General features: G+C 44.9%; 1 protein-coding gene across 2 annotated transcripts; it reads right to left on the bottom strand.

Annotated features, from left to right (window-relative positions):
• Positions 1–37,399: 37,399 nt before the first annotated feature.
• On the bottom strand, positions 37,400–70,024 carry TNFAIP2 (TNF alpha induced protein 2). 2 transcript variants are annotated; one of them, XM_036751696.1, is made up of 13 exons: positions 69,947–70,024; positions 59,892–60,249; positions 57,471–58,122; positions 50,506–50,620; positions 47,787–47,909; positions 46,487–46,587; positions 46,163–46,258; positions 44,525–44,651; positions 43,058–43,180; positions 42,109–42,264; positions 41,842–41,963; positions 38,756–38,888; positions 37,400–37,994 (listed from the first exon to the last, which is right to left on the bottom strand). In XM_036751696.1, exons 2-13 carry the CDS (start codon positions 60,235–60,237, stop codon positions 37,881–37,883), a joined length of 2,208 nt encoding a protein of 735 aa, XP_036607591.1. In that variant the 5' UTR covers positions 60,238–60,249; positions 69,947–70,024; the 3' UTR covers positions 37,400–37,880. The 2 variants fall into 2 exon arrangements, with proteins under 2 accessions (XP_036607591.1, XP_036607593.1); XM_036751698.1 differs by having other exon boundaries at positions 59,892–60,210; positions 69,947–69,960.
• Between the last annotated feature and the right edge of the window lie 1,396 nt (positions 70,025–71,420).

Raw genomic sequence — 71,420 nt, 5'->3', positions numbered from 1 at the left:
TCCGCATTTTTAACATTGATACTTTTCCCATGTTATTGTGTGACTGAATCATAAAATACCGTAATTCTCCACGAATGGAAGTTTAGATCATCTAAAGGGCAATGGAAAAGCACCCTGCATGAGTAGGGTGGAGTAAATTACAATAAGGAATTATATGGGATAAGTGGGGCAAAGGATGTCATCAGAGAAATATATGACGGGAAAGCCCACATCATGAGAGGGAGTGATACCCTATGAATAGCCTGTGTGCTCCATTGGTATCCACACAATGCCAAAGGAATTCAAGGAATGCCATCAGACACATTGTAGGCATATCTCCAGAAGGATTTCCCAGAGGATGTGGAGGATTGTCACACATGGCTAGCTTGCAGTTTGCATCTTGAAAGGAATGTTCACAATGATGAGATCCCAGATCTATCAGTTAAAATTTTAAACTTTTATTTGTATGCTTTATTTGAACACAACAGCTGCTTCCTAATGAATCCTCAGACAAACCCTCTTACAAAAATGTATTCCTCAAGAAAACAAAACAAAAACAGTTTAAGAGAAAGGAGGGATGTGTCATTTCACTTTGACAGTGTGGTATGTGTCATTTCAGTCTGACAGGGCGATTTTAACATTTCCCAGTATATTTACATAGAATTTTGTCGCTTGTTTGTGCTGACTCTAAGTTCATAGCTGTAATAATTTTGTATATTTTTATTTTGGATCTGCTTTCTTCCCTTTGTGTCACTTCATACAAGCCTTTCCATGTTTCTCTGAATTCTTCATATTTGCCATTCCTTGCGGTTCAGTAACATTCCAGTGCCTTCACTTAACATGACGTGTTTAGCTTTCCTAATCTCTGGCACACATTTTGTTTCCAGCTTTTTGTTATAACAACAACTGTCGCTATGGCCATTTTTGTATTTAGGTCCTTTCTTTCTGCAGATAACATCCTTGAGATGTTTTCCTACCTCTGAGCCAAAGGGTATAAACAATTTACTAACTTTTCTTGCATAATTCAAAATTATTTTTCTGAGCTTTTGAGCCAATTCAAAGTCTGACAAGCAGTGAATTAGTGTGCCTCTCTTCCTACCAAGCAATGATTTTTCCTATCTTTTGACATCTTTGCTAGCTTGATGACAGTGCAGTAGGTGGCATAGTAGATAGAATGCCAAGCTTGGAGTTAGGAAGACCTCAGTTTAAATCTCCTCAGACAGTTCCTAGCTGTGTGACCCTGGGCAAGTCACTTAACCTGTTTGTCTCAATTACCTTGTCTGTAAAATGGGGATAATAATAGAACTTCCCATGGTTGTTCTGAGGCTGAAATGAGATAGTAATTGTAAAGTACTTAGCACAGTGCCTGGCACAAAGGAAGTGCTATATAAATGTTGGCTGTTATTATTAATGGGTATTAGGGTTGTGTTTCAAGTAAAAAATTTTGAGAGACAGAGTTTCTGGGTAAATTATAGCAATTTTTACCAACCACTACTAGCAAGTAGGTTAACAAAAAGGGTTCATTTGACCTTTCAATGACCAGAGACCTAACCTGTGAAACCTTCAATATTGATAAAGCCTTCGGAAAAGGCGGTACACCTGAGGGTGGAAATCAATTCTGATTGGCTAACAAATAGTGAACGAACATTATATTGAAAAGTGGTCTTATTCTAATGAGGGGCTGGGGGATGTGACTCTGATAACTCAGTTTTGGTCAACGAGACTTGTCTATACCCATATCACCCTTCTAGGGTAATCTAGACAAAAGGGAGAATCTACCTTTTCCCGGATCTGTTTGAGTAAAACACAATGGGCTGGAATCCATCAATTCACTTAAAATAAAATTTCTTTACCTTTTGGACAGATCTGAGTTTTCCTTCTCATCATCAACCCTGTACTTCAAAGGTTTCCTTGAATAACCTACAGGGGCTGCTTTCTGAATGAGGAAGTAGAAAAAGTGAAAATTCTTGGTCCTAATTCAATAATTAGTTATTAGTACATGAGGGAAACCATCATTTCTCTCAGTTGGTTTAAATTGGACTGCTCTGATTATCGGTGATTTTGAACAATTTTTCAGGTGATTGTTGATAGCTTATATTTTTTTGAAAACTATTTGTTCATATCTTTTGGGAAATGGCTCTTACTCGCTCAATTCTTGTCTGGCTCAGTTTCCTCACCTGTAAAGTGGGGATAATAATAATGCCTATGTTCCAGGGTGGTTGTTAGGATAAAAAGAAATAATATTTATAGTGTTTTGCAAACCTTAAAGCACTGTATAAATGCTAGCTATCATTAGTATTATTATATATTTGTGTTAATTTTGTCAGACTTTTATCAGAGATACATATTTAATGCAAATGTATTTCCCCCACTTGTATCTTTTCTATTGTTTTTGTTCAAAAGCTTCCATTGCATATATTAAGACTACATGCAATTCCTAGTAGGATGCCAAGATGCAATATTACTATTATGTAATGGGAGTTTTTGCAATCTGCCTCTTTAGAAGTAGTAGCCACATCAGTTAGATCACAGGTTCATTGAAATAGTTGAGTATATGAGTAGTGGGGCATTAATCCCCAGATCAGTTATGTCTCCCAAAGTTCATCTGATAAAATTATAAGATCTAAGGGGCAGGTTACAGGGACAGTAAGGCATAAGGATATGCCCCTTTCAGGCTTTGAGTGGCCCATAGCGGCTTGTAAAAGGCATGACATTTTGAACCCCTTTTGTCAAAGGTGTGCCTTCTCAAATTTTGGTTGGCCATGTGCATATCAAAAAGCCAAGGCAAGGGGGAGGTAGCATCTGTGAGAGTTTAAAAGAGGAGAAATGGAGTTGCTCAGCTCAGTTGAGAGACAGTTAAGAAGTTTGGGAGAGTGGTGGCATTAAAGGTGATGAAGATTTTTTCCCTTCAATGCTCTGCCACCTAAGCAGGAAAGCATAGACATATCAGAGACAGATAAACAGCCACACAATGATGCTCATCCCTGTGTATTTGTCCAGGTGGGAGAAGAGGCAGCTGGTATTGTCTTTCTCTCTATCCCTAATCTAGAAGCAGTCCTTTCTTCACTCACCGTCCAGAAAGAGATCAATCAACCAATAAACATTAATTAAATTCCTGCTATGTGCCAGGCACTTTGCTAAGTGCTGGGGACATGGAAAGAGTCAAAAGACAATTCTTGCCCTCGAGGAGCTTACAATCCAATGGAGAGAGGCAATTCTGCCTTTTGGTATGTGTGTGAAAGTCCAGCTCCGCAGCCAACCAAAAGGCCCTTTCTTCACCTGGTAAAAGAAAGACAGGAAAGAGTTATAGGATACCTATGAATGCTCTAAAGTGGAGAGACAAGCCCCTTCATTCCTATTATTATCCTAGAAGTTTTGAACTCTTACTGAGCAGGCTCAGTAAACATCCATGTAGGTCTCTTGTGCATGCCCTTGGGACTGGGTCCTCTTTGGCAAGTCCCTTGTTATCTACATATAGATGCATATACAGAATAAATGAAAAAAAATGCAAGCTAGTTTAGTGGGATGGGGGGTGCTAACAGTTGAGAGGATCAGGAAATGCTTCATGTAACAGTAGTACTTGGGCTGAATCTTGAAGGAAGCAAGGAATTCTATGATGGGGAGGTTAGGAAAGTGCATTCCAGGCATGGGAGATAGCTGGAGTAAAGTCTCAGATACAGGAAATGGAGTGCTGTGTATGAGGAAGAACAAGGCGGCCAGTTTGGCTAGATTGTAAAGCGTGGGAAGAGGAGCAGTGTATACTTAGGCTGGAAAGGTAGGATGAGTTCAGGTGGTGCAGGTCTTTAAAAGTCAAACAGAGTGGCTTATATTTTATGTCATAAAAGCAAAAGTGAGCCGTTGACATTTGTTGAGTAGCATATGACATGTTCAGAATTGTGCTTAAGGAAAAATCACATTGGTAGCTTTATATTAGATAGTCACCTCTCCTCCCTAAGACTTGATTTCTCCATCTATAAAATGGTAGGGGTGGGGATGTGGTTAGGGCTTAATGGCTTCTAAGGTCTCCTTCAGTTTTGTGACATTTAAAAGGTTCACAAGACATAGTTTCTGGGTAATTAATCAGTTTATTAATAATGCTAACATTATTAATAAAAAGATGGTCATTTGGCTGTCTCTCTTAGACCAAGACAAATCATGGAACCCATTTAATGCTTATATGCTCTTGGAAGAGTAGATGTTCCTGAGGGTGCAAATCAACTCTGATTCGTTGACAATTAATGAGAGGATGAATATTATAATAAGAGGTGGACCTATTCTAACGAAGGGGGTGTGTGTGATTATGTCATTTACTTCCAAACCACCCCTAGCCTTGGGCAATCTAATCAAAGAATTTATTCTCACCCAAACCTGAGTAGAACACAGTGGACTCTCCCCTTCCCCCACTCTTCTCCCCCCACCCCCACCCAGCAAAAAGATTAAGGAGAAAGTTAATCCAATCTCATTATCACATTATCAGCAATGTCTTTCAGATGCTGGTTTAGCCTAGTAGAGAAGAAGATTTCAGAGCAGGATAAGTACTGTTTCTTCCCAATATTAATAATTAGTTACCTAATAATCACTTCTCTCAGTTCTAAATTTATGAAACTGAATTCTTTTAAGAATTTTCAGGGTGTGATTAGGATGTACTTGTTTCTTTTTAAAGTTTGTTATTTATTATGTGTAGGAAGGCTGATGGTGTACTGATAAGACAAACTCATTAGTATATGCAATCAAACTTGACTGATTAATCAATAGTAATAGTACAAACATCAAACTTTCTAGAACAAACCACCAGTCCAATTCCTAGAGGTCTGTGGAAGTGTGTCTCATAGGCAAAGTTCCCTCTTTACCCTCTGAGATGGCATATTGGCAAACTACTCTCACCAAAGAGTACTCTCCAAAGTTACCAAGATCTCTTAGTTGCCAAATCCAATGGACTTTTCTCACTCCTTATTCTCTTCAACCTCTTTGCACACTGTTGATCACCGTCTCTGCTACGCTTCTTCCTAGGTTGGTGTACCACTCTCTCCTGGTTCTCATCCTACCTATTTGACTGTTCCTTTCCAGTCTCTTTTGCTTGATACTCCTCCAGATCATGCCCTCTAACCGTAGATGCTCCTGGGGTTCTATCCTGGGCCCTCTTCTCTTCTCCTTCTACACCACTTCACATGGTAATCTCATAAACTCCCACAGATTTGATCTACATCTCCACGCTTATCATCCTCATATCTACCCATACTGCCCAAACCTCTCTGCTGACCTCCAAACTCCTATCTTCAACTACCCTTCAGACATCTCAAATTGGATATCCAAGAGATATCTTAAACTCAAAATGTCTAAAGCTGAACTCAATATCTTTCCCTCTAAGCCCTTCCCCCTCTTAACTTCTCTTTTACTGTAGAGCACAACACCATCCTCTTAGTCCCTCAGTTTTGAAACCTAGGAGTCATCCTGGACTCATCACTATCTCTCACACCCTCTCCTTCCATATCTAATCTGTTGCCAAGGCCTGCCAGTTTCACTTTTGCAACATCTCTTGAATATCCTCCTCTCCTCTGATGTTATCACCATTCTGGTATAACCCCTTATCACCACAATCTGGATTATTGCAACAGCCTGCTGGTGGGTCTGCCTGCCTACAGTCTCTCCTCAATGCCATCCATCCTTCATTCAGCCACCAAAGGATTTTCCTAAAGCACAGGTCCAGTCGTGTCACACTTGTACTCAATAAACTCCAGTGGCTTCCTCTTGCCTCTAGGATCAAATACAAAATTTTCTGTTTGGCATCCAAAGCCCTTCATAACCTAACCGCCCCCCCCCAGTCTTCTTATATCTTATTACCTCTTCCCCCCCCCCCCATCCCCAACTTTTGTGAAAGACATTACAAGAAGACATATTTTACTGTACATATGTAACTCTTTGTCAGTAAGAGAGCTGATGGGAAGTGTAGTATGCATCACTTGGAAGGAGGGATTGAAGGATCATGAGCGGTAGTGATGAGGTTTGGGGGGAACCCCAAAACTACTGGGGTCTCAGTGTCATCTGGAAAGAATTCACAGACTCAACCCATCTTCTAGTCAAGTGGCAAATGTTTATTGTGAAGCTTATAAAGTAGGTGGAGCTCCTTAGGGAACTCAAAACCGAATCGAGCTGAATCTAAAGTTTTTATAGGAAAAAATTTAGTGCATTGTGAGCCAACTGTGCTAATTAGGTGATGGGGTAGGTATAGGGAGTGGTCAGTTCATAAAGGAACATGCAATTTTTGTATTTAGTGCTCAGGCGTTTTACCCAGAGTTCACTACAAGAAGCCGGGGCTGGGGGTGGGGCGCTAAGAGGGTGTTTTTTAGACCTGAAAGGTGACAAAGTCAACCAATGGTTGTGGCCATCCTGTCTGTTACCAATCAATATCCTGTTAGACAAGATAGATCTTGACTTCTGGAATGTACATGGTAACTGAGGGAGTCAGTACACTATAAGACAGTCCTGTTCATGCAAGGGGAATTCTACAGAGGACAGCTTATTCTTAGGACGGAGAGAGATACTTTGCTTCACTGGGGCCCACTCATGGCTTACTGCCAGAGATGTGGTCTTAGGGCTGGGGTCCAAGCACCCCCTCAGTAGAAATCATGTGGAGAGGTTAGGGGCTGGGGTCTTGCAGATTCTTGCCAGTGCCAGTGGTCAGCCAATTTTGCAAGGGAAGAGTGCGACTGGTCTGAACAAAATAATCATAAGCAATTTGAACCTTTTCTTGTTCAGTGACCTACCTGGACAGAATTAACTATTGCTTTGGAATTGGTTAAATTTATTAGCCTCCTTAGCAAGGGAAAGTCCCTTCAAAGAAAGTCCCTTCAAAGACAAATTGCCTTTAGGCACTAATTAGTTGACAGGGTGGTTTGGTTTTCTTTTCTTTTTCTTTTCTTTTTTTTTTTTTTTTTGCAGGGGGGAAGGCAGGGCAATTGGGGTTAAGTGACTTGCCCAAAGTCACACAGAGCTAGTAAATGTGTCAAGTGGATTTGAACTCAGGTACTCCTGACTCCAGGGCTGGTGCTCTACTCACTGGCCCACCTAGCTGCCTCGTGGTTTGTTTTCCAAAAGCGTTTAGCCTTTAGGGCTAAGAGTCTAGAGACTTACTTCCTTAAGGAAAGTCAAATCGTTAAGCACTTGTTAGGGGCCTACTAAATACCCAGACACCATGCTAAGCCCTGGGGATATAAAGAAAGGGAACAGATGTCCTCAAAGAGCTCACAAGTCTAAAGGGTGAGACAACAAGCAAACAATTATGTACAAATGAGCCATATACACAATAAATAAGAAATAATCAACAGAGGAAAGGCACTAGAATGAAGAGGAAGGCTTCTCCTGGGATTTTAGGTAGAACTTGAAGGAAGCTAGGGAAGCCAGGAGGAAGAGAAGAGTTGAAAAGGCCACATACAATAGGTGCCTCCACTCTCTCCTCTCACCCTCTTCAACCCCTACAATCTGGCTCCTGACCTTATCATTCCACCAAAACTACTTTCCCCAGGGCTATAAATGATTGCTTAGTTGCCAGATCTAAAGGCTTTTTCTGGAACCTCATTCTCCTTGACCTCTCTGCAGCCTTTGATCACTCTCCTCCATGATACTCCAGGACCTCTCTATCCTGGTTCTCCTCCTACCTGTCTGACCACTCCTCAGTCTCCTTTGCTGCATTCTCCTCATCATGCCTTCTAGCCATAGGTGTCCCACAGGGTTCTGTCTTGGACCTCTTCTCCCTCTATACTGCTTTACTTGGTGATTTCAACAGCTCCCATGTACTTTTCCCACTTTTAAAAAATAGCATTTTATTTTTTCCAATTACATGTAGAGACAATTTTTAACATTCTTTTTTAAATAAAATTTTGAGTTCCAAATTTTCTCCCTCTCTCCCTCTCCTCCCTCCTCCTTGAGATGATAAGCCATTTGATATAGGTTATATATGTACAATCATATAAAACATATTTCTATATCAGTCATGTTATATAAGAAGAAACAGAACAAAAGGAAAAAAACTACCAAAAATGTAGTGAAAATAACATACTTCGATCTTCATTCAGACTCCATAAGTTCTTTCTCTGGATGTGGATAGCATTTTCCATCATAAGTCTTTTGGAATTATCTTGGATCATTGTCTTGATCAGAGGTACTAAGTCTTTTCACAGTTGAGCTGTTACAATATTGCTGTTATGTACAATGTTCTGGTTCTGCTTACTTCACTTCGCTTCAGTTCATATAAGTCACCCCAGGTTTTTCTGAAAGCATCCTGCTTATTATTTCTTATAACACAATAGTATTCTATTCCATTCACATACCACAACTTGTTCAGCCATTCCCCAGTTGATGGGCATCCCCTCGATTTCCAGTTCTCTGCCACCACAAAAAGAGCTGCTATAGATATTTTTGTACATATGGGTCCTTTCCTCTTTTTCATGATCTCTTTGGGATACAGACCTAGTAGTAGTATTTGTGGGTCAAAGTATATGCACAGTTGGATTGCCCATTGGGCATAGTTCCAAATTGCTCTCCAGAATGGTTGGATCAGTTCACAACTACCCCAACAATGCATATGGCCCAGTTTTCCCACATCCTCTCCTACATTTGTCATTTTCCTTTTTGTCATGTTAGCCAATCTGATAGGCATGAGATGGTACCTCAGAGTTGTTTTAGTTTGCATTTCTCTAATCAATAGTAATTTAGAGCATTTTTATATGAGTATAGATAGCATTGATTTCTTCCTCTGAAACTGCCTATTCGTATCCTTTTGCCATTTATCAATTAGGGAATAACTTGTATTCTTATAAATTTCACTCATTTCTTTCTATATTTGAGAAATAAGGACTTTATCAAAGATGCTTGCTGTAAAAATTGTTTCCCAGCTTTCTGCTTTCCTTCTAATCCTGGTTGCATTGGTTTTGTTTGTGCAGCACCCATGGATTTAATTACCATCTCTATGCTGATGATTCTCAAATCTAACTATACTGCCCCAAATTCTCTGCTGACTTCCAATCTCATGTCTCCAACTACCTTTCAGACATCATGAAATGGATGTCCAGTAGATAGCTGAAACTCAATATGCCCCAAAAATGCTCATCTTTCCTTCTAAAGCCTCCCCACTCCTAACATCCCTGTAACTATAGAGGACCACACCACATTCTCAGTTCCTCAGGTTCACAGTGTAGGAGTCATCCTGGATTCCTCATTATCTCTCACTCTCCATATCCAAACTGTTGCCAAGGCCTATTGATTTCACCTTTGCAGCATTTCTCAGATATGTCCCTTCTCTCCTCTGACACTGATCACTCTGGTGCATTACCTCATATCTAGATTATTGCAAATGTTTTAAAGTGATTTTTCCTAAAGTGCAGATCCAATCATCTCTCTCTGTTTCTGTCTCCGTCTCCATCTCTGTCTCTGTCTGTCTGTCTGTCTGACCCTCTCTGTCACACACACACACACACACACACACACACACACACACACACACACACACACACACTCACTTCAGTCCAATGACACTAGCTCTGGGCTATTCCATAAACAAGACACTCCATCTCTCAGCTCTGACTCTCCTCAAGCCTGGAACACTCTTTCTCCTCTGCTCTCTTACTAATAACCTCCCTGACTTCCCTTAAGTCTTAAATCATATTTTTTTTTTTACTAGAAGCTTCCCCTAACCCCTCTTAATTCTAGTGCCTTCCTTCTGTTAATTGTTTCCTATTTATCCTGTATCTGGCTTGCTTTCCATAAATTTATTTGCACGTTGTCTCCCCTGCTAGTTTTACAGTCTTTGAGGGCAGAGGCTTTCTTTTCACTCCTTTGTATCCCCAGAGTTGTGCCTGGCACATAATAGTAGGCCCCTAATAAGTATTAATTAATTAATTAATCTATTGGTTGATTGAGGAGGGAGAGTATTCTAGGCATGGGGAATAGCCAGTGAAAATGATTTATATGATGAATAGCAAGGAGGTCAGTGTCACTGGATTGCAGAGAATGTAAGGGGGAGTGAGGTATAAGAGGACTGGAAAGGGAGAAGGAGGCCAGGTTGTAAAGCTTTTGGATACTATAATGAATGAGAAACCCCAAGAGGCAGTTTCTGGGTAATTAATAATTAATTAGGCTAGCTGGTAATCAATCAATTTATGGTCAGTGGTTTCTCTTGGTAACCAAAGACAAGTCAAACCCATGGAGAGCCTGAATGTCTTAAATATTTTTTGAAAAGGGAATGCCCCTGACTAGTAAAAATCAACCCTGATTGGTGAACATTTAATGAGGAGATAGGCTAGAAGTCTTCAGCTCCTTCTTTGGAGAACGTGGTTTGATACATGAGACTCAGCCACCTCCACCAGTCTTGACAGGGAAATCCATCTGCATCCAGACCACTCTGGTTGATTTTTTCCTTCATGAGCTGGGTCACCCTAAACTCTAATGGAGGGGTACTAGGATAAGGACTGTTTTCCCTGGGGAATTAACTCTCCCAGACGGAATTCTGTTTATACTCTTGAACAGAGGATCTCCTAGTTGGATGGGGTCCCACCCAAGCTTAAAGGCCATGTTCCTTGAGGGCTGGAGCAATCTCATTGATCAGCCATGTCTTTCAGAGACTGACCTTTTACAGGAGCTGGGCCTGGGACTGGAAACAAATTTAATAATTGTTTAATATAATATATGGTTAGTATATATATATATAATAGTAAAATAATTTCTCTCAAAGCTAAATGGAGGATTTTATATTTGATCCTGGAGATGATAGGGAGCCAATGGAGTTCATTGAATGATGGGGGAAGGGAGACGACGTGATCAGATCTATGCTTCAGGAATATCGCTTTAGTGACAGAGTGAATGATGGCCTGGAGTGGAGAGAGATCTGAAGCAGGGAGACCAGCCAGCAGACTACTGCAATAGTTCGGTAGTGAAGAGACGAGGGACTGTACCGTGGTGCAGTGGCATTGTCAAAGGACAGAAGGGGATGTGTATAAGAGATATTACAAAAGTAAGATTGGCAGGACTTGGCAATAGATTAGAGAAAGGGGGTGAGGGAGAGTAAGCAGTTGAGCCTGGGTGACTGGGAGAATGGTGATATCCTCCACCAATAATAGAAAACATTAGAATATTAGTAATTAGTGATTCCAAGTAATAAGAAAGTTTGGAAGAAGGAAGGGTTGGGGAAGAAAGATGACGAGTTCAGTTTTAGGCATGTTGAGTTTAATATGTCTATGGGACATCTGGTCTAAGGGGAGTCCAAAGAGACTGCTTCCCTTTCTCCTCTAACAATCCCTTGTGGTACCATTTTCTAAGATTTCATCTATCCCCCCTTCTTACTTCCCTCCCCTTCCAGTCAATTCTGAAATCTAGTGTCTCATTCTTTGATTATGTACTTATTCATTCTTTCTTTAATCACTATAAAGAAGGGCTTCTGAGGCACAAAAGCTTTGTTCCCTTCTCTGTTCCATTCATCCATTAGCCTAATAAGAGATCATACCCACTCTTTCCTTTTCCATGTAACCCCCATCCTAAGACCCATCGGTATGGGACTTTTTCCTTATTGGTTGAGTCGAATGTTCTGCCCTGCATGAGGGGCAGGATGTAGTTGGTGAGAGGCAAGAGAGCTCCAGCCTTCACCAGCCCCTTTTGGTACTCTCCAGGTGAGACCCCCTTTTTAGCACCCTCATTTCCTCTTTGAGTCCCATTTCAGGACTTTCAAGGACCAGTCCCCCTTCAGGACTCTCCAGAACCAGTCCTTTTTGGGACTGGTCAAGCTTCGAGTCTTCTTCAAGTGTTGAATTGATTTTGGAGGGATGGAAGAGGCCAAACCTACTTTGGGTTACTGAAGGAAAAGACTGGGAAGACAGGAATGAGCTGCAATCTCCATCATGTCCCTATGCCGAGCTTGCTATTTAGAGACTCTGGGGAGATCCAGGACCCTCTCCCTTGTTTGAGCTGAGTTACCTCATTCCCAGTAATAGAGCTCCTTCATTCTATACTGTCTGGCATATGTTCTCTTATGTGTACTTCCTCTGGTTCTGTTTTGCTACAATTTGGAAAAACGAGTTTCTTTGCTCATTGCTATATGTGTTCATTGTGGAACTGGTGTTAGGTGGGAAAAGGGTTAAGCCTTGGATATAGAGCTTGGAATCCCATCCCTCCCCCCAAATGACAGAGCAATCAGAAGTTATATGGAACCCACTAATTTCCCTTAGATGAGCAATATTTGAGGGAGAAGATTGATATACTTCTGGTCTAGTACTCCCTTTCTCTGAGGACAGAGTGGTGGCTTCCGCTCCAACTTCCTGTTTCCCTTCCTGGCAGGAATGAAAGTCTCCCTTACGGCCCTGGAGTCAGGAGGACCTGAGTTCAAATTTGGCCTCAGACATTTAACACACTTACTAGCTGTGTGACCTTGGGCAAGTCATTTAACCCCAATTGCCCTGCCTTCCCCCCTGCAAAAAAAAAAAACAAACAAAAAAGAAAGTCTCCCTTGAAGGGACAGAAGACGCTAGAGATTTCTCTTCTCCCTCCCTTAGAACCACACACAACAGCCTCTTCACCCTATGTGGAATCTTACTACACATGTGGGGCCCAAATCCTGCTATATCCATATTTTAGTCGCCTATTTAGTTTTGCTTGTTACTCGAGGGGTTTTCTGATGAGCTTTACCCCCTTCACTTCAGTGACACTGTTTTCTCTTAAGTTTCCTCTTGCCTATATGATTTCTCCTCAGTCTTCTTTGCTGAATCTCCCTCCTGTTCACTAAGTGTGGGTGTCCTCAAGGCTTCATTCTGGCTGGGCCATCTTCTCCTCTCTCCATATGCACTTTTTCCCTTAGTAATTTTTATCAGCTCCCATGAGTTCCAGGATCATTTGTATAAAGATGACTCTCAAATCTATATATTCAGTTCTAATGTCTTTCCTCTGGTCTCACATTACAGGCTGAACATCTTCACCAGGATGTTCTATCGGCATCTCAAATTCAGTGTGTACAAAATAAAATAGGCCAGATGGCCCTTGAATTCCCTTCTAGTTCTGAATTGTGATTTTGTAAACTTCAATTCAGCACAGATACTTTCAGAGAGTTCAATAGAGACACTCCCAGAGGGTAGTTTGGCAGAGGCAACAGATCAATGTAGGGCCTTGCCTCTGCGGAGGAAGCAGCTTCAAACCCATTGTCACCACCAGATGATGTCATTGCTTCCAAGAAGCAGCGCTGTCATCTTAGGAGCGTGAGCTGCCTCGGTTATGTGTTCCCTGACCACGTGTGCTCCCATTGTTTATCACCTCTCTCACTAGAATGTAAATTCCTAGGGAGTAGGGATCATCTTATTCTTTGTATTTCTATTCCAGCACCTAGCATGGTGCCTGGCACATACCAGGCACTTAATACATTCCTGTTGGTTGGTTGTAGTGTCCGACTAGGGCAACCTGAGGGTTTGGGGAAGGTCTCTTATCTATTGTCATCAGCTTGAGCTCCCAACATCTGTGTTCTCCCCATTGTTAGGGGCCAGTGACTAACATACCAGTTCCATTTAACCACTTAACACTAGGTAGCTTTTATAAAGAGATATTTACTTTGAAGATATAGCAAGCACAAAAGACAAACTCTTTTCCCCCCAATACTTTGCAAATATGATCTCCCCTACACCATTTTAGTCTCTAGGGAGAGTAGGTTCAACTTAGCTCAGTTACTACATAGCACCGGTGTTTCAACAATCCAGCTAGCAGCTTCTGTGGGGGTGTAAGATCCACCCACAGCCAGTACCCAGAAAGCTGCCAACAGCACAGGTTCTTTTGATCTGCTTAACTAAGGAAAGCAAGGTGAAGGGGTTGGCAAACTTACTTTAATTCAGCATACAAATATCATTCACTTAGTTCAGGGGAAAAAAACAGCACCCTAAACTTCAGAGCAAAATACAAACAAATTACAAACATCAACAGACAGACCTTGTCCGATTCAAATCCCAATACATAGTTACCAGAATTTAACAAAGTCCCAGCATCCCTAAACAAATTACAAACACACAGACCCAATACAATTCATAGTTACCAACATCTAGGTTCAGCCCAGGAGCTTGGAACAAGGGCTGGCCCAGAGTCACACGCACCACCACTGCTGCGGGAATGAGCTCCAAAGAACAAACAGCCAACCCCTGGTTTTTACATCTTTTTCAGCGTCAGGGGTGAGTCACACATGCAACTCACCCACGTGACCTAGAATCGTCACAAAGAGGCGACTTAAACCCACATGGTCTAAAAGCCTCTGCTGTCCCAGACATGTAAACTAGGCCCTCCCTGGAGTTAGCCTCACCTTGGGCCCCACCTTAGTTGCCAATCCACACCCACATAGGTTTTACACCTAATAGGGGTTTGGACCTGGGGCTTAGCACCTAGTAAGGCTCAATGAATTACTCAAAGGGAACAAAAGCCAAACTCTTCAAGGGCACTTGTTGTACTAAGTGCTTAGAACCCATTTTTGGCTACCAACACAACTGGTTCCACCAAGTTCACAGTCCAGAGGGAGCATTGCTGCTGAGATGGGACTCCAAATGTCACACTTATTCCTCAAACTTCTATGCTGTGCTAACTGCAACCCTAGACTCTGGAAAGCCAGGATGCAAGGGTACACTCCTGACTTTTTAGAAAGTCACAAAGTTTGAGGCCCCACTCTTTTTACCTAGTGTGTGTGTGTGTGTGTGCGTATGTGCGTGTGCGTGCATGCGTGTTTGTGTATAAGATGGGAAGCCCCAAGACCTCTCCCTTTACATCATTGTCTCTCACCTAACACTGTGAGTGATGGAGTTCAACAGATCCACCAGCAGTGCAGCCTGTGAAAAAAGGGCTAAAAGGGCCTAGATTCTAGGCGGATGCTGACAGGCCTTTTTGAATGCCCCTGCAGCCAGTCAAGGGGACTTTGCTTCACTCTGGGATTAGTCAACCGGAACCGACTACAGAATATCCACCCACACTCCAAAGTCTTTCCAAAACATTTCCATTCAACGTCATGATGACCCTTCCAGAAGTAGGCTCCTTAGCCTCTTCCACTTGGAGAGATGCCATCTGGAGCACTCTTAGCATTCCATTATAATGCACAGTAGCATGTGTGGTATATCTGTATGGGTATGAGAGGATTCTCTCTTGTCACTCTTGCTACACTGCTCAATGAAAAGGTTTTTTTTTGCTTTGAATTCCTGTGTCCTTTGGTTGTTTGGTAAAAGAAACAGATGAGCAAGGTTCATGAGCTGAGGTTTTCAGTGGATACTCACATACAACGTGCCTCAAACATGGGGGACCCAATGTGCTAGTTATATTCCGTCTTTAGCTGGGGGCTAGTTATTCCTGTATTTTAAGGCATGATATAGGATCTAAATCCTATTCTCAGACACTGTCTTCTTTTAAAAATTCCCTTCCCAAATCCATATGACTCCCATTCACAGAACTTATCTTTCAACCTTCTGCCTCTTCATCCTTGCTGTTTCCTTCACCTTTCTTTCCTCTGCCCGTATCCTTCTATTTAAATTCTATCCTACTGAATTGTGGGAAAATGGTGGTGGGCCTAGAGCCCAGGGGAGATGGGGGGGGACCTACAAATGATAACTATTGTTAATGTTATTATTTTTATTATAATTATCACTGTTTAGTTATAAAAGCCAAGAATAATCACAACATATAAAAGATCCATTAAACTTACTGGAGATATTCCTCTGCACCATAATCATTTTGTTAAGTGCAGATGCCTCATTGATTATATCAAGAAGAGAACATTACAACTAGCTGAGAAACAGATTAGCCATGCCTCTGAGGGATGTAAATAGCCAAATCCTGAGATAGTTGAGGCTAGTAGGTGTCTATGAAGGAAACCAAAAAAGGAGGAGACTCAAAGGAGAGGAGAAAGAGGAAGAAGAGAGGAGGGGAGAATTTTTCTCTCTCTTTACATCAGCTGTGTAGTTTTTAAAGGAGAGCTACTTGGCTAATAGGAGACATTCAGTGGTGAGCAGTGGTAGACACTCCAGATAGACACAGAAACAGAAAAATAGTTATTGGGGGAGGAAGCATCTTCAGTCATTGTGACCCTTTCAACCTAGAGGTGGGCTAAGGAGAGGAACATCCCCTGGAAATCTTTATGGGTGGCTCTGCAAAGAAAGAAAGGACTTTCAGGACCTGCAGTGTTTAGAGTTGTAATTGCCCTGGCCACATGTGTATCCTAGTATGTCCCACTGCCATTTTACTCTCAGTTTAAGTCCATTTTTCCCATGGATGCTATGTGTATTTATGGGAAAGTATACCCCAGGCTTATAGAGGAAATATTTTATAGGAATTATTCTTACTATGCTTTTGAGTAAATGCCTTTACTATGAGCTAATTGTACTATTTGTTAATGGGAAATTCACTGTGGGGGCTTGTGAGCTGTAGGATTAGCTGCCAATGGAGTTACCTCTATAGATTTCAAGGGAGCAATCGCCTGTTGGGGACCCAACCTATGAGTGTAAGTTCAAGTAGGTAGAGTACCCCAGAGTGAGTGCTAAGTGATCATAGATCATAGATGGAAGAGATGTTAGTGAAACTGATAGGACTTCTCAACTGATTGAATATGAGAGCTGATTGAGAAGAGTCAATGATAATCCTAAAGCCAACAATGTGGTAGTGTTACTACTAGAAATAACAGTGGTAAGTTAAGTGGGAAGGTAAGTTTGATTTTGTATATGTTGCTTTTGAGATGCCAGGACAACATCCAGGTGAAGACATTATTTCAAAAGTTGGAGATACGAATCTAGCAAACACTCCTCGACCGCCTTTAACTCCTGAGGGCAGACTGTTTTATCTTTCTTCTTCTGCTCTACCAAGATTTTTCCTTCTCTCCTTCTGGTTCTTCACTTTATCTCTTCACCTCTGTCTCTGTCTGTCTTTGTTTCTCTCTCTCTGTGTCTCTGTTTGTCAGTCTTCCTCTCTAGTCCTTGGTGGCGAAGTGGTCCTGGAGTTAGAAAGATGTGAGTTCGATCTGGCCTCATACATTTACTAGCTATGTGACCCTGGGCAAGACCGTTTACCTGTTTGCTTCAGTTTCCTCACCAGTGAAATGGGGATAATGATAGCATCTACTTCCCAGATTTGTTGTAAGGGTCCAATGAAGTGATATCTGTAAAGTGCCTGGCAGATTGCCTGGTGCATAGTGAGCTCTCCATAAATGATGGTATTACGATTATTGCTGTCGTTATTAATATCATTGTACTTAACTTTCCCACTCCATAGGTAGGCAAGGGACCTAGTTTTTAACATGAATCTAGAGCCTGGTGCACATCTCCAGATGAAGGGGAGAGGAGACGTAAGAAACAGGTTGGTTGGGCAGGAGGAGGAATCCCTTTTGGAGATGGAGAAAAAGGGTTTTTGTTGCTAGAGTTCCCATGCAAAAGGAGTACTGGGAAGGGATACTACCCTCAACTCCACTACCTGGGATCTAAAGATAGTTAAAGGTGTGGGGCTAGGGAGTGCCCAGCAGAGGGAGCTAAAGCCTTACTGAGCCATAGGCAAAGCCCAGGGATGGTGGCAGTACTCATTTGGGGCCGAGATTAGAGCTTACTCTGAAGCCAAGCAGTTGACTGTCCCCTACCGTATGGATCTTTGTCTCTTTATTCAATAAAGAAACATTTAGTAATCACCTCCAATGGGGGATGGGAGTGGGGATAATCGTTAGAATGACTGGCCATGGGTTGAGCTGGAAGAACTCCCCTGGCTTGATTCAGTTCCCCATCCAGCCAGCCAGGCACTCAGATAGGATCAGACGCTGAAGAGCTGTTGGTGTAGCTATTGCAGTCGCCATTGCCTCAAGGACCAAATACAAAATCCTCTTTTTGGCATTTAAAATCCTTTACAGCCTGGCTACAAGTCATCTTTCCAGCCTTATTAAACATTATTCACACACTCTTCAGTCTAGCCAAAAACCGACCTTGCTCTTCCTCACACATGATTTTCATTCTGTTTTCTGCATGCCTTTGAACAGGCAGTTCCTGATGCCTGTAATGGCTTTCCTCCTCACCTTCCATTCTTAGAAACCTTATCTCTCGTAGAAGTGAGGCCAATGTGGCACCTCTATGAGGCCTTTTCTGATGCCTTCAGTTACCAAGGCCTATTCCCTGCCAAAATTCCTTGTCTTTACTTTTACTAGAAAGTACATGCTACACACACACACACACACACACACACACACACACACAGTGCGTGTGTGTGTGTGTGCGCGCGCGCGCGCGCGTGTGTGTGTGTGTGTGTGATCATGTGACTTCCCTACTCAATAAACTTCAGTGGCTTCCTATTATTTCTGGGAGTAAATAAAAAATGCTCTTGTTTGACATTCAAAGCCCTTCATAACCTAACCACTTCCTACCTTCCTAGTCTTCTTACGCTTAGCTCTCCAATGTGTGTTTATCCATTCAGTGACATGGGCTCCCTGGATGCTCAGTGAACATGACACTTCATCTCTCAGCTCCAGGCATTTTCTCTGGCTGTCCCCCATGCCTGGGATGCTCTTCCTCCTTCACTTCAGTGGCTGGCCTCCCCGGCTTCCTTCAAGTCCTAACTAAAATCCCACCTTCTATAGGAAGGCTTTCCTAACCCCTCCTCATTCCAGTGCCTTCCCTCCATTTATCCTGTACAGAGTTTTCTTTGTATGTATTTGTTTGCACGTTGTCTCCCTCATTAGACTGGATGCTCCTTGTAGGCAGAGATTGTCTTTTGCCTCTTTTTGTATCCTTAGTGCTTAGTATAGTACCCGGCACACAGTTGGTACTTAACAAATGTTTATTGATTGACTGCTTGGGCTGGGCTGATCTCCAAATGCCTTCTGATCGGGCACTGAAGACCCTGAATGTGGAAGGCTGGGCTAGAAAATGGACTGCTGTGTGTCTCAAACAGAAATGGAATTTGAGAACAACAGAATTGTTTTGGTCAGAATTAAAAACAGTGACAGGATGTTAGAGCTGGACGGAACCTAGGAGGTCATCTACTCCAACACTTTCATTTTATTGAAGGAGAAAAAAGTGAAGCCCCAAAAGAGGGAAGAGACTTAAGGAATCAAGGTCAGAGGCCTTGAGGACCTTGAGGCTAGGTCTTCTGACTTCTGGCCTGTGGCATTTCATCTCATTTCCTCCTTCTTCACTGTCTAATCCAGAAAGCCAGAGACCGAGCTTCATCTAAACCTAGAACTGGGCTGGGTCTGCATGAAGTGGGCGCTTAAATGTTTGCTGAAATTTGTCTGAACCAAAAAGGACTCGGAGAGTGAAGGCTTACTCTGCTTGGTCCTTAAGAAGAGAACTAGCCACAGTGGGGGGAAATCAAAGAAAGGCGGACTTTGGATTATTAGAAGGAAATATTTCCTAATAATCAGAGTTATCTTACAATGGAATTGGCTGGCTCTGGAGATAATGAATTCCCAGTTGCTGGCAATATTGAAATAGAAGCTGACTGGCCCTGTCAGGGCTGCTGCGGACAGAATTCCTTCATTGAGCCAGAGAGTGGACTTAATGATTTCTAATGATGCTCTAGTATTCTGATTCCCCTGGTTCTTTTAGGCTCTGTGGGCTCTCTGCCTCAGTTTCCTCATCAGCACAATGAGAAGGTTGTACTAAATGACCTCTACATTTCCTTCCAGATCTCTGTCTATGATTATAGGATCCCAGTATTACCCCCACCCCCAGCTATTCACACAGAGAGCCTGCTCTGTTCAGTCAAGAGGCCAGCTGTATATCCTCTCTTGGCTCACAGCTTCATTAGCCTCTCCCTTTCCCTGCCTCCAGCTGGACCCTCTCTGCCTCCTGGAATGCTTGAGGCAGGCACATTCCCTCTATTCTCCCTGACAGCAGCTGCTGAGAAATGCAGCCTGTGTGAGGAAATCACGTGGTCCTGGAAGGCAGCTTCTCAAAGAAGGTGGCCAGGGGCTGAATCACAGAGTCTTTGGGTCAGGCTGGGACATCAGGCTGGTCCCACTTCGTCAGCCCTCACCCTCTTGCTCTGTCCCCCAAAGCTGACTATTCTTATTCTGTACAGGTCCAACTGAGCGTAGGGCTGGGCACACATGCATGCCTCTGAGGAGACTGGGCCTTCTTTGAATGCCTTCTTCCCTACTGACTGGGGCTTGGTGACAGGGGCTTGGTTCTCCCACTGTTATCTAGCTGTCCTTAGCACCAAGGCAAGAATTTTCCTCAGGCATTGTGTGCTGACACCTGAATTCCTGGTATCAGAGATCAGGCAGTAAGTAGGGAAATACCAACTGCTGCCCTCAGGAAGCCTGCTTCCCCTTCCCCAAAGGGCTGTGACACCTGATACAAGGTACCATAGTTCTGCCTGAGCCCTTCCTCATTCCTTGAGGACATCTTTCTGGGCAGTAGCCCTAAAGGAAATCCATTGAGGTCAACCAAGGAAAATGTGGGGTCCCAACTCCCTAATGGATGACATTCACAAGTCACTCCACACCTCCTTTCATTTTCTTGTCATTCAGATATTTTTATTCTGCCTTCCTTTTGCCCTGGGCTGGTCAGAGATCTTAGAACTTGAAAAGACAGAGCCTGGAAGGACCTTCAAAGTCATCTGCTTCAACATCCTCATTTTAGATCTGTACATTTAGAAGGGAAGTTAAGGGAGGTGTATTTCAGTTCACCGTTAAGTGCTGTAGAGATTGCACCCCATTGGGCAAGTGTGAGAATAGGCACAGAAGGGCCATCCCATGTAGTGTGCCCCAAATTTCCCTTGGAAACTTCTAGGGACTCCAGGGACATATGTCTGGCTCCATGATGAAATTGCTGTATGCTTTGAGATGAGCAGAAAGAGCCAGTGACTCAATGGGCCTTTAAAAAGGAGTGTTCTCTCTCTCTCTCTCTCTCTCTCTCTCTCTCTCTCTCTCTCTCTCAATCTCTCTCTCTCTCTTTCTCTCTCTTTGTTTGACTCTACCGGTAGCTCTGGAACTTCCCAGGAAAGAGAGAGGAAGGGTGACCTTCTTTACTCTGGCACCATGGTACCTACTCCCAAGTGGCAGCTAGAGTAGTGAGCCCCCAGCTACCTCTTTTGCTTTGTGTTTCCTTGCCTCATTAAAGGAGATTGAGCAGCAATTTTGGAATAGACCTGTTCAGACTTGGAAGCAGCCTTGTGAATTTAAGAGATTGGGAGGTCATGGGTCCTCCACTGGTGCTAGCTACACTGTGGAAGCTGTCCTCTCTACATCCGTTATAGAGCTCCTTGGAGGAGAAAACAACCACTGACCAGAGGATGAGCCCAGCCCCGGACTTGACTTGGAAAAAGACACAGACCTGGAGGAAACTGGTGTCAACCTGGAAGTTTGGTTAAAGGAGGCAAACCAGCTAGGCGATATGTAAATTCATATTATTTATTCCCTTAAAGCTAGTGAAGCTAGCGAACTTGTATGTACAAGGAGCCAGAGCATAAATTCTGACTCTCTGAACAAAAGAATGAGAATATTTTCGAATAGTCCCAACTCAGCATGTCTGTGTTACTCAAATTTATGACCTCCATGTACGTTTAACCATGATACAAGAAAAGGATTTTGCTTAATTGAATAGGTTGTAAATACAATAAGATAAGAGAGTTGACAAAGTGTCAATTGAAATCACAACCCAGGATCTCTGTGTTTCATTAACATGCCATAACATAGCATATGTCCATAAAATATTAAGATAAAAAAAGTCACATTATTCAGGATAGTATCTCGTGTTAAGGAGCTCATCCCTTAATGGCCAGAGGAAAGAATATTCTTAAGTCAGCCCCATCTGGGCTTGTTGACATAAGAAGAGGTATTCTCTGAGTTTACTCAGAGAACAAAGAAGCTGTTAGGTCCAGGCCCTTCTTCTGGTTAATCAGTTCAGGCTGTGGCCCTTATTTAAGTTATTAAATTGATATTAAATGATTAACACTGGGCAGCATAGAGCTGAGGTGAAATGTAAAATGCCTATTAAACAGTCCTACAAACTGTGTCATGTCTTCATGTCTTAAATATCCTCCTCTTGGAAGAATATAGTAGCAGTTATGAAACTGCTGCTGCTTATCTAAGTTTTTCCATCAATACACTCTTGTGGGTCTTCAGTGTATTAAGTGTGGTTTTTTTTGTGCAGAGGAAATGTAAAGCTGTCTTATGCTTAATGTACACCGTAATTTCCCCCAGGATTCCAGGGTAGGGGTATAAAGGGCCCAAAAGTGAGAAAAAGGGTCTGGACTTCTTTTAGGTGATTGGGGTTCCCATATGACTGAACCTGATTTGTATATGTGAGTCCAGAACTGAGAAGGCCCCCCTTAGTGGAGGAGAGATCCTAGTGCTCCAGCCCCCTGGGTCCAGCAGTTATATGAGGAAATATTATTACATAAGGAAATATATCCTAACAATTAGAGCTGTCTGAAAATAAAGTGTAATCCCTGGGAGGTTTTCAAGCAGAGCTTGGGAAAGTTGTAGAAGGGATTCCTCTTTGGGCATGGTGTGAGATGTTGTGACATAGTGGTTAGGGCATTGGATTTGGAATCAGGAAGACCTGGCTTTAAATCCTCTCAGCTAGTTACTACTTGCATGACCCTGAGCCTCTCTGTGCCTCAGTTTCCCTATCTGTAAAATGAGGGGATTGGACTCTGGCTTCTAAAATTTCTTCAGACTCTATATGATTCTATGAACTGGATGGACTCCTAGGTTCTTTCCAGCCTTGAGATTTTATGGTTTGGTAAAGTGACTTGATGAAGATATCTTCTCTAGGGCTTTTAAAAGTACTATGCATATACTCTAGGGATGTTTATGACAATTTACATTTCTATATCTTTTTGTTTGTTCTTCCAGCCTACTTCCTCAAGTTGGATTTGATGTTAGGGCTGGATTTTGTGGTGCTTCTGGAGGGAAGGTCTGGGCCACTCCCGTTGCTATCTTCTTGGGTCTTGACTGGGTGGGAACTTTCAAGCTTTCAGTATTTGCAGAGCAAAGTCTGATTAGTCTGAGGTGAATGATCACTATCATTACTCCTGTCCCTCTTCTCTGGCCCGGAGCAGGAGAGCTGTTTTATACTAGGAGCCCCTCCAGGCACTGCCTTGGGTTATATTAAACTCCTTGTAGGGGGATCGCTCTTAACCTTTTCCACTGAAGCCTAGAGAATGCTCTGACCAGAGTCTCCATAGATTCCAAATGTAACAGTCCTGGTAGTGCTTGGATTGGCTGCCTTGAAAGTCAGTAAAGATCCTAGGAGTTGTATTTCTTTCCATGGGCAAGTTCCTGAACTGGATTTTGGTCTGAGCAAGAGCAATCTGCTGCTAGACTCAGTTTCTACAGCTAGCTGGGAAGTTCTGTTGGTTCAGTGAAGGCTCCCCATTGATCTTATTCCTTTGCAGGCTGAACTAACTAGATGCTGGAACTGAGATCCCACTCTGTTCCTGGGGTCTGAGCCACATTGGATGCTTCTGAACGTTCTCCTTTCTCAGTACATAGCCCAGGACTTCCCTTCAAGGGACCACCACCCCTGTGCAGTCTTCTTTCTCAGTCCACCTTGGATCTGTGATCTGGAACTGGGTGATAGGCAAGAAAACTTCCATCGGCACCTGTCCTTGTCAAGGTGCCCCTATATGGGTCTGGTGGTACCCAGGGATAGGTCCAAGCTCTCCTCTTGGCCTGGTGTACAGCCTCTCCCTGGGCACTGGAGTGCACTGTGTGCTCCTGGCCAGACCCCATTTCCAGTGCTCCTTCTGTTGAGCCTATCTGGACAAATGACTCGCTCTGACTTTTTCTGGATTTCCACATCGGGATTCAGTTGAGTGCATTTTCTGAATCTGTTTGGAGGAGTTTTGTGGAGGGGAGCTCAGCTCTACTGCCTCTTACCACTGACATCTTGACTGCCTCTTCTGCGCTCCATGTCTTTTTTAAGATTTACTCTTCTCATGTCACCTCTGATAAAGGCAAGCCAAGGACTATTCTCCCTATTATATAGATGAGAAAACTGAAGTCCTGAAAGGTTAAATGACTTTCTCAGTCACATGACTAGTAAGTCTCAGAGATGGAAGTGGACCTCAGGTCTCCTGAATCCAAGTCTAGTGTTCTTTCTACTAATCCAGGGTAGAGATCATTTGGGGCTTTAGTATCTCCTTCTTTGGCCATAGGAATACAGGAGGAGTTTCTATATCTGTCAAATCTGTATCTGAATTCTATATCTGTAAAATGGGGATAATAACTTCTCTCTCAGGAAGGAGAGAAAGGAACAGAAAATCCCTTGGGAAAAGTACAAAGGGGAAGGGTGATTGCTATCTTTACTTCTGTTGCTCTTGTCTAGGCCCCGAGCAGGAGGGTTGTTTCATGCTAGGAGCCCCTCCAGGCGAAGCCTTGGTTTACATCAAATTCCTTGTAGGGGGCTCGCTCTTAACCTTTTCTCTCAAAGCCCAGAGAATGCCCTTCCCCGAGTCTCCATAGATTCTAGTTTAACAGTCCTGGTAGAACTTGGACTGGGTGCCTTGAAATGGGTCCTAAGTCACTAAAGACTCTGGTAGTTGTATTTCTTCCCATCTCAGGCCTTTTCTTCAGTCGTGATTTTACAGTAGCTTCCTCACTTTCCAAGCTAGGAAGAAATACAACTCCCAGGACTCTTAGTGCTGGGTCCCCCTCTCAAGAACTGTTAGACCAATTCTCTTAGTTTTTCAAGATTCAGGCCCAGATTTGCCTTCACTGATCTCTTCCCAGGTGTGACAATCCCTCTCTCCTCAACACTCTCCATATACCTGGGTTTATCCATCTTTAGAGCCTCTAACAAATTAGTTACATGTATATATTCATGTATGGATGGATGTATTGCCTCCCTATGCTAGAATCTATGAGAAGGCCGAGCCTAAGTCGTTTCTCTCCTGTCTCCCACGGGTTATGAATCAACTTCCTGAGGTCAAGACCTGGCCAGACCTGCTCTTTCTCTATTGGTCTGAAAGGAAGTGAACATGGGGAAAGGGAGTCCATGGAAGACCAGAGGTGGGCTTTAGGGGGAAGTAGCCATACAGTTTGTCACTGCTCTCATGTATCTTTGGGCAAAAGAGTAGCCCCCTCCCTGGGAAGGTGTTCCAACCCAGGAGACAAAAAGACTAGAGAGAGGGCTGAATGGAGAAAACCAGAGCTTTCTCAGAGTTAATCTATGAAAGAGTTCCCAAGGCTTACCTCTAACACTGAAGCTGTCTCCAGGGATGGGCTTTTCTGAACCCTCCAAAGAAGGAAATGGCTTCCACCAGCTGGGATGAAGACATGGCTGGGGCATCTTATTTTCACAGTAACCAGTTTGCCAACAAGACTGATTGTGGTCACCAAAAACAGGAATGATCACACCCTGCCCCAGAAACTGGGGAGGGCTCGAGCAAGCCACATAGAGGCTTGGTAATGGCAACAGCCCCAGAATTTATATTCTGATCCCTCCTAGACCATCAGCACTTGAATTACCCTTTGTCCCCAGGAACAATGATAGAAACGCAGAGTTGGAAAAGACTTCAAAGGGTTTCAATCCATACCTGAACCAGAATGCAAGTTTTTCTTTACAATGAGCCAAAAGCCACCTCCCCGTAATTTACTCTCATTTCTTTGAACTATGTGGAGACAAAGCTGAATCCCTCTTCGTAGTATTTGAAGAGCTATCTTTTCTCTTTAAAGCCATGTATTCTTTAAGTGATATTCACATGGCATGGTTTCCAGGCCCTTCAATAGAGCAGCCTCCCCTGGATGAGGTACAGTTTTTCATGCCCTTAAAATGTGGTGCTCAAAACTGAACACAGAATTCTAATTATGTTTTGACTAGGGCTTTATAACCCAAGGCTTTGTCCTGGGTCCTCTTCTCTTCTCTCAATAAATTCTGTCACGTTAACCACATCAACTCCCATCAACTTGTCCTTTCTGTGCAGATGACTTAGAGGGAAAATATTGTCCCAAAACAGAGAAGGAGATATACTGGGCAAACTACGGGCCAGAAACTTGACTTTGATTCCTGGGAAAATCAGAGAATGAAAGAAATGGTTGGTAAACATCTGGATAATGAAGCAGAGCATATAAAGAGCCAGAGTGATTTCATCAAGAACAGGTCATGCCAGACTAACTTCATTTCCTTTTTTGACAGGATAATTAAACTGCTAGACAAGGAAGATGCCATAGTTCAACTAGAGTTTAGCAAAGCATTTGATAAATTATACTATTTTTTCTGGGGAAGGTGGAGAGATGAGGACTGGGTTTATCTCCACTGGTGCCGGCTCCTGGCTGTTCCATGAACAAGACACTCCATCTCTTGACTCTGGGATTTTTCTCTGGCTGTCCTCTATGTCTGGAATGCCCCTCCCTCCTCATCTCAGCCTACTGACTTCTTTCAAACCCCAACTGAAATCCTACCTTCTATAGGAAGCTTTCTCAACCCCTCTTAATTCTAGTGCCTTCTCCTTCTTATTTGTTTCTTATTAATTCTGTATATAGTTTGTTCGTTGTCTTCCCTATTAGATTGTGAGCACATTGAGGGTAGAAACTGTCTTTTGTTTCTCTCCTTTTTTATCCCTAGGGCTTAGTACAGTGCCTGGGACATAGTAGGCACTCAATAAGTATTTATTGACCGAAATAGATTCAGGACGGGTTCAGCATCTACAAGGCTCAGGAGGTCTCTAGTGGAGTGCCACAGCGGTTTATGCTTGGTTCTGTGTTTAACATTTTTATCAATGATTTGGTTGAAGACTTAGCGTGCTCATTCAGTTTGTAGACCACACAAAGCTGGGCAGGATAACCAACACACCAATTGACAGGAAGGATTCCAAAGGATCTTGACAAGCTAGAGAATTGGGTTGAATCTAATGAGTAAATTAAATGGGGATAAATATAAATAGTCTTGCTCTTGGTTGTAAGAAATCAGTCTCACAAATGTAAGATGGGAGAAGCATGGTTAAAAGTTTTAGTGGACTACAATAAGCCCTATGATGGTTGGTTGGTTGGTTGTTATCCTTCATTCTCAAAGAGGACCAAAATGACATCACTATGCTAGAGTGTGTTCGACTGTGGCTGATCAGAACAATATGAGCTCGGAATGCTCCACCACAGGTCGGGCACAAATAGTCCATGTGCACATTTGGGATGGATATTCCAAATCTGCTCATCCTGTGTTTTCTTTGAGCTGTTTCAATTCTGCTTTGCCCCTGGAGCACATCACCTTCTCTGATGTGGGCACGCCATGCTGAGCAGTCCTGTGCCAGTGTCTCTCATGTCACACAATCAATTCCAAAGTTCTTAAGAGAGACCTTGAGAGTGTCCTTGTATCGCTTCTTCTGACCACCATGTGAATGCTTGCCCTGTGTGAGTTCTCCATAAAATAGTCTTTTTGGCAAGTGTACATTTTGCATTCAAACAATGTAGCCAGCCCATCGCAGTTGCTCTCTCTGAAGCAGAGTCTGAATGCTTGGCAGTTTAGTTTAAGTAAGGACCTCAGTGTCTGGTACCTTATCCTGCCAGGTGATCTTCAGAATCTTCCTAAGACAATTTAAATGGAAGCAATTCAGTTTCCTGGCATGGTGCTGGTAGGCTGTCCAGGTGTCACAGGCATACAACAATGAGGTCAGCACCACAGCTCTGTAGACCTCCAGTTTGGTAATCAATCTAATACCTCTTCTCTCCCATACTTTCCTTTGGAGCCTCCTAAACACTGAGCTAGCTCTGGCAATGAGTGCATCAAACTCATTATCAATGCGTACATCCCTGGAAAGTACACCACCAAAGTAAGTGAACTTATCCACAGCATTCTGACCACCATCCACTTCTTCATTTGCTGTAACTGATGGTTCCATGTTTGGATGGTGTGGTGGTAGCTGATGGAGCATCTGTGTTTTCTTGGTGTTGTTAGGCCAAAATTAGCACAAGCAACAGAGAATTGATCCATACTTTGTTGCATCTAAGCTGCAGAGGCTGCATTGAATGCACAATCATCTGCAAACAGAAAATCATGCACCAACCCTCTTTCCACTTTAGTCTTGGCTTATAGCACTTTCAAGTTGTAGAATTTACCATCAGTGTGGTAGCTGACCTTGATGCTGTGTTCATCCTCACTGAAAACATTTGACAACATGGTTGAAAACATCTTGCTAAAAAGCATGGGAGGAAGTGCACAGCCTTGATTCACTCCTTTGGTGACTGGGAAGGCAGGAGAGCATTGTCTATTATCTAGAATCCAGGCAAGCATGCTGCCATGAAATTGATATACAATGCTGATGGACTTCTCCGGGCAACCAAATTTGGACATAATTTTCCATAAGGCCTTGGTCAGAGTTACAAATGATGTGCATAGACCTCTGTTCTGCTCTTGGCATTTTTCCTGGAGTTTTCAGGCAGCAAACACGATATTGACTGTTACTCGGCCCTTTCTGAAGCCACATTGACTCTCAGGTAGATGACCATCTTCCAGGTGAAGGATCAGCCTACTAAGAAGGACTCTGGCAAGAATCTTTCCAGCATTGACTAAGAGAGAGACCCCACTGTGATTGTCACAGGACAATCAATTTCCTTTACTTTTATAGAGATGGACAATGGAGGCATCCTTGAACTCCTGGGGGATAACCTCCTCTTGTCATATAACCTGGAAAATTGAAGTCAGCTTTTGTATGAGCAGTAGACCCCCACCTTCTAAATCTCAGCTAGACTAGAATCAGCACCAGGTGCTTTGCCACATGAAAGGAGCCTAATGGCACTCAAAACCTCTTCTTCCATTGGAGCTTCAGCTTGGGAAGGATTGACTTTAACCTGAGGTAAACAGTCAGTGGCCTCAGCATGATTGGTGATGGTCTGTTGAGAACACCATGGAAGTGTTCAGCCTCTTTCTCTAGGAGCATGTCCTTATCACTAATCAATGTGGCTTCATCAGCACTGAGTAGTTGAGACGCACCATAGGTCTTTGGCCCATAAATAGCCTTTGGGGGATCATAGAAGCACTTTGGATGGTTACTATCAGCATAAAACTGAACTTCATCTGCCTTCTTACTGAGCCAAGAATCCTGCATCTCTCTAAGCTTTGCTTGTACTTTACTTTTTTTTTTGTACTTTACTTTTGATGTAATTAAATGCTGCATTCTTAGAGATGGATGAACTATCCTGCTGATAAACCCTGTGAAGTTCCCATTTTCCATTTAGCAGCTTCCGAGTTTCCCCATCATTTCCATCACACCAGTCTTGGGGTTTGTGAGTATCCTGGCCCAGATGAGCAAATGCCGTGCTGTACACCAAATCTCTGAAAGCTGCCCACTCCTTTTCTGCTCCACTGTTGCCAACTGTGTGTTGACTCAACTTTCCCTCCAATTTAGCAAAGGTGGAAAGCAGCCCTGCAAAGGGCTCAGCAGCCATCACACCAGAGGTACTAGTCTTCCATGAACACACCCTGCACTCCAGGCACTATGATGATATAGCAGTCAAAAGAGCCATTGTGATCCTGGGCTTTATTAAAAGGGTATAGCTTTCAGGAATAGGGAGGTGATAATCTGACTGTACTCTGCCCCCTCATCAGACCTTTGTGGGGTATTGTATTCAGTTCTGACCACCATGCATTAAGAAGGGCATTGATAAGACAGAGGTTGTTGAGAGGAGGGCAACCAGATTGATCAAAGGCCTTAAGTCCGTGTTGTATGAGAAGTGGTTGAAGCAGCTCATCGTGTTTAGCCTAAAGAGAAGATGCAGGGGAAATATAATAAGTATTTCATAGCATTTGACAGGCTGTCCCATAAAAATATTCTCTTTGGACCCAGAGGACAGAACCAGAAGCAATGAGTAGGAGTTGTAAAGATTTAGTCTTAATATCAGGGAAAACTTTCCAACAATTAGGGCTATCTAAAAGTGGGATGGGCCACCCTCAGGGATCGGTAGGGTTCCCTCCTTGGAAGTCTTCAAGCAGAGTCTGAATGGCCATTTGTTGTACCTGGGATCCCTTTTATATGTGAGTTGGACTAGAGGTCCTTTCCAACCCTCATATTCTGTGATTCGATGATTCCTTGATCTGTATATGCCAGCCATGTCTCTCTCCTAAGTTCTAGTCCAATATCAGCAACTTATTGGATATTTCCAACTGGAAGTCCTGCAGCCGTTTCAAATGTCCAAAAATAAAACCTAGTAGCTTCTCCCTCCCTGCTTCTGAAATTTCCTATTTCTGTGGATGGCATCACTATCCTTCCAGTTATTCAGGTTCAGAAAACTGAGGCCCAGAGAAGTTAAATGACTTGTTCACAGTCACAGAGGCAGAAGTAGAGCTGAGATTAGAACCCAGGTCCTGTGATTCCAAGTCCAGAAATCTTGTCATCATGGAGATTGATTCAGCTTTGATAATCAAAACCCTTTGATTTCTCCAAAACCTCAGTAGCCTCTCCCCTATGCCCGGAGGGCCAAAGCTCAGAGCAATGCATTCCTCCCAAAGCCTGTCTTCATAGAGGGCCCAGAATCCTCCAGCTAACTAATGTCTTTCCGCATCGTAGCAGCAATGCTTGGTGTTGACTCGACAGCGTCAACATCGTACCCTCATACCCCCTTTTCAGTCTCCTTTTGTGTATCGTCTCAGACTGTAAGCTCCTTGAGGGCAAGGACTATTTTTTTCTTATTTGTATCCCCAGCACTTAGCTCTGTACCAGGCGCATAGTAGGTGCTTAATAAATGTTTATTGACTGTTGTCCTTTCCACTCCACTGTCTTTCAATATCTGCTCCTCTTATGTATTTTCCTAGGAGCAGGTTTTTATATTACAAAATAGCTTTGTATTGCAAAGCCTGACAGGGAGAAGGGGTTGGAAACTGGGAATATGACCCAAGCTGATGAAGCAGTGGCAGCTGTCATATTTTCCTTCTGGTTCCATTGTTACTGTTTGTTGTTCGGTCATGTCCAACTCTTCTTTACCCCACGCACCATACTGCCCATGGGCTTTTGGTTTTGTTTTCTTTTGTTTTTTTAACCACGCCGATTGGCTTGTTTTATTTGGAGTTGATGGGAGCGTGAATTTAACAATGAGCAGGGGCAGCTGGGACCCAAGGGAGAGAAGGGGGCCCCTGACATACCCACTGCCCCGAATAAAAAAAAAAACAACTAAGGGGGAGTAGAGCAGCTGGGACAGCAATGGGGGAAGGGAGGCTGTGGGCCTGAAGGGGCAGCGGTGAAGAGACTATGCATGTGCTAGGGGAGCCATGAGGCAGCGGTGACTGTACAAATGAGGCAAGTAAGTCTGTGTCTTCCATATATATATATGTATGTATATATGTAAAAATATAGAGAGTCAAGGTGTGGGTCTCTTTTCTGCTCCTGCTGCAGGCCCAGCTTCTCTTTCTACAGATAAGGGGGAGGGGTCGGGGGCTTAACAAGTCATCACTGAATTGCAATGAGACCCACATCCATTAGCCTCTGGATCTTCTGGGTGTCCTTGTTTTTTTTTTTTTTTTTTGGCAAAGGTACTGGAGTGGTTTGTCATTTCCTTTTATACTGGATTAAAGCAAATAGAGGTGAAGTGACTTGCCTAGGGTCCCACAGCTAGTAAGTGTCTGAGGAGGGATTTGACCTCAGCTCTTCCTGACTCCAGGCCCAGTGCTCTATCCAATGAACCACCTAGCTGCCTCCATTGATCAGCCCAATTGTGACAGCAAAGGAAACTCAGTAGCTAGCCCAACCTGGGGATCCCTGGCATCACACTTGACCCTCTGTTTTCCTTCTCCTGTGGCAGGGACAGATGGTCCCCTTCTTCCCCCCATCCCCTCATCCCACTCTGCAACCCAACTGCATGCAATGGCTTGTTGGTTGAAACTTTTCATTACTCATTCCAGTGAATTTTCTTCCTGTCCGTGACTCAGTTGAAGAAGCCCTAGTGTATATGGCCCTGGATTCCCAACTCCAGTAATGGGAGAGAACCCATGTTATCTCTACAGGCTGGGGCATTGAACCAGGATCTGAGCTAGGTTTTTGGGGAAGTAGGTGAAGTTTGTCTTGAACTCCTTCCCATATCCCCTTGATGATCTGTATTATAGTAGAGGATCAAGGTTTAATGCTAATCGTGACATGTTAGATATAGGCATTGTATGCTGGTAAAGGTCTAATGACTAAAACGGTCTAACTCCAAAAACAATGTGTATATGACACACTTTCTGCATCATTAACATTTTTTTCATCACTTTCTTAAATCTACAGCAGGGGTGGGGAACCTGTGGCATCAAGGCCACATGTAGCCCTCTAGGTCCTCAGGTGTGGCCCTTTGACAGAATCCAAACTTCACAGAACAAATCCCCTTAATAAAAGGATTTGTTCTGTAAAACTTGGACTCAGTCAAAAGGCTGCATCCAAGGATCTAGAAGGCCACATGTGGCCTTGAGGCCACAGGTTCCCCACCCCTGGTCTAGAAAATCAATAAAACCATAAATCAATCCCTGATTTTGTAGCCTTTGCTGATTTCTGAAGTGTAAATGTTCATGTTTAAAAATTTAACAATTGTCTCTCAAGGCCGTTACAGCCAGCACCTACCTGGATAGAGGTGACAGTCAGGTAGAGAAGTTCGTTGAATGCTGGAGCTGAAAGGGACTTTTTATACCCTCTATTCCAACCCTCTTGTTTTACAGATGGAGAAACCGTGAGGAGGTAACTTGCCCCAGATTACCCAGCCGATCAACGGTAGAGTCCAGATAACAGGGTAGAGAAGGGCAGAGTAGAATGAGATGGAACGGCATGAGAGTTAGCACAGTGCAGTGGAAAGGGCCCAGGCCTGGGCATTAGGCGATTTGGGTCCCTATTTGATTTTGGGCAACCATTTTCCTGCTCAGATCCTCCATTTTGTCCTCTGTAAAACTCCTCAGGATGGGCTTGATGATCTCACAGCTACTGTCCAAGTGGTCTGGGGAGGGATGGGATAGAAGACACACAAGACAGTTATAGTTCTACAGGCTGGAGTGGTTAAGCCTGGAAAATGCCTCCTGAGTCCAGGATGGCTGACAGCCTACAAGTTCTAAGACTTTTCCTTAGAATAAGCTTCTTCATTCCTTCTCTCTTTCTTTCCTTAGGGGCTCTATCTGCCGTGGTGTTCAGAACAGCATGAGCAAGGCCGTCCTAGCCCCTTCTGGGAAATCGCTCTCTTTCCTCCTGCCCGAGGCCTTTCTCTGGTTGAGGGGGTCTGTCTTGTTGGCTGCTACCATATTCCACACCTCACAGAAGACCTATGACCTAAACCTCACATTGAGGCCAGACCTCAGCTCCAGACAGAACCCCGATCCTGATTCTAGATGGGACCTCCAAAGTGGTCCCCGAGTGATCTCTGACCCAAGACTGACCACTGATCACAATCATAGAGGAGCTCTGATCCTGGCCACTGGCCTCCACTCCAGTGTGTAATCTGAGCTAAGTATCAACCTGGGCGCTAGACTGAGCCTTGAGCCAAGCCAAGACTGGTGTGACTGAGATAGACTAGGCCTAGGTTAGAAGTTAAAACTGAATTTGCACATTGAGCCCAAACTGAGCTCTGACTCTAATCTGAGAAGTGGAGGTAGTTGGCTGGTGGGCCAATGAATAGAGCTCTGGGCCTGGAATCAGGAAGACCTGAGTTTGAATCTGGCCACGGACGGGTATTATCTGTGTGACCCTAGGCAACTTCTGTCTGCCTCAGTTTCCTCCCCTGTTAAATAAGGAGAATAACAGTCCCATCTCTTGGGGTGATTGTGAAGAACAAACCACATGATATTCTTAAAACACTTAGCACGGTGCCTGGTGCATAATAGTGGCTTAATAAATGTTCCTTCCTCCACTTCGAGTCCCTGGCTGAGCCCTGACCCTGGCTTACGCTGACCTGTGACCTGTAACTGATCTGTCACGGAGGAGCCCGTGGTCACAGGGCTGAGGGAGAACACCAAAAACTAGCCTTACGCTGACCATGGACAGAGAAAGAGCCTTGAGTGCAGCTCTAGACTGGGACCTCAGAGTCCTGACCCCAGGCCCTGATTAAGGCCCCAGCCTGAGCCCTTTCCCCACCTTTACAAAGACTCTTTTTTTAAAATGTAATATTTTATTATTATTTTTTTCAAATAGCAAATATTTACCTCCCTTTCACCGTTCTGCACTTTAAAAAAAAGAAGAAAAATCCTTGCATCAAATATGGAGAGTCAAGCAAAGCAAATTCCCTCACTGGCCATAATCAACAAGGTAGGCCTCATTCTGTGTCTTGAGTCTATCCCTTCTCCATCAGAAGAAGCATAGCACACTTCCTCATGTGTCCTCTGGAATCATGGCTGGTCATTGCATTGATCAGCGTTCCTAGGTCTTTCAAAGTTGTTTGTCTTCACACTGGTGTTCTTATGTAAATTATTCCTGGTTCTGCTCATTTCACGCGGCATCAGTTTGTACAATTCTCCCAGGCTTCCCAGACTCTCATCATTTCTTACATTATAATAATATTCTATTACATTAATATTCAATCATTTGTTCAACAAATACCCAATGTATGGACATTCCCTTAGTTTCCAGTCCTTTGCAACTGCAAAAAATCCTGCTATAAATATTTTTGTGTATACGTGTTCTTTTGCTCTTTCTCTGCTCACTTTAGGGTATAGGTGCGTTAGTGTTCTCTCTAGGTCACTAGTTCTCAAACTTTTTGGTCTCATCTCAGGGAACCTATGATTCTCTTAAAATTATTGAGGTCCCCAAAGGACTTTTTTATGTAGGTTAGAAATGGACATGTATTGTGTTTGTTTATATGGGCTTTCAACTGATATGAAATGTGTTTGAAATTAAAATGGACACATTTTTAAAAATATTAATTCATTAAATCTATCACGTTAACGTAAAGAAAATATTTTCGTGAAAATCACCATATTTTTTCTCAAAGCTTCATCAGCGACATTGTTTTACACATTTTTGAAAATCTCTTTAGTGTTTAGATTAATAAAAGACAACTGGATCCTCATATCCACTTCTGCATTCCATCTGTTGCAATGTTGTTTTGTTTGAAGAATATGAAAAAAATCTGGCCTCACATAGCTATTTAGTTGGAAAAGGGAGGACTATTTTACTGGAGGAATAATGTCTTAGTATTACTATAAAAATAAATTTGACCTTGCAAATCCCTCGAAGGGTTCTTGGGGACCTCCAGGGGTCCAAGGCCACACCTGGAGAAGTGTTATTCTAGGTCAAAGAGGGTATGCACCATTTGGTGGCTTTTGGAACATACTTCCAAATTGCTTTTCAGGATAACCAGATCACTTCATAGCTCTATACATAGCACATTCACATGCTTATTTTCTCGCAGCCCCTCCAATATTTTTCATTTTCCCTGTTGTCTTTGCCAATCTGATAGGTGTGAGATAGAACCTCAAAGCTGCATTTCTATAATTATTTTTTATTCAGAGCATTTTTATAAGGATGTTGATAGTGTGTATTTCGTCCTTTAAAAACTACCTGTTTATATCCTTTGACAACCTATCAGTTGAGGAATTAGGGAATGGATCTTATTCTTATAAATTTGAGTCAGTTCCTTATATATCTTGGAAATGAGGCCTTTATCAGAGAAACTTAGTACAAATGTTTTCTTCTGATTTTAGTTGTATTCATTGTGCAAAAATTTAATTTTGTGTATAAAGTCATAATTGTTTATTTTCTCTTCTGCGATCCTCTTTTATCATTTGCTTGGTCATGTTCCCCCTATCCATAGATCTGACAGGAAATTTCTTACTTGCTAATTTGTTTATCATGTGACTTTTTGTATCTAAATTATTTATCTACATGGAGTTTATTTTGGTAGATGGCAGATCTTTGTCTAAACGTAATTTCTGCCAGACTGCTTTCCAGTTTTTTTTTGGTTTGTTTTTGAGGGGGAAGGCAGGGCAATTGGGGTTAAGTGACTTGCCCAAGGTCACACAGCTAGTGTGTCAAGTGTCTGAGGCCGAATTTGAACTCAGGTCCTCCCGATCCCAGGGCCAGTGCTCTATTCACCGCGCCACCTAGCTGCCCCTGCTTTCCAGTTTTTTAAGCAGTTTTTTGTTGAATAGTTAATCTTTATTTTATCCCAGTAGCTGGTATAGGTACACTCCTGATTCCAGGAACAGGCAGAGCTGCAGAATGAAGCCTAGGCCTAGATTATGACCCAGTCTTGACTGCAGCCTGAACCCTGATCCCTAATTTCCTTTATTATTAATCCTGATCTCAGTCCTACACTGAGCCCCAGTTGGGCCCTGATCACGGATTGAGACCAGTTCCTGAGCCCAGTCACTAACAGAACTCTGACCTAGACCCCAGACTGAGATCAGGCCCAACTTCCAGACCAAGCCCCTGTCCTGACTCCAGATGGAGCCATGACTCTATTCACAGCTTGAATCCTGACTCAACTTCAGACTGAGCCCTGAGCCCACTTTCTCACCAACATATACACCTATTCACAAGGGAACCTTAGGGAGAGTGTGAGTGTTCATGAGTCAGTCCCAAGGTCTGGTAGTGCTTTATGATTAAAGTTCCCCACACAGAGGGGAGGACAAGAAAATTCTGGGGAACTCTGAGAGAGATTGTTGGCAGGGACCGGGAGTGAGTTGTACTGCTGTTTATCCAAATCCCTGAGGACAAAACAGGGCTTGGCAGCTCAAGCTTAGAGATAAACAGCTTGAAGATACTGCTTATATTTTTGTAGAATCATCTGGAGGCTAGCTTGTGTAAGCCTCAGGCCTGGAAGTTTTGTATTCCTGGGGAGGCATATGAAGGGTGACCTGTGGTCAGAGTTGAGCATACCATGTGTGCAAACAGGCAAGGCAGTGTGGGAGTCACGGTTAGAGCCCCATGCAGGGAGCCTCTCTCTCAGCCATCTCTCCTCGTGGTCTTGGAAAGTTCCTCCCCATCTCTGGGACTCCACAAAGGAAGACATCTGACTGGATGAGCTTCTTTCACTTCTAAATCCTATGACCCTAAGTCACTTCCCCTCTCTAACCATATTTCCTCATTTGTATTTTATTTTGCAATTTTTGTAATTTGTTTTTAGTACTCTTCTTCTTTTTAAATTCTGAGATCCAAATTCTCTCCCCCCATTCGGGTTGTCCCCCAGCCACTGAGAAGGCAAGCAATGTGATATCAATTATACATGGGAAATCATGCCAAGCGTATCATTTGTAAAATGAGTGGCTTAGATCTCTCTGTCTCTGTGGTATAGTTGAAAAGTATAGTGGCCTTGGAGTCTGATGATCTGAGTTTGAAACTGAGCTCTCCTACTTAGCTGTGTGACCTTGGACAAGGTCACTTATATGAGCCATGGTTCCCTCCTCATTTATAAACGGAGATGAGCCTTGTGTCTCAGAAGGCTGAATGCTTTAGAAACAATAAACTTCTAAAAGATTATTTATTCAAATAATAATTTGTTATCCTAGGTAGAGGAATAATTATTATTACTCTGGTGCAGAAATGAAACTGAGATACAGAATGAAGACAGTCCACCTGAGATTGTTCAGTAGAACTTTTAATATCAAACTATAAAAACTCAGATACAAAGACATACAGATAAAAAGTTCTCTACAATATACACACTTTACATTAGGGAGGAGTCCCAGACCCTGGGCCCATGCTCCAAACAAGGCAATACTGGTCACTAAGAGATTTCAGTGGAGAGCGAGAGGGAGTCCTGAGAGCCCTGGTCTAGAGACACTTCTCAGAGCCAACTCTTCTGGCTTCCTGGACGGATAGAGAAGGGATAATTACAGTCGGAGTGAGTGCATGTTTGTGTCTGCAGAGGTACCAAAAGGCACAGCTCTAGAAGGCTCCCTCGAGGAGGGAGAGAGAGCAAATGTGTGGTCTCCAAGAGGTTCAGGTAGAGGTCCGGAGGGAAAAGGCTGAACCTTTCCACTATGAGCTCCTCCGATATGGTCCCCCAGCATAGGACCTCCAGGGTTTCCATTTCCAATCCTGCCCTTTGGCCCCACTCAGCAGGCTGCTCCCAGGCGTGAGGGAATCAGGGTCAGGCTCAAGAAGGTCTTGGTCCAGCCCTGGTCCATGCCAAGCCTGCTGTGGGCCATTCCATGGGAACGAGGAGGATCCTGGAGAGAGGAGCAGGGGAGCAGAGAGAGCCCTTAGACAAGAGGGGCTGGCAGGAAGGGCAGAGCCAGGGTAGAAGAGGGGCAGCTTTCTCCTAGGAGCTTTGCCACCTGACTTTGAGCTTCAGTGATCTGACTGTGTAGAGCAGGGGAGAAGCCCAAGGCTGGGAGGCAACAGATCTAGATTCTAGGCTCAGCTAGGACATTTTCTGGCTGTGATATTTGGGGAAGACATCTTTCCTCTCCTGGTCTTAGCCTTATAGAACAGAAGGAACACCAGAGGTGGAACAGATCTTAATTGAGGACCAGACATGAGAAGCAACTTAGAGCTGGAGAACATGAAGGCTGAAAGGTACCTTAGAGATCATCTAATCTGACCCCCTCATTTAATCGAAGGAGAGACTGAAGTCTTGAGAGGTGAAGTGTATCCAGTCTTTCCTGGGCTCCTGCCCTGTCATGACTGACTCAATTCAAAGGGCAGGGTCTCTCCTCCAGGTTTTGGATATCAGGCCTTGGGTTTTTCCCCTGGAAGGCCTGAGGGAGGCTGGGAGAGACCCAGGGGAGCCTCAGTCTCCATACCCTTCAGGAGCAAGACCATCTTCTGGGCCACCAGCCAGCTCCTGCTTGAGAGTCTGTTGTACCATGAGGATGGGGTGGGAGAAAGGGACGACGAGCATGCAAGAGGCTGGGCAGAGTTGTCAGGGCCACAGGTGCAGCAAGAGGGCCGGGCTGGCGAGCCAGGTGGTGGTAAAAAGCTAACCAACCTTTATAAGTGAAAATAAGGACTTGGAGGAATCTGTCAACCAAGTGTCCACATCCAAGATGCTTTTTATGCTTTTGATGTCACTGCTGCTCAGGTTGCCTTTGATGGTCAGGATGGCTCCCAAATGTCCTTTGCTGTAAGAAAAGACAATACCAACATAAGGGGAATGCTGCTTAGCATTCGAGGTCCTCCTTGGGTCCTTCTCCCTTCGGTCCCTCCACCTCACCTTGCCAACCTACAATCAAAGAACGTCAGGGCTAGAAGGTCATTTGGTCCAGCCAACCTCATTATTATATAGATGAGAAAACGGAGGCCCAGAGACGGGGACTAGCTCCAGGGGACATAACTATTAAGTCAAACAGCTGGGATTCGGAGACAGGCATCACTTTTTTCCTACTGTACGATTACTAACCTTTAATCTCCCTGCTGAGGCAAGTCTATGTCAGATCTCCATTACAGTAGGAACTATGTCTTACCCCTACAATCACACCTGCCTCCTCACCTCCCCCCTTTAGAAGCCCTAACTTCCTTTAAAACACCAGCAGGACTTCCTGCAGCAGGTCTTCACTAATGCCCCCAGATGCTACTTACTTGCTGCTGAAATCACCTTATGTTTACTTTGAATCTATACTCTGTATATACTAGCATACATACATGCTGTCTCTCCCAAAAGATAGGGAAGGGATCATTTCCTTCATTGTATTTCTCATCCCCAGTGCCTAGCACAGTGCTTGATACACAGCAGATGCTTAATAGATGCTTGTTGATGGATTCATCTCAGCCTCGTATTTTCCTTAGCTTGCTCTGCACATGGTAGGTGCTTAATAAGTGTTTATTGAACTAGAACTTAAAGAGAACCATGAATGATCAGTGCTTCACCCAAGGCCGCAGAGAGTCAGTGGCACAGCTGAGTAGGATTCGTGTGGTCTGGCCCCTGGCCTCGGGTTCTTTCCCCTCTCCCACATCCTCTGTCCTTGCCTTGGGAGCTCATTACGTTATTTTTACTGTAACTATAGCATTACTGCTAGGCCCTAGTTAACTGCTATTAGCTGTACAGCGTCACATTGCTATGGTCTCTCACTTTAAAGGCATGGTGATTAGTCATGAAGGCCCGAGTTCAGATCCTGCCTCAGATGCTTACTAGTCGTACGACTCTGGCAAGTCACGCAACAACTCCTTACGGGCAGCGTGAGAAAGGCTGGACTCCACGATTTCCAGCTCTAAAGCTAGAATCCTATGATCTTCGCCCCTGCCCGCTCCCCATGGCCCCACCCCAGCCCCTTCCCACTAGCTCCTGGAGGGTAGGAACTGTGCTGGTTTTCTCATCTTTTCTCCAGCCTCAGAGGCTCTGTGTGTGGGTATGTGCGCACGTGTGTGTGGGTATGTGTCTGTGTGTGTGTGCATGTGTGCGTGCGTGCGTGCCTGCGTGTGTCCACGTCCCCAAGAGAGGCACCCTGGAGTGCAGTTTCCCGCACATTTTAAAGAGCCACAGAAAGCTGGGACTGGAAGAAGCCTTAGAAAACTCGGCATACCAACTGCCAGAGGTGGAAGAGGCTTTGGAGGGTCGGCTCCACCCCGGCACTTTGCAGATCCAATTCAATTCCACAGATACTTGCTTTAAGAACCCACTATCTGAGGAGCCCCGTGCTCAGCACTGATGTTACTAAGGGAGAAGTGACACACTCTCTGCCCTCGAGGAGCCCCCCACTCACAGGGAGGGAGAACTCATATACACATAACTCTGATACAAAAGATGGTGTCGTGAGTGCAACGGGGCAGCCTGGGTATGGTTTGGTGAGAAGCTGGAGAGTGGAGGAGGTCCCGTTTGGCTGGAGAGCTCAGGGGTAGGAGAGGGGCCAGACTCCATGGAGAAGAAAATGCTTGCACGAGGCTGGTGAACAGCTTGCTGCGAGTCACATAAGGCAGGAAGAGATGCGGAACTGTGGGAAAGAAGCCTGGGGAGGCTTAAATTGGAGCTGGAGGGTCAGGGCCCTGCAAAGCCAGGAAATGACTCAAAAGGGAGAAGTGATGAATCCCTGCCCTACGTTTTTTCAGAGCCGCTGGGTGGACATGAGATTGTGGGAGCAAAAGCCCCTTTGAAAAGCATAAAACAGCACATGAACGTCAGTAAAGCTCTGATTATTGTCCAAGTGCTACTCCTTCAAGACTGAGCTTCCCAAGGACAGAGAAGCTCCTTATTCCCTGGCCTCCACCCCAGAACCCGAATACCGGCCCTCAGGAGCAAAGAGCAGCGCCGCTACCCCCAAGAAAGAGTGTTGGACACCAGAGACTATTCCTTTTGCTTTTTTTCTTTTGGAGGTAATTGAGGTCAAGTAATTTGCACAGGGTCACACTGATAGTAAGTGGGCAGATTTGAACTCAGGTCCTCCTGACTTCAGGGCTCGTGCTCTATCCATTTTGCCACCTAGTTGCCCCCCCCCCCACCAAGACTATTCCTCAAATAAATGAGTCCGTCTCCAGGTTTGGTGCATTTCTGTTGGCTGTCCCCATATCTGGAATACTTTTTTCTCATCTCCACTTCATGGGTTCCCTGGCTTCAAGCCCCAGCTAAAATCCTAACTCTTCCACAAGGAGCCTTTTTCTGATCCTAGTTAATGGCACTGATTGACTCTGTGACCTTGGAAATCACATTTCTAGTGGGAAGGATTGGTGGATGGAACAGAGCTAAGATCCTAGGCATTGGTAGCAATGAAAAGCATTTTCAACACTGCAGAAAAGGGAAGCCCAAATGCCACTTTCACCTCTTTCTCCTAAACCCTTTTTCATTTGGCATTTGTTTTAATAAGCAGTTTAAAAGATAAGGTGGATTTTTGGAGGTAGCTGGAATGTTTGAGATAAGAAGGGTGACCTGAGTTCAGATTCCACTTCCAGCATTATCTGTGTGACTTTTTTGTGAGTCATTGAGCCTAGGTTGTTTTTTTTTTTTAATCTGTATGATGAAAGAGTTGGACCAGATGATCTCTTAAGAGTTTTTCCAGCTTCAAATCTGCACTCCTCAGTTTTCTCATCAGTATAATGTGTATAGGACCTGGGATGAGTTTTAACTTCCCTCTTCCCTACACTCACCTGAAGTCTGGGAACCTTCCAGCAAACGTTGCCACCTCAATCTTGATGGCACTAGTATCCTGGAGACGAATGATTTCTGCCAGGCTACGGAGGGCTGGTTCTAGCCAGGCTGCGGGAGATCCCTGAAGGAGAAAAAAACCTGGTCAGTTATGCCCCATGTCTCCCAGTCCACATTGAGGCAGATCACCCTGGCCCCAGACTGAACCCCTTAACTAGGTCACTGAGGGTCCACAGAAAATTCATTTTACAAAAGGCTTTCCTCCGTACATTCTGGGCACAGAAGCATTGGATGTTCTTGGCGTCCATTGAGATCTGCCGGGACAGGTTTTGCTGAAGGTCAGCGGTCTTCAGCACTAGCTGCCTTTTGCTGAGCCGGATGATGTATTCCTTCACCAGGTAGAGGTGGATAGCTTCCATGATGTCCTGAAAGCAGGGGGGAAAGAACAGCTGGGTCAGCACAGGGCAGCAGATCTGGGGACTGGGAACGTATACAAATATGGGGCACTGAGTTGGAGGAAGTGCTGAGGGGCCTAGGAAGGAAGGAAGAAAGGGGGAAGTCCGGATATGACTTATCTGGGATGATGGCTCAGATACTGGTTGGACTAAATGCCCTGAGAATCTGTGATTCTGTACTATCTAATCTGACCCTTAAGGCATGTTCAAGGGTAGAAAGTTACTCATTTTACTTTAGGGCAGGTTTTCCCTGAGATTAGAGATCAGGTGAGAGTGCAGTGGATAGAATACTGTCACTGAAGGGAGGAAGACCTGAGTTCAAATATGGCCTTAGACTCTTATTAGCTGTCAGACCCTGGGCAAGTCACATAACCTCTGCTGCCTCAGTTTCTCCATCTGTAAAAGGGTTGTAAGGATAAAATATGATTAAAATTTTAAAGTGCTTTGAAAACCTTAAAGCTATATAAATGCTAGCTATTATTATTAGATTGAACTAAAAAAAAAAAACTACCTCCCTGGAACATCCCTTGTGAGATGAGACAGGTTTGTGTTGGGGAGGAGGGATTAGTACAGAGATTCCTAGGGTGAGAGGTCGTGAAGAAGTCCTTGGGTCCATCCCTTCCTCCTCCCAAGGGACATGGACTGTTCCCACAGGCCATATGGGCACAGTGAAGGTGGGAAGGGGTGGAGTAGGATTGTCAGGCAGGCTTCCTGTTACTAGGGGCTGAAGTGACACTTCCTGGCCCAGCTACATCCTCCTTACCTCTTGGTACCGTTTTCTTAGAGCCTTGAATTCTGGCAGACAGTTACTGGTAATCTGAATGATTTCTGCCACGGTTTCCTCATGGGTAGCCCAGCGGGTCTGTGTCAGCCTCTTGAACAGCGGCTAGAGGAGGAATGGTTTTGTTTAAAGATGTACAGCCCCTGGCTTCCCCCCGAAATGAACACATGCACGCACACAGCCCACAGATAAGGCTATTGAGGAGTGGGTGGGGGCTGTCAATCAGTTAGTATGTGACCTCCATTTCCAGGTTCACATTCCGATCACAATCTGGAGGAACAAGATTTTCAGTCCTTCCCTCTTCACCTTCCCCCACCCCCATGCCTCTCTCCTTCCTCCCTGACTCCATCACAGAAACTTCAAGTGCGGGGCAAGAAACGCTTATGTTTTGTGTGGTGGAGATTAGGGAGACATCCCCTCCAGGGAGATTGCAGCTCCCTCTTTGGGAGAACGAAGGTGCTAAGATTCAGGATTCAAGGGCCTCTAGCCATCCCTGGAACAGCTGTAGAAGAGATTCATTTTTAAACTAGTGTTTCTCAAAGTGTGATCCGAGGGACCCCTGGTGGTCCCTGAGACCCTTTCAGGCATCATCAAAATCAAAAACATTTTCAGAATAATACTAAGACGTAATTCCTAAGATGGCAAATATCGATAGAGGGGCAGCTAGTTGGCACAGTGGATAGAGGGCCAGGCCTGAAGTCAGAAAGACCTAAGCTCAAATCTGACCTCAGACACTTACTAGCTGTGTGACCCTGGGCTAGTCACTTAACCCTGTTTGCCTCAGTTTCCTCATCTGTAAAATGAGCTGGAGAAGGAAACGGCAAACTACTTCAGTATCTTTGCTAAGAAAACCCCAAAAAGGAGTCACAAAAGTCAGAAAGGACTGAAAAAATGACTGGACAACAAAATATCAATACTTAGGACCCATGCAAGCAAAAACTCTCTTGGGGCGGGGAGTCCTCAATAATTTTTAAGTGTGTAAAGGGAGTCAGTCCTGAGACCAAAAAAGTCAGAATTGTTGCTCTGAAGTAAGCTTTCGTTATCTAGTACAGGCTTCTGCCTGTCCCAGGGCAAGTTTTAAAGCAAACATTATTGGGGGGGGTAAGATTTTCAGCGTTTCTCAGAAACAAAGATATATAGGATGTATCTGGGTCTAGGCACACCAGTTCTGGAAGCGGGTGAAGGGTGGGGCACTGCAGGGGAGTACAGGAAATACAGACTCCAGGAATGTGGCAACACGGGGAAGTCTGGGGGCTGGGGAGGAGAAGGGTGAAGTGGAAACAGCCTCAAGTCGGCCAGGATTTTCTCAACCTTGTAGCTCTGTGTGGTCTTCATTTGTGTCTTCTCAGAGAAAGACAAACATACCTCAGGGCACCTTACCCTCCCTGCCCCCACCCCTAGTTCTCCTCTGCCTCACCCCCTCTTCCTCCAAGCTATGACTCCTATTACCTTTAGTGCCAGGAATAGGTCTTGGAGAAGAATGTTGAAACCACTCTGCTCGATTTCATGCAGGGGGTGGAAGATGTGGCTGTTGAGCTTTTTCTCCATAGTCTTTGAATCCTTCTCAATGTAGTCCCTGAAAGGAGGAGGGAGAAGCTGCTCTAGTTACTGACCCAAGCCCAGAAAAGACATACTGAGACCCCTGATTAAGCTAACCCTCTTATTTTATTTTTACTTCTGATGCTTTTCTTTTTAAAAATTTATTTTATTTTTCATTTATGGAACGAAACAAGCATTTCCGTAACAGTATGAAAAGATTGCACACAAAACTGCAAATCTATTATGTACAGCTTGCTATTCCTTGTAAATATATCATAAAGTTACTCTAAAAGACCATAGATCTCGGAACGTTATAGTTCTTATTTTATAAAGGAGGAAAAGGGGACCCAGAGAAGGAAAGAGATTTGTCCAAGATCGCACGGGGGGTCAGTCAGTGGCAGTCAGTACTCAAACCCTGGTCTTCTGTCCAGTTCAGTGCTTTGTTTTTAACTTCACCATGATTCTTGCAAATTTGCAGAAAGAGAGGCCTTTCTGAGAAGCTGAGAACAAGCTTCCCAGGGGAACTATGCCCTTGGGAACTGAAGTCCAAGACCCTTATCCTGGTATCTGTCCATTGATCTCACTCCAGCCTGGGTTTCCAGACTCATTTTCTTTTGCTCACTTTATGGAAACTCTGATCAGGCCTGGGTGAGCTCATCAGCAAATGTCCTATGCCTTTGTTTACACTGGTCTTCCTCCAATTTCCCCCTCTCAAAATGTCCATTTCTCATTCTTCAAGGACCAACTCAAATCCCTTCTTTCAGGGAGCCTTCCCTGACTACACCAGTCTATACCGACCTCCTCTTTCCCCATCAGGAAAAGAGTGGATACTCTGATGACTAGTGAGACGAGCTTTCTGGTTGGACTCCTTGCCTTACTGATCCCCTCTTGGCGGATTTTATTATGCACACTAAAACTTGCTTCACATTTGAATTCCCATTTATAAGGCTTCTTTCCTTTGTGGTTTTTATGACACTCAGATAGATACTTTACTGATCTCTGAATTCTCTTCCACACCATACTTAGTAGCTTTAGGGCATTCTATATCCCATTATATCCTAAGTTCCTTGAGGATAGGAATTGACTTTTTCTTCTCCTTGTATCCTAAGCACTCAGCACTTAAGTAGGCACTTAATAATATTTTATTAATATTAATGCTAATTAATATTAATAAAATAATATATATTAAGTACTCACTTAATAAATGTATTCTGATTAATTGACCACCTCAGCTCTACACAGGGTTCTGGTACTCAGTCTGCCACTATGTGACTTTAGATAAGTCACATCTCCCTGACACTCAGTTTTCTGTAAAATGAGGGAGTTGGACTACATGCTATCTGAGATCCTGTCCAGTCTAAAATTCTGTGCTCTATGTTTTTTTGCCCTTCTCCAATGAAACAGGAAACTCCCTGAGGCCCTAGTGTGCTCCTCCTCTTATCTTGGGCACATGAGGTGGAGCAGAAGGAGAAAGCTCAGGAAAGACTGCTTCAGTGACACACTGCTAGCTCCCCTGAAGCGGTCCACCCTCCTACTCTGTGGGCTTACCTGAAAGTCAGGCAGTTGTTGATGTTGGCCATGATGGTGGCTCTGTAATGCTTCTGTTTGCTTTTCTCTGTGAAGTCTGCAAAGGCTCGCTGGTAGCTGTGGGTTCAATTCCTTAATCTTAGTGATGGGGAAGTTGGGGACCAGAGGAGAAAAGAAACTGGTCCCCAAATTACAGAGCTAATGACTGGCAAATGCTAGAATTTCAGGATTATAGGGATCCAGGCCCTGAGTCCTTTTCCTTTCCCCTGTACCCCCACGGATTGGGCAGAGAGAGGGTGAGCCCAGCCCCGTGACCCCCAGTGCCCCACCCCTGAAGGGACATACCTTTTCAGGAAGGAGGAGAGCTGAACCATCAGCAAGGGTTTCATTTGTTTAGCTAAGTCCGCTGTGATGTTCTCTGCCTTGATTTGTGCCCCGGAGATAATCTATGAGAAGAAGGTGGTTAGGAGGAGAGAGGGCTGGGAGTACAGGCCTAGAGCTGAGCAGATCTAGAAAGAGGACTTTGCTCCTGGGACTCTGGCTAAAAGAGACTGAGGGCTATGGGAATGCATCCTGGCCTTCTGACTTGGGGAGGGGGAAGGCTGTGGGACTATGAGATAAGAGCAAAGGCTGCCTGGGGTGGCTGTGGAAAGGGGGTCTGAAGGATCGAGGATAACTCAACCCCAAAGCCCCATGTCCCAAAGGAACATGAATATATGAATATGTGTGTGTGCAGATGTATGTATATGCAATTGGTGTGGGGGTGTATGCAATTAACCAGTGTTTACTAATCGATTAGTGTGAAGGGTGAGCAGTTATTTGTGTGGGGGGAGGAGAATGTGTGAGCATAAATTTTTAAAAAGCACAGGATTTAGAGTGAGGAGGGACCTTAGAGATCCTCCAAGTTTGGCCCCCTTATTTTACAAGGGAAGAATGAGTCCCAGAGAAGAGAAGGATATAGTGGCTCAAAGTCACCCAGTTACTAAATAGCAGAGACAGATTTAGAGTTTAAGTCTTCTGACTTAGCTCTCTGGCCACTACAAATCTGCCAGCATGTTTGAGGTGTTTTTTGGGGGTGGGGGTGAGGGGAAGTGAGGGAGGGGGCAAGGGGTGAAAGGAGAACTGGGAGTCCAGACACTGTTGTGTACATGGATAAAGATGACGTGAGAGTGAGTGTGTTAGGAGTGAGCTGCCCAGGCCATTGGGCCTAGTGTGCCATGTGCCATACATACATACACACAGGCACATCCAGGTATGTGTGGATACGTTGGAGAAGAGCCACAGTAGATCTAGACCTGCTTATGTGTGTATTCTCATCCATACCTTGCCTTTGACAGTCAGGGATGCATATCCAGGTCCTGAGCGTGCACCTGAATGTGAGATATGTCTGTGTGTTGCTTACTGTCTCAGGGAAGGGGAAGGATAAATTTGGAACTCAAAACCTTAAAAAAAGTTTTAAAAATTGTTTTAACATGTAATTGGGGAAAAATAAAATATATAAAAATTCAAAAGAGAAATGTGTCTATTTTGAGGGGCCAAAGCCATAGCGCCTGGATGTGCATTACATTGCATATACATGTGTGTTGTGCCTCTGTGTTGTGAGGAAAGTGGGGAGAGGAAGAGGACAGAAAGGTTGTGCCTGTACCTGGATGATGTCAATTGGGAGCTCACTGTGGAAGTGCCCTTCCAGATTTATGGGCTCCTTGTCTTCAGACCATCTCTTCGCTTCTAGCTTCAGCCCCCGCATCATCAGCTCCAGGACGTTTGCCTAGGTGATGGGGAGGAACCCAGGTGATCTTGGGAACTCGCTGGTAGTACATCCTGCCTGAAGCCAAGGGGATGTTGGCTATCCCTATTCCCACCCTGTATTGGCCCTGAGATCCCAGTGGGATGGGGGATATTGGAGGAGAGGATAGAGGAAAGTGTACTGGATGACTTTGGTGTCAGAAGACCCAACCTCCAGAAAGTCCTTTGCCCTTTCTGGGTGTTGGTTTCCTTATGTGCACAATGGTTGGGCTAAATGATTTCTGAAATCCTTTCTGACTCTAACATTCTATAACCCTATGATTTCATCTGAGCCTCAGTAGCATCCTTTGTCAAATATTAGCAGCTAAATTGCCTGCCTGCCAGGGCTTTTGCAAGGACAGTGTTCGGAGACATAGCACTGTAGTTAAATGAGTTGTGGTTATTCTTATTTGCCACTCGTGGCCAGTCCCAAGTCTTTATGGTGAAAGAAGAAAAATGTTGGATTTATAGTCAGAGCTAGGATTCAATTCCTAGCTCTGAGGCTTACTAACTACTACTTACTACCTCCCCAAGTTACTGTGTGTGATCTTAGGCAAGTCACTTTTCTGAGTCTCAGTTTTCTCCTCTGTAAAATGAGATTAAACTAGATGGTCTCTAAATTCCCTTCCAGGTATATATACAGTGAGAGGGCTACTTTGGCGGGGGTGGGGGCAGGGGAAGGCCCAGAGGGTTGGGTAGAAGGGTGTCCCTTTCTTGGCACTGACTCCTTTGGCTTATGTTCTGCTCTCCCTTGGGAATTGGCTGGGGCCTTCTTGAGAAGGAAGCCTGTCTACAGACAGGAAAACTTTTGGTTCGCATGACTGACGTCACAACCGTCATGATGGAAAATAAAAATATCTCCACACATTTGTGAGTCACTGAAACTTCGTAAGTACTTTTTAGTACTTTATTGTCTACATCCCAACCTCCAACTTCTAACCCCACCCAAAGTGGGGATCAATACTCTTATTTTACAGATGGGGCAGCCATAGCTCAGGGAGGGGAAGGGATGTGCCCGAGATCACACAAGAAGTTAGTGGCATAGGCAGGACTCTAACCCAGGGCTCCTAACTCTCAGTCTGGGGGTGGTGAGTGGCTCTCAATAATTCTTCCTCTCCCCTCCCATTGACCTTCTCTCAGCCAGCCTATGAACCTCAAGACCCTCCACTCCCCTCCTTTACTGTCCCTACCCAGATTCCCAGATCGGGCTCTCTCCTCCCCCTGCTCCCATCCTCCTTTCGAGCCTCTAGCCTCCTTATTGGTTTCTAGCCTAAAATCACACTAAGACCTCCAGATCTAAGGCTCTCTCTATCTATGCATCCAGCTCTCTCTCTCTCTCTCTCTCTCTCTCTCTTTCTCTCTCTCTCTCTGTCTCTGTTAAGTCACTTGCCCAGGGTCACGCAGCTAGTGTCTGAGGTCAAATTTGAATTCTGGTCTTCCTGACTCTAGGAGCAGTGCTCTATCCACTGAGCCACCTACCTGCCCCTGTCCCTATCTTTCCTCACTACATATTTGTTTGCTCTACCTCTCTCCAGTTTCCTCGCTCTTTATCTCTCTGCTTCTCTCTCTCTCTTCATCTTTTTCCTTCCTTTGTTTCTGCCTCCCTAGCTCCCCCTCCTTCTTTGTTTTTCTCTCCTCTCCCTCCTTTCCATTACTTTCTCAATCCCCATATCTTACCCCTTCTTTCTTCTCTCCTTTCCCCTTCCCCTTTTCTTTCCATTTCTATTTCTCTCATCTATTTAATTTTTTTTCTCCCCAAAGACAGAGAATTCTCTACGTCACTATCCCTTTCCCGGTTCTTCCCCTTTATTTCTCTGTTGAGAAAGGGAATTGGAAATTCAAATTTTAAAAACATATTAAAATCCTAATATATAAAATATCCTGTGCTCATGCTAGGATACATAAAAAATGACACAGTCTCTGCCCTCAAGGAAAGGACAGTCGAATAAGGGGCAGGGAGTTATGACAAGATCCATGATTTCACTGGCATAGGGAACTTCCTGGTGACCAGACTTGGTCTCCATCTTTTTTAGTATGAGAGAGTAGCCTTGGACACTGAGAAGTTGGTTGACTTGCCAAGTCACTAGGCACACAGGCAATATGCGCCAGAGGCTCACATGCCAATAAGTACGGTGCAAGACAGAATGTGAAAGGAGCAGAGAAGAGAGGCAAAGGGCTCTGAGGAATGGAACGAGCTTCTTTGTCTTAATTCCTCCTGATTTCCGTCTCTTCTTTCCTCCCTCAATTCTCTTTTGTCTCCTCTACCTCCTCTGCTTTCTCTTTCCTTCTGTCATCTCTCACTCTTTTCCTTCCTCCATTTTTTTCCCTGCCTCCACTCTCTCCTCCTAGTTTTTTTCCATTTGGGACTGAAGGAAATAGTTTGGGAGCATCTCTTTGTGAATTAAAGCCAGTTGCTTGTTGCTCCTTTCCTGGTGGGCTAAGATTAGGAAGTCAGGTACTAGCCTCTTCAATTCTTGTCCCAAACTAGGCCAGGATGGGAGGGCAGAGAGAAGAGAGATAGGTGTGAAGAAGGGTAAGGGGGAGAGGGACCAGAGCACGTCAGACAGCACCACTCTTACTGTCTCGTTAGATATGTAGGTGATTTCCAGCTTGCGGATCTCTTCGGGTGGTAGGAGCTTCCCGAAGCCCGCTGTTCGAAGCTCCCCTGGTAGTCTGGGATTGTTGATGATTTCACTGATAGCAAAAAAAGAGGGAAACCCAGAAATGAAGGGCCTGTGAGTAAAGAAGTCTTCCGAGGCTGGGAGACCTCCCTCCCATCCCCTCAATGCAGAGCTGATCATGGGGCTAACCATGTGGATGGTCTCAGAAGAAGAGGAAGAGATCCAGACCCTGTACCCAGGGGGCTCATAGAATCATGGAATCTCAGACCTGGAAGGCATCTCAGTAGCCATCTTGTCCAACCCATACCCCCTGAAAAAAGGCCCACTACAACACGAGACAAGTGACAATGAGTTTTTATGTGAAGTGAAAAGGCGTCCACTACCTCCCCACGTGTCCCATTCTACTCTGGGACAGCTCTAAGTGTCAGGAAGAGTTTCCTGAGAGCAGAGCCTAAATTTGCATCTTTTAAATTTCTATCCATTGCTCCTGATTCTGTCCTCTGGAGCCTTCCAGAAGATTGCCTTTTAGGTACGTCAGGGCAGTGCTCATATCACCCAGACTCTTTCTGTAGGTAAGTATCTCAGCTTCATCCTACAAATTCCCAGTATGGTATGGACTTGAAACCCTTCATTGTTGCGGGGGCCCTTCCTTGGATAGTTCCTAGCTTACCAAAGTCCTTCCTAAAATGTGATAGCCAGGACTAGACACAGTGGTCCGGAGGAGATCTGAGTAGGGCAGAATGTGAGAGGGTGGGGGAAGAGCAGACCCAGGCCCTATCCCTTAAGGAAGCTCATAGTCTAAGGGTGACAGAAGACGAAGGTGAGGGCAGGGAGGAAAAGAAAGCATTTATTAAGGGGATGCTCTGTACCAGCAGCCGTGCTAAATGCCTTACAAACGTTTCATTTGGTCCTCACAACAACACTGGGAAGGTTTATCATCCCCACTTTACATATAAGTAAACCGAAGCAGAGGTTTAAATAAATGACTTGCCCAAAGTCACACAGCCAGTAAATGTCTGAGGCCACTAGTTGCCTCTAAGAGAAACAGGCCTAGGTCCTATCCTCAGAGAGCCCAGTCTGGCTTAGGAGATGGCCTACAATTAGACAGGTTGGAGAGCAAGATAAGAAGCGGTATGACCAAGGACTAAGAGGCCAGCAGCTCACATTCCAGGTTCAGGGAGCTCAGAGGAGGGAGAAATCAGGATCAACAACAGCTCCTGCTGGGGCAGCTAGGAGGCACAGTGAGTAGAGAACCTTCCCTGGAGTCAGGAGGACCTGAGTTCAAATCCCATCTCAGATACCTGACACACTTACTAGCTGTGTGACCTTAGGCAAGTCACTTAACCCCAGTTGCCCTGCCTTCCCCCCTCCAAAAACAAACAAACAGAAAACAGCTCCTATTTATGTGGCACTTAAGGTTTACAAAACACTTCCCTCACGGTTCAGAAGAAACAGAGGAAAAAATATCCTTAGGCCGGGCCGGCCCTCAAGAAGCTCAGGTATTCACAGACTGCAATTTCTTCCTGTATCCCTCCTCTAAGGTTCCCAAAGTACTTTCCTCACAACTCCCTTGTGGGTGTTATGCCCGTTTTGCAGGTGAAGTACTGGAAGCTCAGGGAGGTTAACTGACATCGTCACACAGTTAGTAAGTGCTGGAACTGTCATTCGAACTCAGGCTTCCTGACCCATTTCCACACTGTCTCCACCATTCTGTGCTGCTTCTTTAGTTCTCCAGAGAGATTTCTCCTCTGTTATCATCTTTCAGTTCTCATGAGGCATGTCAGGCCAGGACTAAGATCCCTAATTTACAGATTGGAACACTGAGGAAATTCGGCTGCCCAAAGTCATGCAGTGGATGAGCGGGTAAATAATCTCAGACTCTGCTCTATCCTCTAGAGCCCTGGGTGGCCTGGTGCTCAGTCCCCCCAACTTAGCTCAGGGTATAGAGGGCTGGGAGCGTAAGGCTGGTTGGCCCTTAAGGAACACAGAGAAGCCAGGCAGCCATGACCAACAGTGACTAGAATGGCTCCCCTGCCCCCGCTCCCATCGCAGGAGGCATTTAGGCATGACCCTGTCAATCATTAATTCCCCCTCTCCAGGGGCAGATTGTGGCTGTAGCCGGTGCAGGCTGCAATTTGGCCCCATTTGGGGGTGGAGTGGGTCTAATTTTCCATGTTATCAGTCTCTCCTGTCTTCCCCTCCCAGCCCAGACTCCACCAGCTTTCTGGAAAGCTGGCAGGAATAGCTATCTTTAGAGTCCCAGGGGATACCTTGGTAAAAATGTCAGGGACGGCCCTTGGGCTGGAATCCCAGAGGTTGTAGCGGCAAAGGCCAGGCTTACCTGGGTCTCAGCCAAACTGATCCCTCTCTTCCTGACATCCTCCCCCTTAAACACTCCTCCTTCCTCATCTCCATTTCTCTCTTTGCTCAGGCCACTCCCTCCCCTCCCCAAGCCCCTATCGTCCCCGGGTCCTCGGTACCCTGTTAAGTTGTACTAGTTGGGAAACTATAGCCAACAAGGGATCTATCTGGGCCACTCCTTCCATAAACTGATGCATCCACTGACACCCCAAAGGGGGGGATGTGAGAGTGGATCATGAACCTAGAAACTCAGAGTCAAAAGATTTTAGAGGTCATCTCATCCACCACCATTGCTGGACAGATGAGGAACTGAGGCCCAGGAGGGAGGAAAGAGTTGCCTAAGGCCATAGAGCAATGGTAAAACTAAGGGTTAGAACCCAGGGCTCTGTCTACTAAAAGCGAGAGCTGTCCACCTAGGAACCTGCTCTGTATTTACATTTATTTAGATGACATGAAATTTGAAAGTCAAACTCCCCAGTACCAGACACTCCTCCAATCCACGCTATAGGGTGGTGGTGGGAGGTTGGAAGGGATGTGTAGTAGAAACACTGCTGGACTGGGAAGCAGAGGGCCTGGGTTCAAATCCCCTCTCTTCCAGTTACTACTTGTGTAATCTTGGGTGAGTGACTTAATTTCTCTGGGCATCTGTATCCTCATGAAGTGACAGGATTGAACTAGAAAGTCTCTAAGATCCTGAGGGCAGCTAGGTGGTGGCACCACAGTGCATAGAGTGCCCAGCTTGGAGTCAGGAAGACTCATCTTCCTGGGTTCAAATCTGGTCTTAGACACTGACTAGCTGTGTGACCCTGGGCCAGTCACTTAACCCTGTTTGCCTCAGTTTCCTTATCTATGAACCGAGCTGGAGAAGGAAATGGTGAACCGCTCCTGTATCTTTGCCAGAAAAAACAACTACCTCCCCCCAAAACCCCAAACGACCCAAAAAGGGTCACAAAGAGTCAGATGGGACTGAAAAACAGCTAAACAGCAAAAACAAAAGATCTCTTTCCAACTTGCAATCTAGGATCTTATCCAGGGCACCAAGCTGCTGTGTTGTCCAGAGCTTCTAACGCTCCTTATGCTTGCCAGGAGGGTTTTTGGCTCTCGGTCAAGGCGTAGCCTTGAGGAGGAAGTGAACAGCCACTGTCTGCTGCAGTCAGGAGACCCGAATTCTCATCCTGGCTCTGCTCCTGTCTTGTTGTGTGACCCTGAGTAAATCACTTCCCCTCTGAATCTGTGCTTCCTCTTCTGTCCCAAAGGGGAAAGCAGCAGGCCAGCCCTGCACCTCCCTACCCGGGCTGGTATAAGGTTCAAAGGAGGAGTCACAGGCTCTGGGCCCGGGGCTGATAATAAGCATTCATCAGAAAGTGGGAGAGAATGTTTATCAGAGCTCTGTGAGTGGGGGAGTTGGTTATCTTCCCAAGAGGTGTTAGAGAGTCCTCTAGAGTAAACACAGCTGTCTGGAATACATTCCATCTGCCTTCCCATTTCAGCCTCAGGTTCTAACTTCTGTACAAAGTAGGTGACCCCCACAGCTATTCTTCCTCACCTGGGCAGCCTCTAGGCCCAGACCTCCTAAAGGCTCCAGTGACAAGGGACCAGGGTTTCCATTTAGCTCTTTTGAGTTGGAGAGGACCTTAGAGACCATTTAGTCCAACTGCTTTATTTTATGTAGGAGAAAGCTGAGGATCAGATTTGGGGGAGGGACTTGTCCAAGGTTACATAGCAAGTTGGGGTTTCAACTGGGCTTTCAAGTCAGATCTCTCAACTCCAACCCCAAAGACCCAATCTCATTCACAGAAGATAAAAGAAACACACAGATATCATCCACTCCCCCATCCTCCTGCTTCCCTGGACCACCCAATGTGTCTCCCAGACTTCTCTCACACTATACAGGCAGGCACCATCTTAAAATCTCAGAACCTCAGTGAGGTCCTCTTTGGGATTCTGGGAGTTAGAAGACCTGGGTTCTAATCCTGGTTCTGATACTGATTGGTTCTGTAACATCAGGCAAACCCCTTTCCCTCAGTTTCCTTATCTGTAAATGAAGGGATTGGACTAAAAGATTTCTAAGGTCCCTTCTCGATGTGACGTACTATGAGACCACATTTAAGCCTCCTTACCCCCCTCTCCACCTTCTCACCACCTCAGCACTGTTCTGAGGCTAAGACAACAACAAAACACTTTCAGAAAATAGGAAGCTCTATTACAGATGTGAGGGTATTGTAAACTCCATTAAGGTAAAGGGAAAATCTTGTCTACACTGTATGCTTTCCCCAATGACTTGGCACAAGGTTTTTACACAGGATAGAAGTTTTAAAAAATGTGGTATCACTTGAAACTAGCAGGGTAAGTTGAGGGGGCTGTTTTAGGGGGGAGAAGGAAGAGAGAGGCAGGAGAGGAGGAGGAGGAGAGGGTTGGGTTCTAGGCTCAAAAAACTAAAGCAGGTCCCTAGCTTTTTCCCAGACATAGATTTCCGCAGTGCTCCTTCCCTTCCTATTACCTCACTCCCTGGGTCTCTCCATTTTGTTATTGTTCAGTTATGTCCAATTCTTCGTGACCTCACTTGAGGTTTTCTTGGCAAAGATACCAGAAGGGTTTGTCATTTTCTTCTCCATATCATTTTATAGATGAGGAAACTGAGGCAAACAGGGTGAAGTGACTTGCCCAGGGTCACATCTAGTTTGAGGTCAGGTTTGAACTCAGGAAGATGAGTCTTCTGTACTTCAGGCCTGACACTCTTTCTATTCCACCAGTTAGCTGTCCCCTCTTCTTCCATGCTGACCACCAGCCCTGAATGGGAGGGGGAGACTAACCTCACATCCCACCTATAAGAGGCCAAGGAGGAGGAAAGGCTGAGAGGGAACAGAACACACATTGAATAGGATGGAATTATGGGAGACAAGCAGACTAAATAAAATAAAGACATCAGATATCACTGTTCCAGGGCAGAAGGTTCCTATCACTGAGGAAAACCAGAGTTGCTCCAGTCTGGCCTATAGCCAAGTTCCCAGAAGGCATGAACCCAGTGGCCCCACTCTTCTTTACAATGGGATGAACTGAAAACTAATGGACCTGGGTTCTACTCTGAGCATGGTTGCCAAATCAGTGTGATATACGTATATATAGTTATAATTTATGTGTGATATATACTACATATGTAATAAAACATATACATATGAGAGAGGGAGGGAGGGAGAGAGAGAGAGAGAGAGAAAGACAGAGAGAGAGAGAGAGAAAGAGAGAGAGAGACAGAGACAGACAGAGAGACAGAGAGAGAGAGGGAGGCAGAGAGAGAGAGAGTGTGGGAGACAGAGAGAGAGAGAGAGAGAGAGAGAGAGAGAAAGAGAGAGAGAGAGAGGGAGAGAGAGAGAGAGAACACGAGAATTGGGCTAGATGGTCTTCTAGTTGGCACATTTTCTTTGGCGCTCTGCTCTAAGTAATAATTCTATGGCCGAAGTACAGTCTCTGATGCTGTCCTCTAGAGTTCTATGTCCCCTGGTCTTGGAATTCCAAATTCTAAGCTTTCCATAGTTCTACTTTCTATAGGTCTGTGGTTCCAAAGCAGCTGACCTTCATTGGGAGGGAGAAGAGGAAGGGCTGCAGCACAAAATGCCTTGGGGATCTAGTCCAATCTCGCCATTTTACAGACGAGGGGACTGTCACACCACATCACCTCTAGCTATCACCTCCCCGACTAGATTAGGTAAATTCCCGGTGGGCAGGTCCCATGCATTATCTTGATGTCCCCAGCATGGATGTAAGCCAAAGCCTTTGTACATACTTCACTGATTGGTAACTTCATTGCTATGGGAGTCCCTCCACTAAAGCAGATCGTGCTCCTTTCTCTGTTCTCTCAATAACTCTTTGGGAGTCACTGAAGACAAAAATTCCACTGCACTGAACTTAGCTAGATTGGGCTTTCATAAAGAACATTGATTGTCTAATATCTCACAAGCCCAAATTCCCTGAGGGCTGCTAGAACCAGATTAAAATTTAACTGGGAAATGTTTAATAAAATAAACAAAAATACAATACAACATAGGTAATATGGATTTGTGGTTTTCTAAGTTAATATGCTGCCCACAGGGATCCTCTCTATTAAGTTTGACACCACTGGTCTAACAGAGGGATAAATGGGTCTCAGAACATTTATTAATCACTTAATATGTGATTAACAAACACCTTCCGGAGTGGATTAGACTGGTCTATTTGGTTCAGAAGGAGAAAGATGAACCCTGAGTTAGTCGTAGGTGATGTGGTCATTGAGTTTCAGTTCTAGAAGAAACCTTAGGAAACATGGGATTTAACCTCCTCATGTGAAAATCACAGATAATGGAACATCAGAACTGGAAGGGCTATTGGGGATTATTAGATTGCAGCTCACTCGTGTTATAACTGGGTAATCTGAGGCTGGGGAAATGACTTGTCTAAGGTCACAGGTTACAGTAAATAGCAGAGTGGAGATGTGAACCCAAGTCCTCTGGCTCTAAATCCAGAGCTCTTTCCAGGACAACAGACAGACAGACAGATACACGTATCCACATTCTGTGGTCGTCACTTACTTTGGGTAGAGGTTCTGCACCCAGAGAAGCAGGAGGTAAGTGTCTGGCTCACTAAGCTCAAACTGAACCATGGAGGTGAATTGGGCTGAGAAGTAGTTATGATAGTACTCGGCATAGGTGCGGAATACATTGAACTCAGCGGGGTAGAGGGGCTGGAGGCGCTGGGCTACGACCAGAAGGTCTTCCTTCATTGTCTTGCCCATGTGCAGGAAGCTCTGGGCAGCCTCCGAGCTGGCCTCCATGCCTTCTGGCTTAGGTCCATCCAGGGTGGCGGAAGGGGGCCGAGTCATCCGCTCTTCCACAGAGTCTGCCACACCTTGTTGCCACAGCTTGAGCCAATGCCGGGGCCGGGTGGGTGTCAGGACCGAGGGTCCCCTTGCCTCGGCTGCCACTCTTTGGTCCTCCTTCTCCTGCTCCAGGATGACATTCAGGGCCTGGAGCAGCAGCCCAGACTCATTCTCCAGAGGCCGGCAAACCACACGCAGCACAGCTGACCGCAGCAGTGTGTAGAGGGCTTCCACCTTGCTTTGCTGGCGGACCAGATCCTCCTCAGTCATCCCAGTTGTGTCCTGTACCAATGACTGCTCCAGGGTCAGGAGGTGAGGAGCCATCTCAAGCCGCCCCTGTTCTAGTGCTGAGTAGAGTTCCTCCACTGTCCCAGAGGGAAAGAGAGAGTTAGTCATGCCTGGGATTCCTTATGGGTCCTGATAAAGGAGGTGGTTCTTACAGTCTCTGGGGGAAACATTCCTTCAAGGGGATTATGCAGATCACAGGGTTTAAAACTATGGGACCCCTTGGGAGGAGAAACCGAGGGCCAGAGATGGGAAACGTGATTTGTCCAAAACCAGTCAATAGGCAGCCAAGCTGGAATTGGAACCCAGGTCCTCTAGCTTCAGACTAGTGTTCCTCCTACTTTACTACACTGCCCGCTTGGTATTTCCTTGGGTTTTTTCCCTCCTTGATTGGAAGGGAAGGCGGTGGCATGATGAATGTTGGCTCTAGTCAGAGGACGGAGGGTTGGGTCCTAATGCTGACAGTTCCTGACTGTGTGACCTTGAACAGGTCATTGGCCTTCTTTGGGCATCAGTTCCTTCCTCTCAAAAATGGAGATTACATTACTTGCCCTATGCGGTGGTTGTGAGGTTTTGAAGTACTATGGAGAGAGCTGCATACAAGGGGAGATAACTTGTGGCTGCCTCTGGAGTCATGAAAACCCACGTTCAAGGCCCACCTCTGATATACACTGGCCGCGAGACCCTGGACAAGCGACTTCAGCTCCCAGTGCCCCGTGCAGTTCCCTGAGACTGGGAATCACTGACCAGGTGCCCTATCCACATTGATAAGGGAATTTCCTCACTGAGGGTTTCCTATACCAGTGAATTGACAGATCTAGGTTCCCTTTTTCTCCTCCCCTCCCCCACGATGGAAGAAATGATACCCCAAGCCTGCCAGACCTTCCAGAGGCTTCCTGATTGGCTGAGAGCGAGCCCATGATTTGAAGAACAGATCAGTTAATTGGACCCAGTGAGCCCAGAGATTCTTTGTAGGGAAGATGCACGCCATTCTTTTCTAGTGTCATTGACACCTCATTGTGATGCTTCTGTCCAAAAGAGGCCCGTGTGCCCGGATTTCTTGGGGGGATAACCTCAGAACGTTTAAGAGCTCCTCAGTTTGGAGCTGGGGAGGCTTATGCACATCTAATGACTTAGACGTCAGTGTTATTTCTGAATATCTACACTTGTATGTTCTCGGTGACCTCATAAATAAGCTCGTGAGGTAGGCGCTATTATTATCCTCATTTTACAGTTGAGGAAACAGAGGCAGACAGAGGTTAAGTGACTCGCTTAGGGTCACGCAGCTCGTAAGTGTCTGAGGCTGAATCTGAATTCAGTTCTTCCTGACTCTAGGCCCAGCGCTCCATGCACTACCACATGCTTGGGAGGGAGACAGGACAGGGTTATTATTCTTATTTATTGGCAGGGAAACTGAGGCCCATGAAGGTTAAATGACTTGCCCAAAGTAATACAGTAACACAGGTCTGGGAAATCCAGGTCAGTCTCACAGTTGCTCTGTCCTCAATAACCCCTATTTTCTTTGACAGTTGAGGAGAAATAAAGATAGGTGAGTCTGAGAACATTGTTCACAAAGGACTCAGGAAAGGGCCCAGCAAGATGCTTTTATTGGTCTTGCTGTGTCACGTTGGTCAAGTTACTTCCCCTCTCTCATCCTTTATTGTCAGTGGCTCTGGAGAGAACAGTGGGTCTCCCACCTCCCCCCATCTGCATGTCTCCCCAAGGTAGAATTCAATTCCTTTAATTCGTCAGTACACCAGTGAAATCAATTTAAAAGATCTTCCATCCCTGGACACTGAGCCAAACCTTCCCCATATCACCTTGATGGTTTCCTCTTTCTACAACCTACCTGTAGGGGGTGGGATGTCAGGCTTAACCTCCATCTCGGGCGGCACTTCGGCTGTGGGGCCTGAATGACTCTTCCTCCTCATCCCTTTGGCTAACACGCCAAGCACCTTTCGGATTCCTTTCTTCTCTTTCTTCTTCTTCTCCTCTTCCTTGTATTGGGTCGAGCCCCCATCCTTATGGGGAGAGAGATCCTCGGAGGAGGCCAGGGAGGTTGTGTCAGACTCTGTCTCTGACACTGCAGAGGGCTTTCTGCCAGGAGGGCTGAGTTCAGACTCGTATTGAAGAGGCATAGAGGAGTTTGCCTGGTCACCTACAGTTGTCTGGAAGAAAGTCATCATCTTCATCATTTCAGCTTGGGCCTGTGGGGACCAGGAGAGAAGTGACTATCAGATGCAGAGTGCTGTCCTGCTAGGCCTGACCCAAGAGCCTACCTCCCTGACTGCCCGAGGTTCTGCCCCCACAAACTCTATTTTCTTTTCTCTTTATTTAGTATTTTGTTTTTCCCTAGTTACATGTAAAACATAAACTCTATTTTCTCTGACAGTTGAGGAGAAAGAGAAAAGTAGCTAGATGGGTCCCAGAATATCTGTACCAAGGACTTAGAAAAAGGTTTATCAAGGCCCTTCTCTTGGACTTTCTACATGACCTTGGGTAAGTTATCTCCCTCCCCCACTCATCCTATACTGGGTCACTGTCTCCAGAAAGTGCAATGGGTCTTCTAATCATTACTACCTTTCTGTCTTTTGAAACTGTCTGGCTTGGCTTTTGAAGGTACAGCTCAAACCCCACTCTTTCTTTCTTTCTCTTTCTTTCTTCCTTCCTTTCTCTCTTCCTTCCTTTCTTCCTTTTCTTTCTTTCTCTTTCTCTTTCTCTTTCTTTCTTTCTGTCTTTATTTCTTTCCTTCTTTCTTTCTTTCTTTCTTTCTTTCTTTCTTTCTTTCTTTCTTTCTTTCTTTCTTTCTTTCCTTCTTTTCTTTCTTTCCTTCTTTCCTTCTTTCTTTCCTTCTTTCTTTCTTTCTTTCTTTCTTTGTTTCTTTCTTTCTTTCCTTCGTTCCTTTCTTCCTTCCTTCTCTTTCTGGTTTATTTTTAACATTCATATTTAAATTTTAAATTCCAAATTCTCCCTCTTCCTCCAGGCTCTCCCCCACTCATTGAGAAAGCAAGCAACATGATATATGTGAAATCATGTGAAATGTATTTCCTTATTAGCCATATTGCAAAAAAAAAAGGCAAGGAAAATTAAGAAAGTAAAAAAAATATGCTTCAATCTTTATTCAGAGTTCATCAGTTCTCTCTCTGGAGGTGGATAGCATTTTCCATCATGAGTTCTTTGGAAATGTAAATCCTACCTCTTTCAGGAAACTTTCCTTGAACACTCCTGAGCCTCCTCCGCCTCCCATCCCTTCTTTCTCTGAACTCCTATAGCAAATCTTTTCTTTACCAAGAGTCAGAGGATTTGAGAGTTGGACTAGATCTCTAAGGGTTTTTCAGACCCCTTATTTATTAATGGAGGAAAACTGCCTCAAGGACAAACATGGATAAACTAGATGACAGAACCAAGTTTTGACTCCAAATCCAGGGTGGTATCATTGGGAACTCAGCTATGTGGAAGAATGGGTTTGAAACCACTCCATTTGGTTTTGGTGCCTTGACTAGGCAAGAACACTTATTGATTTAATGAAACATTCAGAGCTGAGTGTGAAAAGGGCTTGTACACCTTCCTGAATCAATAGCATAGCCAGACTGGTAGGAATGGGTCATGACTTAAGCAATTTATATAAAGGGGAGAATCTAGCTCAGAACCAGGGGAAGAAATCCTGAGCATCTTGTCTGGATCTGAGAGGTTGGAGAAAGTGCGGCATTTCCATTACATCTTTGAGAGGCAAAAGGAGGACTGAGATGTGACAGAAAAGGGAGATATTAAGGGGACTGTTTGGTTTGGCAGGCATCTCCGAAGGGAGAACCCAGGTTAAGGAAAATCTCAAGAAAAAGTCAGCTCTTCCCTCAACGCCTTCCAAAGCTTGTCTATACCCAGGCACTAGGATGTAATTGTGTAACCAGTGCACTGAATTTTGCCTCAACCATAAAGAGGCCAGGGGTTAAGATAGATATAAATGTATGGTTAGGCAGAAAGCCCAACCCTTGCTTAGGTGTTAGGAATTTTTCTAACTGAGGGCTTGGAATGACTGTAACTGAACTTAGGACTTTTCATCTAAAATAAACTTCTCAAAGCCAAAGTAAAGGAAAGCAAGGGACTTTGGGGGCCATTATACTGCTGTCTAGGCTTAAAATAAGCTAATGATTATAACACAGTCCTACAAATATGTCATCCTAACTGTTCCTAATCTCCTAGCTGGGGGTGAGTTTCTTCCCTCCAACCACACTGAGGGCAGAACTGTCTGGACAGGGAGAATGGAAGAATTAATAGGATAATAGGATGGAACTTTTTCCAAGCTAAAAGGGAACATTCATTTATAATTAGAAGAAACCTCAGAGGCTACTGAGTCCAAATCCTTTATTTTTACAGATGTGGAATTTGAGACCCACAGAAGTTAAGGTAACTTTCCCAGGGTCCTGTAGTTAGTAAGTGGCTAAGGTAGAATTTGACCCCATGTATTCCTGAGTCCAAGTCCAGGACTCTTCACTCCTGCCTCTGTAAATCATTTAGTTCAACTCTCCCCCTTAGAAAGAAGATGACTGAGGGCCCAGAGAGGGGAAGCTTGACTTGTCCAAGATCACATAACAAGTTAGTGGCGGAGCCTGAATGAAAAACTCAGATTTTCTAATTCCCATGCTGCTCCCTAATTCATTACCCCGGGCTAAAACTAGTCCCCATGAAAGGTCTACCTTCCACTGGCTCCCCAGCCATTCCCAACAAACCTCCAATGGCTAAGAATCAATCTGACCAAGCTTGAACTGTATAGCCTGAGGACGAAATGGGCAGACTGTTGTTAGGAAATTAATATGTCTAAAGTGCAATCGGTTAGCCATTAATTATCTATTGGCTGACTGTTGCACAAATAAGAAACTCTATCTCTGGCTCTCCCCCATGCCTGGAATGCTCTCCCTCCTCAGCTCCAACCAGTGACTTCACTGGCTTCCTTTAAGTGGCAACTAAAATCCCATGTTCTAGAAGAAGTCATCCCTAACCTCTTAGTTACAGTGCCTTCCCTCTGTTAATTATCTCCAATTTACCCCATGCACCGCCCCCCCCATACCTTTGTACCTTAGAATACCTAGATTCCTTCAAGGCTCAGGTCAAGAACCACTTCCTAGACACAGAGCCTTTCCTGATCCCCTCATTTGTTAGAGCCTCCCCCCAATATTAATTTGTATCTCCTTTGTATATATTTTACATTCACTTACTTCTGTATACATTGTTTTGCCCCCATAGAGTATAAGCTCCTTGGGGGCAGGGAATGATTTGATTTTATCTCTGTATATCATCACTTAGCCCAGTAGCTGGCATCTAGTAGGCATTAGTAAATGCTCATTAGGTTAGTGAATTAGGAAGCTCCTTTTTATGTCTGTCTGTCTGTCTGCCTGTCTGTTTCTCTTTCTCTCTGCCTGGAGGGACTCCCCCAGACTAAACAGTTGGTTTCTGGGACCAAATATAATAAGGGTTTAGTGGGAGCATAAGAGTCAGATTTAGAGTCAGAGTTCTTTACAGGTAGGGTTCCATAGCCTAAAATTCTGTAAGTGAATGCAGCCCAGAAAAGATGGGGAACTTTTATCCCAAAGATATAAAGAAGAACAAATCTGATGTAGAAGTAAAGAGATTGTCTAAAGAGAATGATGCGGCTACACAGGGAGCTCATCAACTGATGTCAATTTTTAAATGACATACAGAAAGTAAATCTTCCAGGACAGGTAACAGAGGATGAATACAGAGGTGTGTGGTACCGTCTTAGAAGAATAGTGTCACAAATGCTAAAGCTTGAAATGAGTGGAGGCCAGTGAAGAAAAGAGGAATAGGAATAGAACCCTTCTCAATCAACAGACATTTAAATATTAAGCACCTACTTACTGTATGCCAGACACGAGGCTAAATGCAGAGGGTGTGCCAAAACATATTCCCTGCCCTCAAGAAATTCACATTCTAATAGAGGCAACAACACACAAACAACTATGTACATACAAATATAGATGGTGTAAATGGACCAAGAGAGAATTCCAGGCATGGGGTGCAGTCAGTGAAAATGTTCAGAGGCAGGAGATGGAGGGTCTCGAGTGAAGAACAACCAAGACGCTAGCACCACTGGATTAAAGAGTACATGGAGGGGACTGAGGTCCGAATACTGGAAAAGTAGGAGGGCTCCAGTTTATGAAGGGTTCTAAATAACAAACAGAGGAATTTTAGTTTTGATCTTGGAGGTTTAGGGAGCTGCTGGAATTTATAAATAGAGGAATGATATGGTCAGACCTGGGCTTAAATGCAGCTGAGTGGAGAATGGACGGGAGTGGGGAGGGAGACCAACTAGAAGCTATGGCAGTAGTTCTCATAGAAGGTGACTGAGGGTCTTTCACCAGGATGGCTGCTGCTTGACTGGCAAGGAGGGGATGTAGGGGAGATGTTGTGAAGGTAGAAACAACAAATCTTGGCAACAGATTGGAATAGGAAAAAAGCCTGCAAACGGTAGGAATAATCTAAGGTTGAGGCTTGGGCACAGTGGCATGAGGGAGCTAGGGATTCAAGCGCAGCAAAATAGTTCACTATGGTTCACCAGTGGGTTGAGATAGGGAAGGGAGGAGAGTATGGCAGGGGATGACTGGGAAAGAATAGAAGAGTGGAGGGTCACAGTGAGGACCAAGAACAGGGCTAGGGGTGATGGGATGAGGATGACAGACTCGGAGAAAAAGGTATAGCTGCTTTTGTTTTCTTTAACAAAGAAAATTATCTTTAGACAAGAAAGGCTCAAACAAAAGTGATTAATAGAGAGTTAATACCGAAGACAAGTAAAAAGACAGTGGGAGATCAGTTCTTCAATGTACACAAAGGCAGCAGGCCCAGATAAAGAAACTCTGGAGTAAACTGACGGGTGGGACTGCTGCAGTACTGACAGTGATTTGGGAACTTAACAAGATCTCAAAGAAAGAGCCTCTGGAGCCAACTGGAGAATTGCAGAAAGACAATTGTTTTCCTGATTTTCAAAAGAAGGGAAGAGCCTGTAAGTGCCAACCTTGATTTCAATCCCTGGAAAAATTCTAATATGTATTAACTAAAGGAGGGCAGCTAGGTGGTACAGTGCTAGGCATGGAGTCTGAAAGACCTGAATTTGAATCCAGCCTCAGACACTTACTAGCTGTGTGACCCCGGGCAAGTCACTTAACCCTCTTTGCCTCAGTTTCCTCATCTGTAAAATGAGCTGGAGAAGGAAATGGCAAACCACTGCAGTGTCTTTGCCAAGAAAACCCCAAATGGGGTCATGAAGAGTAGAACATGACTGAAATGACTGAACAACAACAGATTAATTAAAGTAAATTAAGTGTTGGTTGGAAAAGGAACTAGGGCCAACACGGTTTCATCAAAGCAGATTAACCTCATTTCCTTTATGACAGGGTTACTAGACAGGTAAATCAGGGAATGCTGAAGTTACAGATTACTTAGAAAGAGAGTGTGTATATGACATGGAGAGCTGAGGCTTGAAGCTATGAAGATCTGGGTTCAAGTCCTGTCTCTGACACATAATAGCTGGACAGATCATTTCACCATTTCAGTGCTGTAGGCCAGAGGTGTCAAACAAGATTTGCAGTGCCACCAGCCACAATCCCAGTGCTTCTTGAACCAGATTAAAATGTATTTGGGAAATATTTAACAAAATAATAAATAAAAATACACTAGAGCACAGGTGACGTAAACACGTGGTTCTCTAAGTCAATATGTGCCCCTCAGGTTTCGTGGCTCTTGTTTCTATTTGAGTTTGACACCACTGTTCTAGCAACTTTCTAATACTCTAAGTTGCAGAGAAAAGTGCTGACCTGCATCGGTAGAGGGGATTTACTCACCCGGGAGTTCCCCATACGAATGAAACCACACATTTCCTCCTTTCTTTTTACCTAGATTTTATTAGAAAAGCATTGGACGAAGTCTATCCTGCTGTTTTTATAGAAGGATAGAGAAATATGGATTCAATGATGTATAATGATATAGATTTAGAATTGATTGAAAGGCAATTCCTGAAGTCGTCATTCAGTCATTTCGGTTGTGTCCAATTCCTTGTGACCCCCATTTGGGACTTTCCTGGCAAAGATACTGGAGAGGTTTGTCGCTTCCAACCCCACTCCCTCATCTACCAGCACACTGGCTGTGGCAGTGCCTTTGCTGTTTCTAACCCTCCTATCTCCTTCCCCATCTCCAACCTTATTCCTCACACAGATAGATTCACCTATAGAGATCTAGGGTCAAGAAGACCCTAGTTTATACCTGTCCTCAGATACTTACTAGCTGTGTCACTTAACTTCCGTCTGACTCAGTTTCTTCACCTATAAAATGAGAATTACAGCCTTCTCAGGATTGTTGGGAGGCGCAAATGAGAAAACATCTGTATACTGCTTTGTAAACATTAATGCGCTCTCTTTATATATATCTGTATAGAGGCCAGAACATACCTGGAACAAGCAAGTCCCATTGTCCAAGCTATCTAGAATCAAGGGAATCATGCAATAATGATGAAGAAGGGAGAGAAAAGGAAGCTCACATTTGGATAGCATTTGCTTAACAAAAGCCTTGGGAAGCAGGTCTGTGTACATGGGATATTCTTCCTCTTTTATGGGTAGGAAAGGGAACATTAACTCTCCCCTCGCCTTTCCATTTTGCAGATGAAAATATCAAAGAGGGACTTGAGAGCTTATCTTTACATGCCCACTTCATTTTACAGAAGAAGAAACAGACGCCCCGAGAGGGCAAGGGGCTCCCTCGAGACCACCCATCAGGGCAATCTCAGAGCATGGCTCCAGGGGGACTGACTTCTTTCCATTGTAGGAAGTACTGAAAGATCAAAGGTTTATTCTACTCAGTCCCAGACCTCAGACCACTCAGGGTGGAAGTTGGGGGACATAAAAGGCAGTCCACAGGCATTGAAATTAATACTTCCTACCTCACCTCTCATTCAAGTTATTAGCAAATATGCTTTCTGTGTGGAGTATTTGCCAGAACATATCTTCCTCTGATATCAATCAGCCAGCCCCTCCTAAGGCTGGAGCTGGTTTGTTGGAAGTATAGTGTTTGCCGAGCAAGACCTATTCCCTACATCCTGGGCAGGCCATGAACAGCTAGGAAAGTCTAATTTGACATGTACAGGCTAGAGTGTCTGTCTTACAGACAGGCAAAAAAAAATCATGGGGATCCCTGCCTGGCCCTTCATCTCTTCCAAACTGAATGGATGCACACTTCCTAATTCCCTACAACACATCCCTGACCTCAAATACTGCTAAAGTGATCTTTAAGAGTTTAGAAGTCATCTAGCCCAACCCTAGGGACCTGAGTAGGAATCCAACCTATAGCAACTGCCTATTGGGAAACTCAGTACCTTGCTAAAGATTCTTTATTTCTGCCTTCACTCTTTCCAACCTCAACTATATCTTTCACATGATGACCAGACATTAGTACCTAGATCTGGTCACATCGGCTCCATGATCTTCAGTACTTCTCAAACTTCTCTGCTTGGGATCTGGGGCCGTCCATAATCTGACACCAAACTTTGCCACTTTATGTCCCTTCCCCTCCATGTTTCAGCTATGTTAGAAGCCTCTGTTCCTGAGTATGCCGCTCTTGTACTGTGTGTGTAAGCTTTCACCGTGCCCTGCTTCTGGGACATCTTACCTCTCCATCTTTGCTTGTTGGACTTTGTTATTGTTCGATCATGTCTGACTCTACATCGGCAAAGATCCTGGAGTGGTGTGCCATTTCCTTCTTCAGTGTGTCCCCATTTTACAGATGAGGATCTGGGGCAAATATGGGTTAAGTGACTTGCCCAGGGTCACATAGCTAGTAAGTGTCTGAGGCCAGATTTGAACTCAGAAAGATGAGTCTTCCTGACTCCAATTCCAGCCCTCTATTCACTTCACTACCTAGCTGCCAAAGCCAACTTAAATACTTCCTCCTGCAGGAAGCTTCCAGGAAGCCCTTCCAACAGGAGGATATATACAACACATTTCACATAGCACTTGGTTTGTAAGTCTCAAATGTACTTGAAATGTAATAGTATGTATTTTCACAGTTACCCGTATAGGTGTCTTATCCTCCACTAGATTGCGAGCTCCATCAGAGAAGGAACTAGAGCTTATCAAAACTTTATATCTCCCTTAGTGTCCAGAACAGTGAGTTGTTTAGGATCATAGATTGGAAATTGGAAGGATCCTTAGAGATCATCTTGCTTCTAGCCCAATGACTTCTTTTTACAGACAAGGAAACTGAGACCCAGAGAAGTTAAGCAACTTGCTCAAGGTCACTCTGAAATATTATAAGTGGCAGAACCAGAATTTGAACACATGTCCCTCTGACTCCAGATCCTGGGCTTTCCTCCACAATAACAGACTGCCAGAGCTCTTCAGAATAGAAGTTTAATGAATACAGCTATATTGAAAAGAATACCTGTGGCTGAATTTTCTTCCTCCCTGCCTGCCTCAAATCCTATTCAGCCTTCAAGGTGAAGATCATGCCTTTCCTTCTCTCCTGGAAGCCTTCCCTGAACAATCCACATTGATATCTCCCTTCTCAAGCTCATGTCTGAACCTTGGTATTTTAGAAGGGAACTTGGAAATCTCAAATCCTTTCCTCCTCATCCTCCCAGTATAAGAATTTCCTTTATTGATTCCTTGACCATAGATGACTCAGAAGGTGGGTCATCCAGCCCCTTTTCCCTTCCTCCTCTCCCTTGAACACCTGCAGTAATGGGGAACTCTTTACCACAGGAGGCAGCTGAATCCACTGCTGGACAGCTCTGATGGTCAATTCTTTCTTTATTGAGTTAATGTCTTTCTCAGTCCCATAAAATTTCCCCACTCACTGCTCTGCACTGCTTTCTGCTCACCTCCCCTTGTAGCCCTGGTTTTCTAATGCTGTAGTGCATTTGCTGCTCCGGAAGGAGGAAAAGGTTCCCTGTACTAGGAGTTCCAGGCTTGGGGACTTGGATATATTTCCCCTAGAATGGTGGTAGCAGAAGGAATGCTGATTCAGAGCCAGGGGATCTGGGTTCGAATATGACTATGGTATTTATTAGCTGTGTGACCTGGTAAAAGTCATTTAACCTCTCTGTACCTCAGTTTCTTCCTCTGTAAACTGAAGGGGTTAAACTAACTACACTAGATAATCTCCAAAGCCCTTGGAATGAATTCTTTCAAACCGAGGCTGGCTCTGAAGGTACTTGGTCATAGCCTACCCGGCACCCCCAAGCCCTCTCTTCTAAGTTAGGCAAGAGGCTCTGAGATCCAAAAAGACTGGAGGACAGGGGCAGCTGGTTCCTCTAGCTCCCGGTTCTTCACCCCACCCCGTTTTCAGCTGAGTCAAAGTGTGCCCTTTTCCAGAAGAGGCTTACAGAGTTTTGCAAACAATATCATATTGCCGTCCTGCCCTGTGTGGCAGGAACAGAGTACAGATTTTTTGGTTTCGTCCCCCTCCGTGTCCATATGGGGAAACTGAGAAATAAATGGAAAGGGGCTTTACCTAAGTCCACCCAGGGATTTTCAGACCCCTCCCGTCTGAGCCTCCTCACCCCTCTCCCTAGTCACCAGAGCAGGAACCCATCCCCCTATTTTGATAGTGGAAGTACCAAAGTGAAGTCAAGGCAGAAGTGAAGGCAAGATACTGACTTGTAAACGAGTAAATCGAAGCAGAAATGGGATTTAAAGCCAGGACTCCCTATGCCCAGCCTGGGACTCTCCCTGTCCTCAAAAGTCTTTCACTTGCTCCCGGGGTGGGGACTCGCAAAGAGGTAGAAAGGGAAATTTCTATGGACTGGAAGAAGAATCCCGGTGACCGGCCAAGAGTCAGGTCTGGCAGCAGCCACATGTAACGAAAGGGGGAACCAGCTGCGCGCCTAGGGGAAGGGGCACTCACTGTGTCTGCGCGTCCTGTCCCGGGCTGGGGAGCGCGAAGAGAGAGGCTCTCTGCCTCCGCTCCGGCCGTGTGTGACCAGATCAGCGCCCTGCAGTACCACTTATAGAGAGCCAACCGGGCCCCTGGTCTTGGGGCTCCCGCCCCCTGCCCCGCCCCTTGGCTGCAACCGCGGAAAATCCGCGGGGCGTGACCCTAGCGCATTCAGTTTGCCCGGGTGAAAGCCGGAGAAGAAACTACCTCCCCTCCTTACCCCCCACCCTGGGGGCGTGGAGGTGGGCCCAGACATCGGCCCCCACATTCCCAGAGCCCTCAAGTCACGTCAAGTCAGCTACCTCCCATTGTCAAGGACAGTGGCTTCATTGGGAGCTGTCCTGAAACCCCGGGGCTCAGTTCTCTTTTTGTGACATCATGGCTCTGGTCTCGTTTTGCTGCTTCTTGTTTCTTTTTGTTTTTTTCTAAGCCGGGAAAAAAGCCTCCGGGGATCCAACCAGGCTTTCCCCTAGCCTGGAAATACGAGAAGCCTTTAAATCAGAGCCTAAGATTTAGTGATGGAACACATCCAATCCAACCCTCTCCTTTTACAAATGCAGTGGAAAAGACACTCGCATCTGCGATCCGAGGACTCCCAAGACCCACGTTCCAATCCCCGCTCTGCTGCTTACTGTGTGGTCTTGGGCAAAGTCCTTTGGGTCTCCGGGGCTCAGTTCTGTCATCGGGGAAAAAGGAAATGGCTTGTGTGGGAGGGAGAGAAAAAGGGGAGGTGGATTGAAGAGAAAGTTGTAGTAATTAATCCTGTGTGAAAAGGAGACCTCGAGAGGAAACCAAGTTCATAGGAGTGGTAAGAGGCGCTGGGATTTGACACGAAGTCCACCTTAGTCCCCAAATCCATTCTCTTCTTCCCTCCCTGGAGGGGTTGGGGCGGGGGTGGGGGGGATGCTCACTGTGTCAGGCTCTGGCATCTGGGAGACAAGTGGAAAGTGCTCTATTTGGGCAGGGGGAGGGGGGCAGATGGGATGGACAGACGAGAGGTTAGTCTAATAGTTTAAGAGTCTTAGAATCTGACTCTAAGAGGAAATCGAAAGACCTGGATTCTTCCTCTAGTACGGGTTCTGCTCTCTCACTCTGAGACCCTTCCCCTCTTGGGACTTCCGTTTCTCAACTGTAGAGTAAATGGGTTGCGTTTTGTGCTCTCTAAAATTCCTTTCAGGTCTAGCCATCTGTGCTAGAATCTGTGTATGCGTGTTTCATCCACAGGAGAAGGGAAGGTGCCAAGTAGATAGGCAGTTAGGGCAACAGGGTATGTAAGGGGAGGGGGGGGAGCGTCCTGCCTCCTCCTCAACTGTCTGTTCTAATAGGCCTGTGATAGCAAGCTATTGACATACTTGCACTGCATTGTAAACATGGGATACCTTCAGGAAGAAGCAGGGATTTGGCTGTCCCCAAAGAGCATGAAGAGAACGCTGAGAGCCCAGGG

The sequence above is a fragment of the Trichosurus vulpecula genome, chromosome 3 (assembly GCF_011100635.1).
Source record: "Trichosurus vulpecula isolate mTriVul1 chromosome 3, mTriVul1.pri, whole genome shotgun sequence".
Lineage (NCBI taxonomy): Eukaryota > Metazoa > Chordata > Mammalia > Diprotodontia > Phalangeridae > Trichosurus > Trichosurus vulpecula.
This window is presented reverse-complemented; position numbering and strand designations above follow the sequence as displayed.

What these genes read in the sequence shown, in the direction of transcription:
- TNFAIP2 (XM_036751696.1), bottom strand. Translation starts at nt 60,237, where the DNA reads ATGATGAAGATGATGACTTTCTTCCAGACAACTGTAGGTGACCAGGCA. An exon ending in TCCCAATTGACATCATCCAG is followed by an intron (nt 46,588 to 47,786) that starts GTACAGGCACAA and finishes TTCTTCTCATAG; the next exon opens with ATTATCTCCGGGGCACAAAT. An exon ending in GGAAGGTTCCCAGACTTCAG is followed by an intron (nt 38,889 to 41,841) that starts GTGAGTGTAGGG and finishes CTTTTCTTACAG; the next exon opens with CAAAGGACATTTGGGAGCCA.